Source organism: Typopeltis vanoorti, chromosome 5 (assembly GCF_054136105.1).
Source record: "Typopeltis vanoorti isolate ZY-2024b chromosome 5, IOZ_Tvanoo_1.0, whole genome shotgun sequence".
NCBI classification, from domain to species: Eukaryota; Metazoa; Arthropoda; class Arachnida; order Uropygi; family Thelyphonidae; genus Typopeltis; species Typopeltis vanoorti.
Window position 1 is genome coordinate 88,178,193 of NC_143553.1, and position 72,089 is coordinate 88,250,281.

Genomic DNA, 72,089 nt, shown 5'->3' on the forward strand with positions numbered 1-72,089 from the left:
CAGAATTTAAAATATGATTGTAGAATATTAAAACTTGTCTTCTTCATTTTGATATCAACAAACCATTTTGTTGATATCAAAATGGTTTGTTGATATCAAAATCTCTGACAAGTTATTTTATTTACATACAAACAGTGTATTTTGTATATTTTAGTATTTTTATTAGACCTATTATGAGTGTCAATATTAAATTTATAATATTTCAAAAACTTTATTAATTTCTATCATTTCAAAAATCTAAATTAGTTTTTATCCAATTATTGTTATATTCACTAATAATATCATACAAAAATGCATTTAGGAAATACACCTTTTTATTATTTTAAATTGCTATTTTAAAGATGACAAGCAGAGATCACAATGAAGAAGGGATGGAGGTGGTCAATCGACCGTGAGATGCGGTGATTGATTCATTAATCATTAATGCCTTTGGGGGTAACGGATGGCAACAATGCAATGCTGTACCAATGAAGTTTAACTGAGGTTCGGCTGTTGCTGTTACCCCCTTGGGCGATGAGTTTTTGAGTTCGCTCTCTTGGGGTTTTTACTTTAAGGGAGCACTTTGAGTCTCCGGGGAAGGTGTTCTCCGGCACGGCCCGCTGAGGGGCTTTGTCGGTGAATTATTTTCCTCGGAATTTGAGCGGTTCTGCTCAGTGGTCGGGGAGCCCGTCACTGAGTGGAACCAACGCTGAGATTAGGACGGTCTTTCGCCCACTATGGAGTGGCCTAGAGATCGTCCGTATTTTTGAGATTGAACCTTTACTTACATAGTCGATTGATTCATTCAATCCAATACCCTTGGAGGGTAATGGATGGCAATGCTGTAACCAATGAAGTTTAACTGAGGTTCGGCTGTTGCTGTTACCCTCCTGCCATGATCAGAGCTTTAATAGCTCAATAACACCTTATCCCTACACTGTCCGCTACAGATAACGGGGAAGATGAAAAGCATTCTTGCTTCGCCCCTTTAAGCCAGTCCTTATAAGGAGAATGAAGAAGGGAAAAAATATAATGAGTCCTTTTTAGGACTTCCAGGGTAACAAATGGCAATGTTGTTGCCAATGAAGTTTTAACTGAGGCTTAGCTATTGCCGTTACCCAGCCATGACTAGAAGCTACTTAGCTCAACAACACACCATCCACACAGATTTACTTCATTCAGATGACGGGATAAAGAGTCAAGGACTCAGTCCATCGCCCAGTTCTTATAAGAACTATAAGAACAATGAAGAAGGGAATCTGGGAGGGTAATTGATGGCAATTCTGTAGCCAATGAAGTTCTAATTGAGGTTCGACTATTGCTGTTACCCTCCTGCCATGATCTGAGCTTTAATAACCTAATAACACCCTATCCCTACACTGTCCTCTACAGATAACGGGGAAGATGAAAAGCATTCTTGCTTCGCCACTTTAAGCCAGTCCTTATAAGGACAATGTTTTAGGAAGTTTCAATGATAAGCTTTTATATAGAAACAAAAGGAAAAGTTAGTTGAATATATATTACAAACAGGACAATAATCAGGCAAATAATGACAGAAATAATATAAATAAAAATATTGAAATAAAGAAATGCTTTGCATAAAAATATTACAGATATGCATTTAATTAATTATAGATTTGAAATCTTTAGATACTTAAGTGTTAACTTTGTGTTTCTACAACTATAAGTGATGCCTCAGAAACCACTGATTTTTGAATACGTTCTAAAACTCGTGGTCAGTTATTTTTCTAAATTAATTGGCTAATTATCATAGCTAGCGTACTCATCGTTTGTCATTCAGTGTATATCAGGTGTAAAAACTGCAATTTCACTTATATAAACAGAGTCAGAGCATTCGATATATATTAGTAGAAAAATTCTAGGTTAAAGCCACTGATACTTGAAGCTACACGGAATGACGCCCAATGCCTGATTCATGAGTAATGGGCTTAGGAGTTTTTACTTTGTAATACGTCACTATAATCCGAATGTACTGCGAGGCGTTACTTGCTGAGTCTCATGGAAGGTATTACTATAAGTACAAGCACATTAACTGTAAGCGTGTTCGCAATATGTGGATACACGCTATTCGCGTGCTGTCGATAGAATATGAACCGGAATGACCCCTGTTTAAGCGAACGCAACAGAGTGACCAAGCGATACTATTACTCCTTCCTTGGACAGCTAAGGAAATTTATGCAAATTAGCATACTTGAATATTTATTAGCAGTAATTAGCTTAATTACAGGTTCTATTAGAGCTATTATGCCAGCTACTGAGAGAGAGAGAGAGAGAGAGAGAGAGAGAGAGAGAGAGAGAGAGAGAGAGCACCTTGTGCTTATTTACCTGCGGCAGTATCAGCCATCATAGGTGGTGTGAAAGCTGAACGAACTTACGGGAACTCATCAAGAAACTGGAGGTTTTTAGTAAGAAAATTTTCTTAAAATGTGTTTTCATTTTTAGTACCGGGATATATATGGTTATCGATACAATTTACTTTCAATGTAAGATGGCGTCCATAAAATTCTCCGTTTCGGTCCAACCTGTTCTTCTTCTTTAGAAAATGGCCATCGAAAAGAATTTCTGAAACGTATAATGCGCTTTATTATATTTCCTTTGATTATTTTGTTTCATAGATTTATCATCGATTGGATTAGCATGGTTGTATCTGCCTGAATTCTAGATGTAAACGAATAATTAACTTTGATTTGTCTGCAGAGCGCGTCGTTGAAGTCGCCATCTTGATACCCACAGAATTAAAATAGGATCAATGCGCATGCCCACAAAACTGAATATGTGAAAAAACTTTTGTTAGTTATACACTAATTATCTTAAAATATATTACAAAGTTCATTAAATTACCGACCTAAAAGTATTGTTAGAATGATAATTGCAAAGTAAAATGCATAATTGTGATTTATATAAATACTTAGTATATACTACTGAAATACACAACACAATATTCATTTTCTTTTCTTGTGTATTGGCTTTTAGAACGGGGCTACGTTTTGCTTCTTTCTGATATATATTTTTTGCATGGAAAGCTATTTTACAAACCAAGAAACATCGCGCCAATAATTTACAAACGAACCAATCCAACAAAGTTTTTTACAGTAATTCTTGACACAACAAAGTAACGCATTCAACTGAATGGTTTCCGATGGAAAGTACACTCAGGAACGGTTGAAAGGAGTCAACCGATTTTCTCTCTCTCCCTCTATCTAGATTTTTTCTTTCTTTTTTTAAAACCTAGATGTCAATATTCTTTACAGGAGTACTTACTACCTTCCATTTGCTGCAAAATAGCTGAAATATCAGTTATAGACGTACTGGAAAAGAAGAGAGGGGGGAGATAGGGGGTAGAGGCAGCTTAGGAAATCAATTTCGCTCTAGGCAAGGCACGTGGGAATTTTTTTTTTTTTTTTTTTTTTTTGTTCGTAGAATTCTTGACTTCAGCAACTTCTAAGAGACAAGAACTTGGAAGAGATAAGTGAATTTCTGAAATGCACTATCTCGGCGAGTCCCCGTTTTCACTCAGAAGAATTGTGTTCGGCTTAATTGTATCCCATTGTCCCAGTTTCCCTACTAAAACCTAACAGAACAGAAACTAACTATGTGCGAGATGAAACGATTATTAGAAAACCCATTATTTAAGCGTCAATTCCTCTGTGGTTTTCATTTGTGTGAGGAGTTTTCACCTCATTACAAAAGATTTTGTTCCATGTAGAATCGGTGCTGTCTCTCATTCAGCTTCTTGTATTCTACATCATATTGTTACGCTTCGCTTTGCTATTGATTTTTTTTCCCTATTAATTTGTGATTTCCGTTGTTGAACAAGTTTTGTTTGCGTAAAACAGTCACTGCAGTCACTGTAGTGTTCATCTACTCCAACAAAAGTTTAATTTATTAGTTTAAAAAAAAAAAAAAAAAAAAAAACGTCACAAGTGACAGTTTCAATATCTTGATAAAATTTTAATCTATAAAATAAACATCTACGAGTGTTATTTTTTCTTACTTAAGCAGATGAATAATAGCAATTCTTAAGACCTACCTGAGAATATTGGTAGTAAGCAGACTCCTTGGTGGTATAACACGACGTTTTTTATTTTAATTTTTGCTTCTTCCTGATTAAAAAGCTAGCAATTGATGGTTTTTTGTTTATATTTTGATTTTAAAAAATAACTGAAATGAACTGTAATAAATTAATATATGAGAGATTCCACCTACCCGTCAGTGTGATTTTTTTTTTTAAGTTAATCCCCCTTAAGAAAATCTATAAACGTACCGCACATATCGATCCCTTATCCCCAGTATCAATATTATACTAGTATTAATACTTCGGTATTAATATTAATGTAAAATTGATTCACATCCTTTGTTGGGTGGGATTTCCCTCAACAAATAAAATGTATCCCCCCCTTTTTTTTTAATTCATCCGATATTCTGTGTAAAGGACAGCGCCATAACGATTCTGTAAAGACAGAATTTTATTACGAAATCAAATGGACTTCTTCTTTTGTTTAAAAATTAAGACCCCTTTAAAAACGTCCTTTTACATATATTAACAAAATGAACAAGCACCTATAAGATTCTTTTCTTAATTGGTCAAATCTGAGACTCCAGCTGGGAGTATTTCATTCGGTTTTATAACCCTTAGAAACATCACGATATCTGAATTTTTGTTTAAATCTAACCATTTTCAATGACGTGTAGAAGGACAAAAGTAAAACTTGTCGAAATTATAATCTCTTTATAAACATTAATCTCTTCTGGCTTGATAAAATTTAATGAAACTTGTATTTAGGATTTCTACCAAAATTTGTCTTAGCATTCATCTTATTAAGCAAGAGTGAGAGGAGTTATGAAATATGTAATGCTCGGGCCAGAAAAGTAACGAGTATTGTGAGAAAAGCTAAATTGGAGTATGAAAAGAAACTGGCTATGCAAGCTAAAGGCAATCCAAAAGAATTTTATCGTTATGCTGCAAGCAAAAGAAAAAATGAATGTGGAAGAATAACTTTATTGAACACTAGAGTACTCTGAAACTAGAGTACCTTATGGTACTCTATTAGAAGCTAATCATATTGTTTAATTAACGAGTGCTCACTTTGCTAAAATATCTACATGGTGCACAGTGCTACGTTGGATGAAGAGTTAGAGGTGCATGAAAATGAGATTGAAAAGCTGTTGCATAACTTGGATAACAATTTGTCAATAGGGACAAATGGAATATCAGCCCGTTTGCTAAGTGAATATTCAGCCGAATTATTGGCTAAGCTGTTGCGTAAACTGGAGAATATTGGACTGAAATATAAACTCTTGACTTGAATCAGTGGATGCTTGTCAGACAGATATCAAAAAATGATATACGGTCTGTGTGTGAATCTGCCGGATTTAAGGTGACTGGTGGTGTACCCCAGGGTTCAGTCCTCGAGTCATTGTTGTTCAATCTGTACACTACATTAGGAAGGGTCTAACAGGAGATGTGCAATTGTTTTGCCGATAATGCGAATATAGCAAGGGCAATCAGAGATGCTGCTGCTGATATTCAGCACTTACAAAATGATTTCAAGAGGCTGGAAATTTGGGCAAACGAAAATGGCTGTCAGTTTAATGTTAGTAAATATAAAGTTATGTACTTTGGCGTTATTAGAGTTCCAGTGGCATATTATATTAGCGGGGTTACAAGAAACGTAAGAAGGGAAAAGGATCTTGTCGTATTGGTGGATAGGAATTTAAACTTCAAAGGTCACATCGCAAAAGTTACAAATACATCTCGGAGGATAATTGCGATGTTGAAGTGAACCTTGACATGTAAGGATAAGGAGGTTGTTTTGCCTCTTTATAAGGCTTTGATAAGACCATACCTGGATTATTCTGTGAAGATTTGGTCTCCCGGGTTCCAAGAGGATAAAGAAACTGTGGAAAGGGTGCAAAGAAGAGTTACAACGATTATATATGACTCATGGGATTTAAATTATGACGAAAGATTGGAGGATGTGGATACACTGAGTTGGTTTTCTATTATGAACACCCACCTAATAACGCGTTGGTCCACCTCTCTATGTTTTCACTGCTCTCAGATGCCTAGGAACAGATTCCACAAGGCGTAGAATATTCATATGTAACTCGACCCATGTCCGCTTCAGTAACTCCATCAGTTCACGCTCATTCCGTGGAGGAGGATCAGCAGTTCTCACACTCCGTTCTAGCATACCCCACATATGTTCCATTCGGTTACAGTCTGGGGTCAAGAAATGTGGCGAATTCGTCAACCACTCAGTAGTTGTACGAGCTCGATGACAAGGTGCGTTGTCCTGTTGAAAGATGGCACTGTGATCGGGGCAGACCTCCTGCAGATATGGAGATGCTCAGCTAACAAGTCACTGTAGCGTTCACCATTTAGTTTTTGTAGTATAATAACCAACGAACCTAGGGTGCCAGGAAAAAAGCTCCCCCAGACTATAACACCATTTTCACCGACCTGTCGAATCCCAACTGTGTAACCAGGGGATAGGGCTTCATGCTGTTTACGCCAAATGCGAATCCCCGGCCATTAGCATGGCGCAGCAAGAAACGGGACGCACCACACCAGGCGATCTTCCATCTGTCGAGTGTCTATTGCTGATGTTCTTTGGACCATGCGAGGTGTTGTTCCTCATACCTGGCCATCATCATGGGTGGAACTTGTGGAACCCCAGGCGAAGCAAGGTACGGCGTATGGTGCGTGTGGAAATTAGTCCAACTGCTAGGCTGTTGTACTGATAGGTGAGCTGTGTGACTGTTGCACATCGTTGCTAAGATACCAGCCTTGACATCTGGCGCTCACCTCTAGGCTCAACCAAGCGTGGCTGACCAATGTGAGCCCTAATGCTGGATGTCTGTTCATGGTTAATCCAATCCTGGTACACCATTGATACAGTCGTACGGGAGCAACCACAAGTGTGGCTGTTTCCGAAATACGGACACCTGTACTCCGGCCCCAACTATCTACCCTTGGTCAAATTGGCTTACGTCGCCACATTTATTCATTACTGACAATCGTTTACTGATTACGTACAGAGGATAGGCATGGCCATTTGTAGTAGCCGCACGTGACGTTAATGTCAATCGCATCTAATATGTAAATCGGGGGGGGGGGGCAGGAATATTCCTAATGCAAAGTTAACTCAGTGTAAACTTCTGAATGGGTGTTATAAGATATCGTGTGATGAAAATTTTCGTTATATAGAATGTGGGGAGAGAACACAGGCGGGCATCTATCGAAGTTAAGTTTGTTCACAGTCAAGAAAGTAGTAAAAGCTATTTCCCTCACAGAGGAATGAGTGGAAAGTTTGCCTTTAGGGGAAGTGAGTGTATTTATTGTGAATGAATTTAAAGAAAGGTATAATAGCTATTCTGGGTAATTTATAGCCTCCCTCGATGAGTTCTTGACTCCCTGGAGTTCTCAGATAATAATAATGATTTTAATATTTACCGTAAAAGCAAAATTATGCAAAACCAAAATCCATGTTGCCATGACAGTTTTTACCGGTTTTAGTTTCAGCTGCTATCCTAGTTGAAACTAAAACCGGTAAACAATTCTAAACGGTATATCTGATGCAATATTATATTTCTATTTCGGCTACACGTTCTACAAGTCTAATGCAAAAATACAAGATAGTTAAGTCAACAGAGTAAAGAATTCCAAGAGTGGAGTAGTGTTTCAGGGAAGAGAAATTGTAGGTAAATTTTAATTCCGCTGATACATCATAACATCTGACGTGTATATTCCCAAAACAACTGATGCATAAAACCAGCTATCGAGACATTAATATTTCGAGTTTGTCTTCAGCGCAAATAGTTTCCAAATAACATTCAAGTGGATAAACACACAGGAATAAACGAAAATACACACAAAACACAGATAAGTACTAACTTTAGAACGATTCAACAGGAGGTTTTGTGTACTTTGGGGCAAGTCACAAAAGTATGCAAACTTTTACATTTAAATCAAGTAAACTCATTATGTTCATGAAAGAAGTCCATTTAGAATGCTTCACTACGTAGTTTGTATTCTACACTCAGCGTAGCTTAGTAAATATGTAATACCTTCATACAGTATTCATGTTCCACGCAACAAATTATGTGCATGTTTAATGAATTCCTTTATCATTGAATTGCATGCAAACGCGACAGCAAGTGAACTTCTTCGATATTCTTCTAGAATCTACTAAAATATTTCCACTGGAATGAATAGAATTTCTTTATTAGTTATTTTTCTACGCGAATACGGAACCTGTTTCTCATAGTTTGTTCAGTGCAGTAGGCAACTGCATCTAAATATTTCGGAAACTGAAATCTTAAAATGTAGTTAGCCTGACATGCCGATATTGCAATGGAAATTCGGGAAAGAAGCCGCAGTGGTAGTAAATATTGTGAAGCTGTATGCGGTACGAAGATGAAAATTTTTCTCTATTTCCTGTTAGTGGGAAATCATGTTGGCTTCCTGGTGAAAGGGGGCCTCATGGGGTGAAACGGATTTCTTAGGGATAAAAAGAACCTCTTTGGGGGTACAGAAATGGTGATGTCCGTTTTAGAGTGGCTTAAAATCATGCATCAAAGGATGATATTGCGTAGATTGTATAGCATAGGATAGAAGCGCCATCTACGAATATCACTTGGAATTCTACTGGTATATTACATTAATACGGTCTTCCTCTTCTGAAAATATAAATAAATTTGTGATTAAAAAATAAAAAAGGTGTATAAATATTTAAATTGTTATTTTGTCATTGTCAATAAATAAAATACATTAAAAGCAGATAAAAGACACTTTTTATTATAATATTATTTTATTTATAGTAATGCTAGATTTCTGCAAAGCATTTTATTTAACTATAAATAGTTTATTTTGTTTAGGGTTTGGTTAAAGCATCATACTGAAATACTTAAACATACTATAAAAACGCGATCCATTACAAATGCTTATAGGGCTAGAGTTATTTCAGAAGCTGTAGCAAGTACACATACTTAAGAGGATATTATAATACCGATGCAACTCACGGCGAAGGGGTACAAAAATCTTGGTAGCAGTCCTCTCGAACTATATGCTATTTAGGTTCTAAATCAATGCCGGATAGATTCACAGACATCGTTGAATTTCCCGTGGAATCTCATCTATGTACAACAATTAACAATTATTTATTGTAAAATTCTACTTAATTGTTGGTAGGCATATTTGCGAATGCATTATTTATTCTAATTAATCTAAAATAATTAATGTAAAATTCCCAAACCGAATTTTAGAACAATAGCAATTGCTATATTATCTATTGTTCAGCATATTTGTCTATTGTGATTTCAAATAGTCTAATAATATAGTGTAAATGAAGAGGCATCATTAAAAGTCCAATGCAATTACCATAATGATTATTGCTGCTTAATGAAACTAGTATTATTCTATAAATGTAACAGTAATGTGTATAATTAACGTGACTCTGCTCTGATATAAGTTTTCAGGATGGAAGATGGCTCCAATTAAGGATGACGTCACCTAATGTAATTTCAATGAGTTTGCGCAAAAATTCAAAAAAAAAAAAAAAAATCTAACTATTGCATATTTCTAACAATTACTCGAATTTTGATTATTAGATCACGTTCTTACTACATGTGACTGCTTAGTAGAGGACCAACTGCATAGAATAAGGAAAAAAATGGCTACGAATGTCATGTTTAAAGTTTAGATTTCATTACAGCTTTGTAGCATCTGAAATGCAATCATTCCACAACTACACGCATTTCGTGAAACCTCCCTTAATTAATTAATTAATTTACATATCTAATTAGCATAGATGGAACTGTGTCATGCAGACCTTTCAAACAGCATGCGGCTCCAGGTATTCATCTCATTGATTCCAACTAATGACTCCACACAGGTAATTTGGTTGACTGTATCGCTGAGGATCTAATTACAACGTTGTTAGATAATTGTGTTTAAGTATGTAGGCCTATTGCAATTTATCACCGCTGTTAGTGCATGGAATCTTTCCAACAGAAAGACCGGCCCTTGCTTGGATATTTCCCATGCATCTCAGAAGCAATAGTATCCCAAAATGCACCCAATTACTACTAAAGACCTGGTAAAGTTTCTATTTTTAAAATCTCTGTCAGTCTGTGATGTACTTAACCTTGTCTAATCTGACTAACACATGAAAAATACCACCTCTTCACTAGAACGTTAAAGAAGACCTCAATAAAGGAATTGACTCATTTAAGTCAATGAAGTCATTAAGAAGTTATTTAAGTCATAAACTGAGGTCCTCTTTCTGTTATCCTGATTGTTTTTCTACTTGGTCTCCTTTCTTGATTCGTACTATGTCTTCTTTTCTACTTATTGGAATATTGAATATTATTCATTCTTCTTTTCTGTTGTCGGTAATCCTGATTATCATCCCGGATCCTATTCTTCCTAATAATTCTTTCCTGTATCTTGGAATGATGCTCTTAATGTCGGTTAATGTCGTAATGTTGTGGAATCACACTAGTTCGTTTAGTTCTTTCTCCTACCATGGAATCATACTCTTCCTTTTGGTTCTCTCCCTTATCGTGAAATCATTCTGATACTCTTGTTCTTTCCCTTACCATGGAATCATACTGTTAACCCCGCCTTAACATAGAATTATCCTCTTCATTCCGATTTTGTCCTGTGCCACTGACAAAATGATGCCACGGATAAGATGATGCGATGTGCTTCATCTTGGTTCTTTTAGTTACACTAAATAGCTCTGGTTCCATCCTCTTACCTTAAATCAAGGTTTCCCAAACTGTGTTCCGCGGAAAGTGAATACGTGCTGCATGAAAAATTATCAAAATTAATATGAGATTGGAATGGTTTTAAATGCTGTGACAAGTTCAAACATGTTTGAAAATCAGGCGCGCCACACTTTGCGTGTGGATTGTGCTATTAATGCCAACGCGCACTGGCTTTGACTCAGTCGCCCGCGGTTGTCGATACTTCCGAGCGCGAGTGAAGTACGGAGGTATCTATTCTAGGAAACGTGCAGTCACAAGCAAGGTCAATGGGATGTGCTGCGGCTCAGCACGTCTATAGTGTTCGCTGTCGCATTTTTGCGATGCGATACAGCCTGCTTCAGCGACAGTATGCGCTTAGCTTTACATTGAATATGAGACCGATGATACTCAACTCTAACCGAGGTGTTCCGTCGTATGAAAAGTTTGGGAAACGCTGCCTTAAATCATGTTCTTTATCTTGGATTTTTCAGTTACCGTAATTATTCTGACTTATTTTATTTTCTTTAAATCATGCACTTAATGTTGGTTCTTCTTTCGGTTATCCTAAATCATCCTAGGTTGTTTTCTCTCACTTAGAAGCATGCATTTCATCTTGGTTCCTTTCAGTCATCCTGGATCGTTTCTTTTCTTTTTTGAACTTGAACCTGATCAAAGGAGTCTGTTTTACAACTAAATAGTGCCGTTATCATTAGTTCGTAGATATCCTTCAGCTTGATTCTATTCTAATAGAAAACTGAGTACGCTGAAATAAAAAAAAAGATTACCTTCCTTCTTGGAAAATGACTGAAGAACTTTTAAATGTTAAATGAGCTGGTATTGTGCCAGTTGATAGACAGTTAGTAAGAGTGCCTTTATCGCTGCATGGGACTGAGGATATTTTGGAACGAACGTAGCAGGTGGCTTTCTTTCTAGGTAACAAGCGACGATCAACATCCAACGCGAGCCATCAGCTAATCTTAAACGAGTGAACAAGCGACGTGGCAATCGATCGTTACTTCATTCTAACGTCAGAGGTCGCCAAGTGTGTCAACTGTTTGTTACAATGAGGTAGCAAAGCCACTTTAAATCCAAGTCTGATGAACACTTTAACTGGCTGATCGACTGTTTTAATATGAGGAATTCATGTCATCAACTGACGAGCGAAATGCTTTCTCAGAACCAAAATATATTTTAAAAAAAAACAATATTTGCTTATGTAAACATTAGTAAATAAAATGAAATGTTAAATTATTTAAAGCAACCTTGAAAAAATTAAAATAAAATGAAATAAAACTTAATTTTATATTACACCTTTTATTTAATTATATTTAGTTTCTTTTGTAGGCAGAAAACTGTTAACACATTAACATACATATTAACATATATATATATTTATGTATTTATTTATATAGTCAGGGAATTAGACAAGCCAAAAATCTTTTTTAGGACTTCCGGGGTAACAAATGGCAATGCTGTAGCCAATGAAGTTTTAACTGAGGCTCGGCTATTGCCGTTACCAAGCCATGACTAGAGCTTTTAGCTTGATAACACTCCATCCACACAGATTTTCTTCATTCAGATGACGGGATAAAGGGTCAAGGACTCAGTCCATCTCCCAGTTCGTTTAAGAACATACAGCCATCCCCGTGGGGTTCCGGGATAAGAATAGCACCAATGTAGCTAATGCATGTCGTACGAGGCGGCTAAAATTGGTACCCAGGGAGGGTAATGGATGACATTGCTGTAGCCAAAGAAGTTCTAACTGAGGCTCGGCTATTGCTGTTACCCTCTTGCCATGATCAGAGCTTTATATAGCTGAATAACACCTTATCCTTACACTGTCCTCTACAGATAACGGGGAAGATGAAAAGCATTATTGCTTCACCCCTTTAAGTCAGTCCTTATAGCCATATAGCCAAAAAAAAAGACAGTTGAATCTGATACGGTCTAATAGCTGTTTTCTGAATTGATTTGGATTTGGATAGAGGCAGGGTAATCATTACTAGTACTTTCGTACTAGACATAGTACCTTTCATAAATTTTTAGTGTTCTAGTACGTTCACCAACAGATCAAGTACTTTCTTCTTTCCGAATAATAACAACATGAGAGTTAGAAATTTGAGTTTAATATTTTTCTTTTCTCCAACCTCCCCATACGTCGCATTCAGTGACACAAGCATGGTTTCTCTTTTTTCCCTCTCATTATTCGCTAACTTCTCTTCTCCTTGATCCCATACTCATGCAATCCGACTGGCATTAGCCAATGAAAATATATTCTTCGCTATCCAAACACTTTTCGTGCATTATAAGATCATTACAACAATGAAAACAAGGGGAAAAAAATTAAATATTTTAACATGAGTAACCACTTTTTATTGATGCACAGCATAATTGGAGCTCATTGAAAAGATAAATCCAGCCGACAATGGTCAGTTTTTAGACGTAGGAAATGTATATCTATGTAAATAGCATATATAAATAACTGAAAATTTAATGTTACATTATTTTAAACACTGAAAGGAGAGTTGTAGAGTAGGTGCCCTCCCGCAATGAGTCTTTGGACTCCCTGGAGGTGTCACTTAATAATAAGAATAAGAATAAAAATTATATGGTAAATTAATACACGTGTTAAGTGCTAGAGTTACAATGAATCAATTCTTTCAGTGATAAACACTGGAGAATTTATTCATTATTTTTAGCAGATTTTGCTAAATTAATTAACTCTTCAGAAATAGTAAAATCTGTAGCTGATGAATGTTTCAATTTTTCTTTTGTCAAAAGAAGTCCATTCATCAAGGGATTTTGTAGTTGATTTCTTATTTTATTCTTATTTATAATCACTACTGAAAATATTCTTTCAGTTGCTGCTGATGAATGAGGGAGACACACTACATCTTTAACTAATGTTTCTAAATTGGGAATATGATAATTGACAACTCAGCTCTTGGACTCATAGATGACTACATTCAGGTGAGTTTGACATTTTTTTTCTTTTCATATTTCCCGTACATGTGTTAATTTAGTGGTTTTACATTGAGTTTATCTATGATAATAAGGTAGTAATATCGTAAAAATGCGCTAAATAGAGTAAACCAAAAGAAAATAAAAATTTAGTACTTTTTTTCAGATCTAGTACCTTTTTTCTGCATAAGTTGGTACAAACTATTTTTACTGGTGGTCACCCTGGATAGAGACTTAAACTCCATTAGGGAAATAACAAGAAGCAAAATGAGAGTAACATAATCCAATTAGAAAAGAGCGCGTATAGGAATTTAAAGATCAGTAAATATCGTTGATTATTATTATTTATCATTATTAATAAAAAATGATGCTCAAATGACTATTACTTAGTATTATTAGTAAATAATCACATCACTGGTAATACAAAAAAGTAATTTATTTAATTTTTACGTAAACATAATCTTCAAAGAAAGATTTCAAACCTGTGAACGCATTAAAACTCTGCTTGGCTAAAGGAGAGCCGATATTAGATACGAACAACGTAACTTTTTCGATCAACTTTAACATTCCAAATTAGCAAGGTAGTGGTCTCATGCTAGTCTGATAAAAATCATCTATGGCCAAATTAATTTAATTTTATACATGTATATTAAATTTAATATATCAAATTTCGATAGCTTCATTGATATTACCACGAGGCTTGAATACCCTCGCGATAGCACCCATGACACTATATTTGCTGAAAGAAGAGGATTAAAAGTTAGATTCTAGTGACCGACTGGAGAAAATTTTATAAGCCTTCCTTTAATAGATTCTAGAATTATTCATCTTCAGCGAATACAAATAGAGTGTTCTCCTTCTTTTTTTTCTTTATGATAGTCTGATTGGCTAAGGGTCAAAAACGGAAACTTCAATTTTAACCTCATCGTAAATGCAAAAACGATCGCATACACAAATCAGTACATACAAATAAATATCACTAAGGATCGGGAATATTGTCTTCCATTTAACAAGCTGTAAGAATGCACTTAACTTCATTGACCATAACAGGCGAAAAGACTGGCTGCCCACTGATTTACAAAAAGTTATGACTAAAAAAAAGCAGCACACCCTTTGAGAAATGATACTTTTGATACTATTTGTTGGAAGTTCGATTTTTATTCTGTGTTCAGTACTTTTAAGGATTTCTTCCCTTTTCTTCACTTAAATAGTTGAAGTGCAAACTTAATTCAAATATTTCTGTTTTATTTCGAGCCTGTGTATCTCAGTGGTTATGGCGTTTGCAGACCACGGCGCTTGACCCCACGAAGGAAGACTTGTTTCAAATCTAGTCGGCGATTAGAGGAAATTTTTCTAAGCCTTTTTTCGACCGGTTACGAGTTAGTCGATCTCTGTCACGGGCAAGTGGTTTTTTCTCCCGGAAACTCGGGTTTTTCGTCCCGTAAACTCAAGAAAATTGACCGTAGAACCCTCATTATTTCAGACATTATATACATTGTGTTAGGTTTAGGGACCACGAGATGGCCTCTCCTACTCCCTATACGGGAATAAAAGGCATTAGTTGTTTTATTTCTTATTAAGACTACAGCATCAAGGCTTTTTACTTGTATTTCTCAGTGAATCAGTCATAAGCATTCCCCTGAATAAATATTGTCGGTGCATCTATGGAAGGTGATTTACCAAAGTGAAATACCAGTAGTTTCCTAGTTTTGTGTAGAGATTAACAAGAAAAATATCGCGGAATGTAAAACTATAGGGAAAAAAAAGTTTTTTTCCTTTCAGAAAATACAGACAAATCGGCCCTTCAGAACACACGCAATTTAATATAAAAAAAATACTAGCTGTGGTGGTGGTGGTCGTTGGATGGCGCTGATGTTGATGATTGGTGGTAGAGGTTTGGTGTAGTGGTGGTCGAGACGGGGAGTTTTACTATGGGTGTCCTTCCGCGATGAGTCTTCGGACTTCTTGGAGGTCACGAATAATAATAATAATAATAATTTTCTTAGGTTTTTTTTCTTTTAAGTGCAAATAATATAAGTATTGCTTTCGTAATACTTATTTTATTGAATAAACATTCATGAACATAATTCAAAAGAAACTATAATATTGTCGAAATTCTTCGAGTATGTGAAATCATTGCTCACTATAAAGGTATATGATAGCCTGAATAGCGCACTCAGTTCACAAAACGAAGTTTTCCTTTCCATTTCAGTACTTACTCTGGTATATGAATTCTGTCCAATTCTATCTATTTTATTTCCATCAAACGAAAATCCCTTATGAAATATCAGCCACGAAACGTTTTTGTGAGAGGAACATTCCGTAGTATAGATTTTCATTTGGCCACTCAACAAACGTTTTCTCTAACTTTTTTACTAGCCTGAGATTCCCGATATCAGGCGGGGACCTTAAGTACAAAAATTCTTTTTTTAGAGAGAGAGTAGTTGACTTCTCGAAGAAAAGGATTATGTGAAATTTGAAGCTATCAGAAAATAGTATAGAGAGAAAGAGAGAGAGAAATGAAAAAGGTTGGTGTGTGTGACTTTTGTTGATAGAAAATTTTCCGGACTTTCCTTCGATATCTTCGAGCAAAGTACTTCTGCCGAGCAAATGTTATTTGATTGTACATTGAGGTCAAACGACTCAGTCTTAAGTTCTCCTTTTATGGTCACTGTTCCCCCATATGGTCTCAGATAGAGAGAGAGAGAGAGAGAGAGAGGTTACAAAGATTGAAAACAATCCTAGGATGTGTTTAATATTTCAAGAAGAACCAATGGAACTTTAATCTGGATTAGAGCCAAATAGGTCTAAAAATACTCTAAAGTTTGTAACTAATACAATGGTTTGCATTCTACTAACTAACACAATGAAAACAAATTGTCTGTAGATAATCGAATCAGGTAGTTATTGTGAATGGCATGCAAACAATAGAAGATGGACTCCAAAGTGGATAATTTAGATTATTATTATGTGAGACTGTTTACAAATTACTCATATGACAAAATTAATTACTTTTATGACGTTTAGCTTAATAACATCAATCCGGCTTTAAATCCGATCTTCAAATTCACTCAATAAGCCGAAAGATTTTGATTATTTCATGGGCACATGCACGCGCACGCACACGCACGCGCACACACACACACACACACACACACACACACACACACACACACACACACACACACACACACACACACACACACACACACACACACACACACACACACACACACACACACACACACACACACACACACCAAGTCACGAAACATTGTTAAAGTTGGGTAAAACTTTACGAACTATACTCGTAGCATTCTTCTAATACCACTGCAAGATACAAAAGCGATGCTTCAACCCAAACACACGCAAGAGACTAATTTATTCGCATGTACATAACCTATTACCCTACATGTACACACTGAGTATCTGTCAACTGTCGATTTAAATCGTGCGCATTCACAGAAAACAACTCTCTTAATTTACATCCTATTTCGTGATAGAAACGAATAAATTCCAGTTCATGAAAACGAAAAAGTTCCATTTGAACCGAAAATCGTATAATAGTACCAAGTATACACTAACAATGAAAATTCTTTGAAACTATTACACATTGTTGCAAATGATTTTTGCTCAAAAAGAAATACAGAAGCTAAATTTACATTATTACAATTTTTTTTAAAAAATCTAATTTTTGTTTACCATTGTTGAATGTATGAATTGTTCGTTTCTCTGTTGATATTGCTTACGGTAAGGCGATTGTTTCTTCCAATACATTGTGAAGTATTTATATCGGCAGTGATTTGGTTGGCAAGATCTCGGTTCGAAACCGATCTACGAAGCGAAGAACATTTATAAGGAATTTTCAACTGAAGATGGGTTAGCTGATCTCAAAGAGAGGAATCGGAAACTCTAGTTTTTCGTCCGATAAAATTACCAGAGGAACACTTTGGCCGTAAAAATATAAATAAATAGCCTGATTGTTCCTTTCAGTACATTTCAATTGGATGGAATCAGGGAGCTATCAAATAGATATAATATAAACTAAAAATAAATGAAAAAGAAGAAAAAAATACTGACTGAGGTAAAGTTAATGTGCTAATCAGTTATCTTTTCATTAACAAAGTTAATTACTTCAGACTATTATTATTATTATTATTATTATTTTGCAATTCATGTTTCGAAATATTAAGAACGTTATTTGAGAATGGCATGCGGTGATAAAAAATAAAAAGAAAGAAATGAAAAGTCAGATTAGAAGTGAACAGATTAAAGAAAAGATAACCCAGATAAAAGAGAGACAAAGAAAGAAATTTAAAACGAGAACTCAAATATAAAAAGAGTACCAGATTAAACATTTCAACACTGATATCACTTTTATCAGACATCATTCGCGGACCAAATGCAGCCTACCAATAGGAGTTCAAAGTGACACACACATTCAACCATCTAACAGAAAGAAAGATAAAAATCTTGTTGCACTTAATGATGAAGATTTGGACGGTCCGAAAGAAAACTTGAGAAATAATGAATTTTTCAAGTACGTAGTGTTTCCTAAAGAAGAAATAAAGTCCCTTTTCTTTATAAACAATGCAGTAAATTACAGTACACGGAGTTCTTTAAGAGCTTAATCTATGCATTATGATGCTTAGAATAATAATAAAAAAAAACTGACTTTTTTTTTTTTTGATATCTGGTTGCAAGCTGTTCGTAGAAATTGAAAAGAAACCTTCTTGGATGGCTAACCTTACAAGAGCACACTACCTACTCACGTAATTATATCAGTCAATATGCTTTTTAGGTTTTCTACACAACAGAATGATTCAACAAGGCCTGTCTCGAGAGTACTGCAAAAAGTAACACTCTTGAAATAAACTCTTAGAATTATTAGTGATGGATGAGACCAGGACATCATGAATGTAGAAAAAAAAAACAATTGTACACTGTACTGAGAGCATAGACCGTGTCTTGCTGAAAAGAATTGTTAACATTTCCATGTATCATTAAGAGTTGGGAATAACACGTACCCAGAGGTCTCTCGTAAGAGTAGAAGAACTAGCCCTCGGGAAGATGCACACGTTAAATATTATTTGTTCTATATTTTAAAAAGTATTGCGTCTCCCATTTATACCGTTAAAATAGTCAATATATAATGAGGACAGATTGCTTTTCAACCGCTAGAATATTCAAAACTTAAAGAGAAAATGCAACAAAAATCTAAGGTTTGTTTGTACTTGCTAAACATAAAAGTACCGATGTTTGAATAATTAATCAGCTTATGATGGCGATTTAATTAAGTTCGTATTCTTTAAAATTGGTTTGTAGTTTTAGGTACAAGAATAGCAGACGAGTGGAAGGCATTGCTATCTGCGCAGGCGTTCATTGTTGTGCTAAGCCTAATCACTGGATGATGCACCTGGTGATTATATTCTCAACTATGCGTTTGTGTTTTATATTATTAGGTTGCATGATGGACTGTTTCCATAGAAACATGACATACAAATAGTTTTTTTTTTGCTTATTTTAACCCTCTGCTACTATTCGTCTTTTCGTTGTTCTGAAAGTAACGTACAGTATTAATAATAATAGAACATCTTTGCCATCTGAATGTCACGATTCCAATCATTCTGTTTGTAACTTCGACAACACATTTTCTCTCCGTTCATCGCATCTCTATAATTGGTCCCGGTGGAGCTAATTACTGACGTATTTACCGGGTGTGCTTATTGGGCACTGATCATTATTTTATTGTGAAAAGTATTGTTTATCAGTTGAACATACGTTCTTGTGAGGCCAGAACATCCTCACAAATAAAAAGTTTTCGGACTACTAAAGAAAATAATAAAAATAAAATTTTCGCTCACGATTATATTTCCTTTCACCTTTCACTGTTTTACTGGATATTAAAAGAAAGAAAAAAAAACTAAAAATAAATCAACAATGAAAAGCAAATCACCAATAGGAACAGAATACTCACAGTGATTGTTTATATATATGCCTTAATGTCAAATCGGATGTGACGTCATGAATCTAGGCGTGGCATTACTCACAAAGAAACGTACTTTACTTTCGTTTCTTTGCATTTTTTTCTCTCTTTCTCTCTCTCTGTTTTCCCACAAGATTTACTATTTAAATTTTATTACTTTAATTCCACCTTTTTTTCTTCATATGCCACTTTCATAAACAATTTATGAATCTCCACTCTCCAGCTCTCCTGAGAATTATAAATTTAATGCAATTGATATGCGGACCACCCTAAAAAGTTATACGCCAGTCCAAAGTCCCAGCTGACAGTTGTAACGAATGGATTGTAGCAGCGTTTAATTATGCAACTCATGTTTCATTGTAATAATGTCCCGAGACATTTATCATGTATTATAGCTCTTTCCATAAGTCACTTCCAAGCGCCTTTTGATACATGGAGCTTTGAATTCGTCGCTTGGATGTACCCGTAATTCCTGTGCGTTGAATCACCGGAAAGGTTTTTCTTAATAGATAGAAGAATCCATTTTGCGAGTGTAGCAATCATATATGCCTTAGAAACGCACATGAACGTTTTTATTTTCGAATATTACTTAAGATCTCGTTATGAGCTTGTTATCTATTCTCATGGTGCCTATAATCGCTATTTTTTTTTATTGATAGTAACGGAGCACGGTGATGTCATCCACTGCTATTGTTCATTCACGGCAGGATTTAATGCACCCTGTCTTTCTTCTTAGACTACAGAAGAAATTATAATCTTTTGTCTATCTCTTCAAGCATCAAGATCAGCAAAGGATTGTTTTCGGCTGGTTTGCTAAGATATGGTGGTGAGGGTGGGTTTTCGGACCCCGGTGACTTTGTAGGCATTGCCCAAAAAGTGTCCTTGTTGAGATTTTTTACAGGGTAGTTCACCATTGCTTCCCCCCCCCCTCCCAGTTTTATCCTGGCTCGGGACCGGCGTATGGCTGGGACGTATTCATGACTGTAATCCATGTGTGTTCACGAGGCCGGTTTGCCTGCTCTGGGGGAAGAAAAACCAGAGTTTCCGGGTGAAAAAACTTTACCTTCGTATGAGACCGGCTAACTCACCTTTAGTCGAAAGAGACCTGATAAAGGTTCTTCACGTCACTGACGGCAATCGAACCCAGGTCTTTCCGACCAAATGGTTCCGTCTATACCGACTGAGCTATGGTGGCTCTTTGCTAAGATATACAGTAGTATTATTACAAAGAAAAGTAAGTATGTTTGTAGAAATACTTGAAATATGTCTTTGTTCCTTTAAGGATATTTCGTATTAATATCAGTGGATGAATTAGTATTTATTTATATATTTATAAAATCAAGTGCATATTAAATTCAGCATTATTTCAAAGCCGAATATAGAAAGTATAAAAAGTTTCGTATGCAATTTGACCAGAGAGCTTACGGGAATACACTCGCCGGTGTTTACGAGTTTTCCTAGCCGGACTTTATAGGAGACATGCCCACTTTGACAGCGTCCATATATTCGCCTCCTATTGGTCCATTTTGATAAGGTTTCACTGGCCTGACAGCTATTTCAAACTGGTCGGTATTCGTCAGAGACCAGGCAGCAAATACACCTCTCCAATGTTTCAAGTTCCTTAGTACTAAGAGGTTTTGCTCTCTTAAGGTTTCTTCCTGGTCTCTCTGAAGAGAACAACCAGTTCGAAACAACTGTCAGGCCAGTGAAACCTTATCAAAATGGACCAATAGGAGGCGAATATATGGACGCCGAAGTGAAACCATTTGGCTGTTTATTTTAGAAAAAAATATATATTTGTTTATTTTGAAATGTTATTGAGAAATGTAGGCAGATTTCATGTATAAAATTTGTTAAAAAATAAAAGAAAAAAACAATTATTGGACAGGAGTATTGAAACATAATCCATTTCTTCTCACAATAACGATTTGTTATGTTTATGTTAGTTTGTTTCCCTTTTCTGTTTGTCTAAGGCTATCACCTAGAGGAGCACGCAGTGAGTGACTGCTTTATTAGCAACACCTTAATTAGGAAAGTGTTCCTAATAAAGTGCCCATTTAGTGTTGTAGACTTCCGTGATACGGGAAACAATGTGAAGCTTCACCTTTGTTTGTGCTTGGTAATTCATGACAATGTTGCTTATTGCACAAACCAAGGAGAATCTCAATAAGTTGTTGTAATCACGAAACGGACTAGTTCTCTCTCTCTCTCTCTCTCTCTCTCTCTCTGGTTCCAATCATTACTATCATCTGTTTATTTCAGATTTAACACCCACTGGACATCTCTAATGGACAATCCTCCTCATGTCTAACAATATCCTCAAACTCTATTAACTCCTTGGACATGTCTAAAACAATTATTATAAGAAATATTGATTTTCTTGAGAAGATAGTTTCATAGTTGAATGAATGTGCTGGTCCTCTTGAAATTCCAAATTTATTAAAACCTCTACAATGGAGAGCAGCTAACGAGTTTTTTTGACACAACCGAAAATTTTCGATCTTCTAACCTCAAAGTTCTTATACGCTTGCGTATGATGTATTCTCTTTATCAGCATCACCAGTTCACCGATGTTGAAATTAGGCCATATATACGGAGTTCGGATACGACATCTCTGGGCTTACACAGAACATTATGATGTATCGATGTGCCTCAAGCCACCCGGGTTCATTCAAGCGGGAGATAAGTTTTGTCTGAGCTCTGGTGAATAGAGGTCACACTGTGGAGACGGTCATATCCTTGTCAGTTCAATACACTCGAAAAAAAAAAAAAAGATAAGAAAATCTATTCTTTTTGTCTAAGTCACTCGTTGTGGTCATTTTAAGATGTGATCTGTAAATGTATTCCATTTATTCAGTAACAGTGAGTAGGACGAAAACGAAATTAGAACGAACATCTACACGAGCACATAAATAGCCAATTATTATTGGAGACCATCGATCTTTTATAAATTCGTTATAACATACTTTTCATTGTATATAATTTTTATTGTTGCGATTGGCAACAATAGTTATCGGTGAATGAATATTAAAATCAAAACTATGCCAAACACATTAATGGATCTCCTAGCAACAGAAAGAAACAGATCGAATCCTTCCTCTGCCAACCTAACACATACATCAATGTAGTTCAAGCCTCAATAATAATAAAGAATTATTAATAATAAAGCAATTCAAAACTTCAACATTATCGCCAAGTTTATCGATATAATTATATTCATAATGTATTCTTTTCTGTATGGGTCTTTAAGCGCCCATAACTGTCCAAGGTATCATTGGATTTCGTAACCACGACTACCGGATAAGGTGGCCTAGTCATAAGTAACTCGGTGTATAAATTGCGTGTGTTCTGGTCGGTTTGCCTGTATGATTCATAACATATTGTTTTTTTATTTAAAAAAAAGTAATTTAGGTCAAACAGTTGTCGATTTAAAATTGTATTAAAATAAATTTTAAAAAATTTCTCATCTCGTCTACGTCTGAATGGAAAGAGACATTTGAAAATAGGATAATCAAAAGCTGTAGGGTGGTTGGAGCCTTTAAGTTACGTTTGTAGCCAAGAAATTCAGGATAGCTTCGATACACTGAGACATCCATCACTACGGTTCTAATATTTTGACTACTGTGTGTATGTGTTCTTATTACAACTTCTATACGACGGATCCTAGTAAAAACGGCTAAATATAAAAGCGTCTTTCCATTCTTTTTTATTTCTAGAAGTAAAGAATGTGGAACGAAATGAAATCTACTACTCTACGCTGGAAGTTAAACAAACCTGTAAAAAAAAAAGAAAAAATCAGCAGTGCATAATAATTATTTTCTATTGTTGTTGGTGATGAAACTCAGAATGCATGATTCTCCAGTGCATTGTTGCGAAAATAAATTATGCATTAGAGCTCTTTGTTAAGTAGTATATCAGCTTAATGTTGATAAAAAAAATCCTCGTATATTTTGAAAAAGAGATCGTTGTTTAGAGAGCATTTTTACTGATGTAATGAATGCCTTTTAATATTTAGTTTGTTCAAAAGAAAAATAAAAGAACGAAACTCAAAATGAAATATAAATAAATGTTAGTTCTGTTACCTTATTGGTTTGTCATTTATATATAAAAGCACGAGGTCGTGTTGAGATTCTTTCTTCACAAAAACCAAGATCTCTCTCTCTTCCTCTCTGTCTGTCTGTCTTTCACATTTCAAATTTACCATTTTGGAAGAGGATAAACTTGGATTTTGCAGAGCACCAAATTCTCTCCACCTCCGTCCGAGACTTTTACAGGGATTCATCATCAGTGATTAAACAATTCGTTTTCGATGGATTAAAAAATCCAGAAAGTCTATCGTATTTTAATCCACTTTTATATTGTTAACCATGTTGATTTGTTCATCTTTAATCCAATGTACAAAAGAAGAAAACTAACGTATAGCTGTTATATGAGATTGAGCAATGGGATGTCTTATGATTACTTATCCTGACTAAGGAGATGAAAGAGTGAGCGTTAAAACAGGGCACACGATTGGAACAGCGGAGTGTGACGTCATCAAGAAAAGTGATATTAGCTCCGACCCTCGCCAACACTCGCGTTTAATATGTATCTCGAAGCATACGAGACTTATTTGGAAATGTTATCTCTTATCACTTAGAGACATATTTTCCCGTCTAACTGTGGCGTCCCAGTTAGGCTGTCAACTGAGATGAATTGCTTCGCTTTCCTCGCAGCACGCGATCAACCAAAACACACTTCCTATGGGAGCATGTACGTGAGCGTCATTACAGGGTACTGTTACGTGCAGGGGGAATGAAAAATTATGCAGATCATTGGCCAATGTAGAGAGCGCGTGATTAATACATAAAATAAACACAGGATCTTTTTTTTTTTTCCTTAAGGGGTGGGGGGTAGGGAGGTATCTGTATCTTCGAAGTGATATACAAGAGATAGCATGCAACTTACTAGGAAGGTATGCTAAAAATTCCAGGAAGGAAAACGGATTTATTTCTGAGGAACCTTTCATCGATCTCTAGAATATGTATTTTTTTTTCTAGCTAGGAAAAAAATATTTGGTTTTTTTTCTGTTTAATTTTTAGTATATATTTTTAAATATTTTTCTAACATAAATAAAATATTAAAAGAAGTTTATTTCTGTTTAATTTTTAGTAGATTTTTTAAAAATATTTTCTAACATAAATCAAAATGTTAAAAAAAGTTTTTATTTCGGTTTAATTTTTATTAAAAATCAAAATATTAAAAAAAATTAATATTTTGATTTTTAGAATTTAAAAAAAATATTTTTACATAATTCAAAATAAAAAACAGTTTTTATTTCTGTTTAATTTTTATTAAAAATCAAAATATTAAAAACATTTAATATTTTGATTTTTAGAATTTAAAAAAAATATTTTTACATAAATCAAAATAAAAAAGTTTTTATTTCTGTTTAATTTTTAGTGTTTTTAATATTTTTCTAATATAAATCAAAATATTAAAAACAATTTTTATTTCTATTTACTTTTTAGTGGATTTTTTAAAAATATTTTACTAACGTAAATCAAAATATTTTAAAAACAAACGTTTATATTTCTATTTAATTTTTTGTGAATGTTTAAAAAAATATTTTTCTAACATAAATCAAAATATTTATGTTAGAAAAAATGCTTTTATTTCTATTGAATTTTTAGAGGATTTTTTAAAAATATTTTGATTTATGTTACAAAAATATTTATTTTTTTAGTAACATTTCCTTGATTATGGGTGTCCGAGATAGCAGATTAAACAAATTCAGAGCTTATATATATATATAAATATATATGAATATCAGCTTAATCACTGAATTATTTTTGCCATAATTAACCTAGATTTTCATCTTTATGTGTTCGTGAAAAACAATACCCTGATTTACATGATAGGAGAAGAATCCATGCATTATTTTGTATTCAGGATAGTTACTTCAGTTTGACAACGCATGCGTAAAACAATAGGATTAGTGTCTTTCACGCATTCTTAGTACGCAACGTGTGACTACGTGAAGCAGAATAATAGACTGGGATTGTACAGTATTATTACGATACTTGGGAAAGACAATGACGTCAGATGCGTGTATGGCGCATGCAGACGCATACAATCACGCGCTCATGAAGATGTTAGTGAAATTTATTTATGAATATTTTAAAAAGATTTTAATGGAAAAAGTGTCTTTATTCATTTAATGCATCTTTTGTAGTCACCAATAAATATACATAAAATGTACCGGATATCCGGCTGTGATTTTATCTGTATGTTATCTCACCAACTGATTTATTTGTCACAAAACTTTCAGTCTGTTTCTTTGCAGTAATCCAAAATAAAGAGAATAAAAAAATCTATTACAAGAACAAACAATCGCTAGAAGTATGCAATTATTTCCCTAACTTTTAAAGTAATTTCTAAGAAATTTTTTTCCTACCTAATTTTTTCGCAAATATTTCATTTAGATCTAGGATGTTACCAGTTTCTAAAATTTCATTTCTCTCACATTTATTTTTCTCTTCTCAACTTTTCAGGACTTTAGAATTCAGTTTAGTACAATTCAAAGTTTTTTTTTTTAATTTTTGTTTTTAAATCGAATTTTAAATAACGAAATGCATTTCAGAATAATCGTAATACTCACCAAATTAAAGAAATTCTGAAACTTCGCAGTTGCTGTGTGCTTTTTCTTCTCCTGAGAGTTTTTAATGTATGTAAATGAATAAAATAAAACAAAATATATGACGAAGATAATTTTGTCATATGAAACCGCAATGAAACAATAGTAACAATGACAAGCTACCACTGGTGGCGCTCATGTTGTTTCATCAGTGGTAGGCAAGATAGAGAACAAGATAGTGCGTACTGGTTTTCTTTTTCTTTTTTTCAGTTTCACAATAATACGCATATACTAACTCAGTCTTGAAAAAATATTTATATATTCTTATATTAATTTTATTCATTTAAAAAGGCTAGTAAATTTGAGAAATAAATTGAGTTTTAAGAAGAAATTTTTTAATATTTAAAGAATTATTTTCTACCAATTAAATTAATTAACATTAGTGGCTGATATTCCACAGAACCTGAGGACTACCATCACAGCCCTATATGCTGATGGCAGCCATAATGACAAGATCTCTCCGCCCACACCTGGCGATCAGTCGTCTCCAGGACACCATCACAAAGCTAGAGAAATGGTTCTCGGACTGGAGGATACAAGTAAACCCCGTCAAAAGCTCAGCTATACTATTCAGCAGACGCAAAGCCTTCATCCAAGATGACATTCACCTCCTCGGAAAAAAGATACCGTGGCAGACAGAAACCATATACCTTGGAGTACAGCTAGACAAAAAGCTAAATTTCAACAGCCACATCAAGCTCATAGGCACAAAGATATCCAGAACCATAGCCCAACTCTATCCCCTGATCAACCGCAACAGCAAATTGGATACATGCAACAGGCTGCTACTATATCAGATGGTAATACGACCAGTAACTACACATGCATCCCCAGCATGGAGTCACACATCCAAATCTAACATCCTCAAACTACAGAGGATACAAAACAAATGCCTGCGGATGATCTTGGACGCCCCGTGGTTCGTCAGAAATACGCAGATCCACAGAGAAACCGGAACCCCAGACATCCATTCTCTCTTTCATGATCATGAGGAAAAGTTCTTCAGCAAGGCACGCTCTCATCCCAACCCACTAATCAGACAAGCTTCCAGTTATAGTGAACATGACTATCACAAACATAAAAGACCCAAGGCAATCCTGCTCTCAGCAGAACAGAGCTAACTCCGTAGTTCACAAAGTGCGAGCATAAAGCTCACCCCCCCCCATCAAGCTTCGAAAATAAGTGGGGAAGGAGGTCTTGCTAAGCAAGTACTTATATTATATATATATATATATATATATATATATATATATATATATATATATATATATATATATATATATATATATATATATATATATATATATATATATACAGGGTGTTCGGGATAAATTTGACAGTTTCGTAAGGAAAAAGAAAATCTTCTTTGTATCTATTAAATTTAATGAATTCACAAAAAAACATTACAGGCAGAGTTAATTACAATACTATCAACAAGATTTACTCAAAATAACCACCATTAGCATCGATCACAGCTTCAATTCTGCTTCGGAACCTCGAACAAGCTGATGCTACAGTCTCCCTGGGAAGGGCCGCAAAAACTGTTTTAATTTTATCCATTAACTGGGCTTTTGTATTACTGGAAGTGCGATTGGTGTCTTTTTCAACTGCGCCCCATACAAAATAATCCATGGGGTTAAGGTCTGGGGAGTTTGGAGGCCAAACATTTGGACTGGTGAAGTCGTAGAAATTTTCAGACAACCATTTTTGACTTTTCCCAGAGGTGTGGCAAGGGGCCGAATCCTGCTGCCATACATACGGCCTACCATTGGCTACCCTTGTTATCCAGGGCTTGACTACAGTTAGCAACTCCACGAACAAAGCCCGAATTCCAATGCCAGGGTTCTTCAACACCTGTTCCTGCAGATTTGCGAGGAATTCTGCTGTACGAACGCAATCAGATCGTCTGCTAGGGATCTTTCTTCTTGCTACATCCTCGTAGTCACCATTGCAAGTCTCTAGTTCATGCCTGATTGTTTTTACTGTATTCAGGGAGCATTGGGCAGCAGTCGTAATATCCTTATTTTGATGGCGGGCACGAATCATCATGATACAAGTTATTCTCTTCCATGATTCAGGTGGGTTCCAGCTATCCATCCTTTCTGACATCTTGTATATGAATGAAGAAGGGTCCAAACTTTTAAATGAAGAGAAGTGTGTGTTAATACATGTAACTTACGGAAAAATATAATTAATTATAAATATGTCAAATTTATCCCGAACACCCTGTATATATATATATATCGTGAAGTATTCATAATAAAACTACATCGTCAAGATGTCTTGGAAGATACATCGTCAAGAAGATGTCTTAGAAGAAATTGAAAATTATCGTTTGTAAGTCACATTTATTTACATAATCTCATCAGAAGCATTTCATATTTTCCCATTCCGAAATTTCAAGTAAGTCGTGTTTTTTTTGTTTTTTGTTTTTCATTTTATCCGAAAGCGTGATTAACAGTTAAAGGTGTAACTAGTGGAGTGTTCGTTTGATAATAAGAATAAAACTTACTATTGCTATTTTAAAGCAATGGACTGCTAAACTACTGTAAGGATTCCGATACTATTTTAACCATTGCTTGAGACGAGCATACTATTACTTCTCTACGCGACTCCTCACGTCTTTATTCAAGGCTCGATAAAAAAGACGTTAGAACTTCACTTCAGAAAAAAAAAAGTTCTAAAACTGTATATTCTACTATCCCCGATGTATTTCGCGTATTTGCAATTTAAATGAAAGAATTAAAGCTGTCAGCAGTATACCGAAATATACCTTTTTTCCTTGCGACTGTACTTACAACTCAAGAGAGGAAGAACAAAGAGACATGTCCGAAGCACTCGTCTTACAACGTTGTAGGGGGAATGATGAAGTGAAGATCTCCCTGAAAATAACTTTTCTATTTATTCATCTCCGAGAACAAAGTTCCTCTCTCTCTTTCTAAACCCGCAAGAGAAAGATTACAGGAAGCTTCAAGAGGAAAAAAATCAATAAGAATGTTGCCATAGTTGAATTTTAAAGTACAGAGCACTAAGTCCATAAAAAAGTGCAAGATTACTATGAAGATAAGACAAGTAATTTCATTAAAAATGGCTAATTACGTATATGCATTAGAGGTAATCAGACAATGGAGGCGGTGATGGTTGGAAACAGTAGTTGGCATATTAGCAGATAAAACGTATAAACAGCGTATTACAAAAACACGGTGGTGCATTTCGATATTTAGCAGTAGTTGGGGATTAAAAAAAGAGATTTTTGTTACCTAAGAGAACCTGGTTAGTCAAGTCTAACAGACTCATAAATTTTAATTAAATAATCGCCTTTCTCTCCTATTAGATAAATTCAACAAACTACGACTAACCACCAATTTTAATAACTGCCATGGTTTAATATGATACGATCTCTCTGCGCGTTTAGCGATTCTTCTCAGAATATCCACGATTTTCTTGACATTGATTAAAAAATCTTGGTAAGCAACCTTGAGATTCATAATCCAATTTGATTACAGTGTTGCAGAATTGTATCATGATATTTAAATTGAGCTTACGATGTTCTGAGCTTTACCACTGTTTGATCAATGTGATTCCTGAATTTTTTTCACAACTAAAATATCCAAGTCGTATTCATTAACGTTTTACAAAGCTTGTCCATTCAGCTTATGCCTATCTTATGTTGTCTTCTGATCAAATTCGATATACATACATTTGTTCATATCAATTTTAAACCCCACTCTACTCTTCCAATATTCCACAGTCATATGAAGAACTTAAGTAGTTCGTACAATTGACTACCCTGCCCAACTGTACATCGTTAGCAAAGAGAGGCATTTTACTATTAATATGTGACCTTACGAATGCATTAAATAGCAAGGCCCTAACGCCAAACCCTGGATCTTAACATCAAACTTTCTCCTCGTAACCTGGTTCATTACCCATGTGGTGAACTTTATTCAGAAGGATCTTATGTGAACGCTATCAAAGATTTTGCTTTAAAATTCAAATAAATCATCTCGCGGGAATTATTTAATCTACTTCCTTGGCATAAGCAGATTTGTCATAATTCATCGACCTTTAATGAAGCCACGTTGTACTCTGCTCAACAAATGATCCCTCTCAAGGATATTTTGGATACGATTCCAAATTTACTTCTCTATTGCACTGTCTGTAACACTAAAAGGATTAATTTTTACTTGTATAGTACAACAGTATTGCGTGCACGTGTGTGTGTGTGTGTGTGTGTGTGTGTGTGTGTGTGTGTGTGTGTGTGTGTGTGTGTGTGTGTGTGTGTGTGTGTGTGTGTGTGTGTGTGGCCCCGGTGGTTAAAGATACAGGGAACAACTGGTAAAATAGTATGAGAAAGGGAACAAATATAGATTGAATGAAAAAGGAAATCAGACGTTTGTTTGGTCAGTTTAAAGCTGAATGTGTGCATGTAAACCACCTTCTGCTCGAGTTTCTAAATTCTTAGAGAAAAGAAAAGGGAGGGTGGGCGCCAGTTCAGCGGAACATTACTCATGAAAATACATATAAAAAGGCATAACATTTGCCTTTGCCGATAGCAAACAAAACTCTCTAGCCAGGTTTGGAATTATACTGTGCCATAGACGTTTTGCAAGTCTTTCCGTGCTAGACGATCGTTTGGGATGTGAGACCACCACCTCTGCTTATTTTAGGTCTGAAATAACTTTAGAAAGAAAAAATTTCATGTTTGGTCCCGAGAAGAGAACGGGCTGGATTATGCAACCATTAGCCCACACATTAGTGGGATGTTACTGTGTTGGTTAATGGTTGCATAATCCAGCCAGTTCAGGAAGTATTCCATAGGTTTAGAGCGTTTCGTAAGTGGAATTCATATAAATAATAGAATAAAGCAGAAATAAAACACCTAGGATATAAACGTATAAGATATATTTATGATATAAAATATCTTAGAATTGAATACTAAGCGAATATTTTTTATTCTTGTATGTAGGAATATCGGAAGAATATCAATTTTGTTTCTTTACCAAAAAAAGTCCAGCGCTGTGTAGATCGGTCTTTACATTTACCCTTTAGTTGACAAACCCCAACAGCAAGTACTCTGAGTCTCATTTAGGTCCGAAGAACTGATGTGGAATATTACTGGTGACTGAATTAATTTTCAGTAACAGATGCTTTTTCTTGGAAATTAACCTGATCGTATCCAAGTGGCACATTTTTTGAGTATATTTTCCATGAATCCATCTGACGGTCACTAATCAGCATCATACAATGTCACATAAAACTGAAATCTAAACAGTATTTTCTTTTGATCAATTTTTTTTAAAGATTCAAAGCCTTAAAGCCTGTATGAATGCATATTAATTACTTTCATTACAGCAATATCATTTATTCATCATTAATATTGTCAACTCTGGCAATCCTATATTACAAATAAAGTATACCATAACGAAATTTAGTATTATTAACCTCGGAGATATCTGTCACATATACATTATATATTTGCTAAATTTATGGTTGCTAATCATTTGAATTTAATTATTTGCTACTGTAGTTGCTATTATTGTTACGGATAATGTAATAAATCCGGTTATTATTAACAGTTACCATCTATTATTAATACAAACCAAATAACGAGGTTAAAATAAATAATTTAAGAGAATTAATCGCATGAACCGGTAATTATTAATAATTCCTAGAGGAGTCTGGTAAATGTAATAAAAACATGTTTTATAAAAAACTATTCTATTTAATAGCAGAAAAAATAGGAGATAAATACCTTATTATATGATTATATTGGAAACCTTGACTACCTAAATTAGAATTCTTGCGAGCACATTAATCGTAACATTATGACTATTGTTGAATAACAGACTTCTGCAATAATGAAGAATGTAAATAATTAATAACACACACGTGACCTGCAACCAGTATTGTGCTAAGATTCCACTATGGCATAGATGTCTATTAGTCTTCATGTGTTCAATCAACACTCCATGTTGATTGAATCTATAAGGCCATGTCTGGTTTCTAGAGAGTATTTCTGGTGCAAGTTAGCCTTCGCTCATCCACAAAACTGGGTTAAAAGTTTTATTTTTACTTTTAGTGAGATGGATTTCTACGAACTGTTTACAACTGCAAGTGCCAAAAGCGTTCTTGATTATCGATATTTTTGTTTCAACGGCATTGGTTGCTGTACGGGTTTATTCAGGAAAAATCTATCTTCGTGTACAAAGAATTATTATGTATGTAAGAATATTATGTAAATATGATCAAACAGCTCAATAAATTAGAAATTATTTTTGTTTATTTCCTGTTTGTATCCCCAGATGGAAGAGAAGCAACATAGGAAAATCTCGCTGCTGAATATGAACGTATATTCTGTTTTTTAAAGTCCAGTACAAATTCCACGTGTAGACTGCTCGTTGTCAAATTTTATGGAATATGAATCTGTACTAGTTTCACATACAAAGAGATTGAAACACACAAATTAACGGCAAACATACAGTAGACATATATAATATTCGATAAAAAGACCAACAATGAACAGAGCGCTCATTCATCATGATGGCTAGCTACTCAATGAGAAGAACATCCAAGATGTGCGTGCGTTAGGATTTTGATGAAAAAAGATGACCAAACCTGATATTCGGTAATCTTTTTGGTTTAATATTTCCAATGACTCTGTGAATGTTCTGAGGAAGAAATCGCAGACTTTTGATGCTCTTCTCATCACATAGCTAGCCATCCGAAGCAAGCTCCAGAGGATGGAATATTCCTAATAGTACATTGTACATATATTTCTAGGAGATTTGGTCGTGTCTATCACAAAGACATTCTCATTAGTTGCCATCCTAGGCACTTGCCTCTTGCTCTTTGCAAATGGATCGCCATCTTCCTCTCTTCAGTTCTTCAGTCACCACGTGTTGTGGTAGATGGATCCACTCTTTGGATGTCCCAACCAATGCAGGAGTACTCTGTGCTTTTGCGCACTTGCCGAACTAACTTCTGTTCGTTCTCTTTTAATCCATCCATCTCCGTTCTTTGGAACAACCTCTTTCATTTTGTCTTATATATATACGTTTGTATGTGCCTAAGGAATTTAGGAACGTGCTTGGAAATATACCACAATGGTCCACAGGTCTACACATTAAATAACTATTATTATTTTTTAATATCTTAATTAAACATTACTGCTTTTTCATTCTATTTTATGCTTAAATTAAGAGATGTAATAGTTATTAGAAGTACAGAAAAATATTGATATTAAATATTAAAAGTTTTAAGAAAATTCTCACTTTAGGGTTAGGTGAGCTGCAGTTAACTCGTTTCGAGATAAGCAAAAATTGAAAAACTTGAGGATACTTCATTTAGGGCAGTTGTGAGCTGTCTTCTGCCCTAATGAAGCAACGGCTATACTCAGAGACAATATATTGCATCTAGTCCTGGACTAATCCCTTAAGATATCTAGTCGCTACGCAAGGAGGAAAAAAGAAAACAGATGGTGGAAAAACTGGAAGAAAAAAAAAAGCAAATCAGCTAATTTAACAGACTGTTCCATACAAAAAAATAAAAATAAAAAATATCAGAAAAAGTCAAGAAATCGAAGCTAAAGTAAATAAAAAAATACTTCCAAGTAAAGAATTGTAAAAAAAAAAAAAAATCAGGGAATGAAACATTCTGCCTCGTTTGCATGCAACCGTATAGAAACAACCGACCAAAGCAATGCCGGATGAGCAAGTCATGCCATATGCAGGCGGACGAAGCACGCACTGATGGCGATGACTGTTTCACCTGCCAGAAATTGTTAAAACAGAAAAGCAATTAATTAGATAACAAAAGTTTAGTCATTAGCAAATAAGCTAATTTTTATTATTATTTAAATAACGTACTAATGACGGTAACTTCTGGCCTGATTATTAAAAAGAATAGAAAGGAATGAACATATTTTGGCAAGTATTAAAGAAACTTTTGTGTAATGTTTAAGTTATTTCCAGACAAATTAAGATTGTTTTGACATGATGTGACAATATTCAACCAATGACGTATAAGCTAGCTGGAAAATCCCATCCCGTAGATATGATTATGTGGATAAGATTAAATCAAGAATAAAAATAAAATCTTTCTTCATATCTATAATCAATTAAATCACGAGCTATCAGATACGAGAGATAAACCAAGGGGGGCCGACAGGAATGTCCCCCTCTCAACAACTCTTTTTAATCTTCTTCTTCTTCTTCTACGCGTTATTCTCGCTTCCTATGCAGGGTCCGCGTGTTACTTAGATGCGACTTCTTGTTAGTACTACTCCCAACCGACCCGTCGCCTGGTCTGCCCCTGGGTGGGATATATTTTTTTGACTGTAGAGGCGTATGTTCACGGGGCCGGTTTGCCTGCTTGCGGGATGAAAAACGCCAGATAAACTGTCGGAAAAAACCCTACTGTCCTCGCCCAAGACCGGCTAACTTGGCTATGCCTGAGGAAGATCCTCAAATTCCTCACGTCCACAACGGGAATCGAACCTGGGTCAGCAACTCTTTTTTTAATATTTACTTAAATTAAATAATAATAAAATGGGATAAAAATTTCCATCAAAGTATTAAACTTTCTCCTACAGTGAACTTAAACACTCTTCTTTCTTGTCGACGACTAAATAATAATGACAAATTCTGAAGATAACTTACAGAAAGCTATTTTAGATCTAAATGAGACAGCCAAAGATTATGGTATGATAATATAAATAGAAAAATCAAAAACTATGGCCTTTAAAGGACAAGATCCGGCAAGAACTAAAATAGTAATAGATAACAAGATCTTAGAACAGGTGAATTCATTTAACTACTTAGGATGTACGATCACATAGGAAAATGAAAAAAGATATAAATGTAAAAATTGCAAAATATCTAAAAATAAAGGTGTAATTAACTCTATATTTAAACCAAACCTAGTTCAAAAACAAACCAGACTAAAAGTATACAATACATTAGCCCTACCAGTCTTAATGTATGGAACGAAATCTGGACAATAAAACAAAAAGACAAACAAAGATTAACAACAGCAGAAATGAAGTTTATGAGAAAATCTGCAAAGTATACCCTATTTGATCACAAAAGAAACGAAGAAATTATGAAAGAATTAAACCAAGAACCAGTAATAGAAAAAAATTAAAAAATATAAAATATAAATGGATGCAACACGTTGAAAGAATGAAAATAGAAAGATTACCAAAACAAGCTTTAAAATACAAGCCATTAGGGAAAAGAAAACCAGGAGGTCCTCTTAAACGATTCAACGATGACCTCTAAGGCCGGAACAGGCCACTCTAGGCCTAAATCCTTGATATGCATGATGATGATGATGATGATGATGATGATAATCAATTGGCTGGTATCAAATCTAATTCTTGACGTAGTTATAGAAGATAAATGCGAATAATTATTTTCATTTGGCTGATATTATCAAAGAAAGCATTGCTGTTAGTGCTAACAGATTCACATTACATCCACAGAATGATAGTAATGCATCTAATGGAAGGATGCATCACTTCTAAAAATAGCCCGTTGTATAGCGAGTATTTAAAATAAGAAATGCATGGGATGTTTTGTCTTTCTCAAAATGTGCGGTTTACTAACCATTTCAATAACTATGGTTATTGAAATTTTTGTTTGATGTTAAAAAATATAAAAATGATAACTACAATTATCCACATTAATGTTGCGTGCTTTAGTTGGAGCACTTTGTTAATGAAATTTGGTATTGGGAATCGTTTCTCATATTTAACGTTTAGCATTAAACGTTAAATACTGAACAATAAAATTCTTTTTGATATCATTCTACTTCCAGTCGGCCATAAATGTTTTCCACAAGTTGACTGCATCACCTGAAATGCACTCATTACTGCTAATCGTTCACAGTAATTGTATAAGTTCCGCTATCTTTAGAACTCACCGACCTTTAGAACGCTGGCAAATCACGCTGAAGACAAAAGTGGCTGTTACGTCCTAGGACCTAACAGCCACCGTAGGCTTCATCATGTGAAATGTTGCTGTTAGGTCGTAACTTCGTGCGTCGATTATAAATGCCTAAAATAGTGCACAGAGAAACAGTAATCGATCTGTATTCACATCAGAAGGAAGATCATCATTACGAGATCTACTTAGTTAATTTCTAGAAACTTCGGTGAAATTTAATATCAAATGAATGGACTCAGGTTTACTGTTTAGTGTTCAGAAACTTCTGACAACGCAGTGTACTTTGACATTTGGAAGAGATAATCATTACATATGCATAATGTTTAATGAAATTTTTCGCTGAACAAGTAAAGTTTTCCGCAGGTGTAATAATTATGTATCATGATTTCTACACCTCTCTTTCTCTTTTCCCAAAACACCCCCAAAATGTCATAAAATAAAAGCTGCGCAGTAAACCTTACACAACACACTTCACTGACGTTAAAAATGGGAGCAGTAAGCGATATCCAGTAATTACTATGCATGAGCACATTACTTCTCATTTTCATAGCATCCTGGGTAATAAATAAGTCTGTTGATCCAAAGGTGATAACGTACTAACCACAGATGTTAGAGCAATTAAATTTAGAACCAGGTTAACGACACGGGGGGAGCATAATATAAATATCGAAAGATTTATAGTAACTACATATTAGCTATATCATCTTCTGAGTTTTGCTTTACTGAGTGAAAAGTGGAAGGACTGTGATTTATGCGTCCAGAACACTTTTTTTCTTTTTTGCTTTTGTCAGAACCAATAAATATAATCAGTTGGCACACTGACATTATACATTATATAACCAGACAGGATGTCGAAACCAAAGGGAGTGAAATAGAAAGAAAAGGAAAATATAGAAAAGTTAGAGATATGTATATTATACATTGCATCAACAGTAACTGTAAAGTGCTTAGACAATAAGGTTTCCTATAATATAGTAGCTAGTAATAAAAATTAGTAGCTAATCCGCGCGGTTAGTCTACTGGCTTTGCTCTTCGCAACCATATGCCTGGGGAAGGAGTGTCATAGGTTCGATTCCCGCCGACGAGGTGAGGAGCTTAAGGATCTATCATAGCCGATCTTGGGCCTGGACATCAGGTTTTTTTACGCCAGTTTATCTAGGGGTTTTCATTCCGCAAGCATTCAAACCAGCCCCGTGAAGATACGGATTACGGTCATGAACACTATCCTTAGTGGATGCAACAAGGAGTGACGAACCGGCCGCATTAATTTTGTCGTGAACCGCTCATTAGGGGACTCTACCCCGTCGTAAAGAGATGGATGAGATCAATCAATCAATTTAAAATTATTTACAAAACATTTGCAATTCATTCATTATGAATTAATTTAAATTAAAATTCTAACCCGTAATTCATACCTTTAAAAAGTAAAGATTCTAAATTTAATGCAAATCTGTCCTGCTAAAGTGGCTCTATGATATCACGGACAGACAGACGAACGGACATAGTGATCCTAACAGATCCGTTTGGTTCCTCTTTAGGATTTATTTTGCAAAATACATATTAAAGGGAAAATTAATTCTTCCGTGAATGTTTACAAGATTTCAATAACTAGAAATGGTTAGTAAACAGCACATTTTGAGAACGACAAAACATCTTGTGCATTCCTTATTTTAAAATACTCGCTATACAACGGGCTATTTCTGATTAGAAGTGATTCATCCCTCTATTAGATGCATTACTAGCATTCTTTTTCATAACAGATATCTATTTCATCAGTCACAAATGTTGATATATATATATATATATATTTTTTTTTTTGAAATTTTTTTTGAAATTTGAGAGGTTTTTGAAATCTTCTGCTAATGGTTTTCGTACAAGATATTCTAATATCATGCAGACACTTCTATTTACGAATGATGTTGAACGAATCGTGCGAGTTTGAATTTTACACACACACACACACACACACACACACACACACACACACACACACACACACACACACACACACACACACACACACACACACACACACACACACACACACACACACACACACACAGTATACTTTCTTCCGTGTTCAAATCGATATAATATTTTCGATTAGTCACAGTTGAAAATCTATTTTAAAAAACTATTTTTAAATTAACAACAAAATTTATATTGAAAGTTGTGATGTATTCCTGTTTACTCCTTTCTTATCCCAGTTCTGAGATCAATTTTTTTATCGATATCAGAACTGAGTTAGTTGGTCATTCGTCCCACTAAAACATAAACCAGTGCCGTTACCAATTTGACATTCATTTTCATTCCTATATTCCCTAATAACCATCATCTGTCCTTAAAAATAAATAAAAGTTCCAATTATTAGTAAAAACAAAAGTAAGTAAATAAATTAAAAGAATCGCATCATCGGGAAAAAAAAAACATTAGGGAAAAACATTTTAATATTCGTCATCAGGTATGCATTAAAATTACTCAACTGTCACTCCAAAATTATGATAATTACAGACGAAAATTCAATAATTCTAACCACATTGTAATTTTCATACAATTTATTGGGCAAACACGTAAAAAGAAAGTGATGTTGTTACCCATTTCTATCTTTTGCCATCTATTATAATTACGATTCATAAATAAACGTGATAAAGATTAGATTTTGTACATGTTTACGTATTTCCATTGATAGAGATCAGAAATATCGTCTTTTTTTTAAGCATCAACTTATTCCATTATTTAGTCCAAATAAAAATAGTTTAATGCAACGCTCCGAACAATTTGCTTTGCGTGTGCTAATGAAATATTGTGCCATGACGTTTCCCATTTAAATAACTACACATTACAGACGGTATTGTTATGGCAGATAATAGGAGTGACCGTGGATCGAATAAATTACCTCTAGCTCATGCAAATACAAGATAACACATCCGTTTCTAACGAAAATATAATTTTATGAAAGGGACAAAGAAATTTAATTTCCGTCGCTAAGTTGTAGAAAATGAAAGATAAATTCCATTTCCTGCGGAAGTTTGCGGTTGGTTATCTTGATGTAACGAGTAGGTAATAGTTTATCATTTATTTGACAAAGGAATATTAATATAGTCCGCTTCAAAACTGGAAAGATAAATTATCGCTATTTTAATTAGTCCGCTTCAGAATCTGGAACTTCGTGTCAGGTCCAATATTTGCCACACACACACACACAGAAATAAATTACATACTCTCCAAGTGTAGGTGATGTTTCATTAACTCTGTGTCCATTACTTTTTTACTGATAAATTTGACTTTGATAAGACTTCGTTAGTTGTCAATTTTTATGCCAATATGATGACAACATAAAGGTGAAACGGTCTTTGGTTAAAGACTAAATTCGTTGTGCGTATCAACGAGAGAAAGTTCTGCTTAAGGGCAGACGATGTCTGTCACGCGACACACTTTTCAGTTAACAAAGAATTTTTCATCAGATACTAAAATGCGAAAAAAAGAAAGAAAGAAATCGTCTGTCAATATCAGAATCGCTATTTTTTGTAATTTGTCGTCTGCTATTTAATTTTTCTAATTCCTTTTTTTTTTCAGTTTATGCTTATGTCGTCTGCTATTTTATTATTACAATTCTTTTTTTAAGTTTTATGCTTATGTCGTCTGCCATTTTATTATCTCAGTTTTTTTTTTTAGTTTGTGTTTAATATGAATTGATTTCTTTATTTTATGTTCTTCGCCTTTAATCCGATCCATATTCAAATTACGTTCTATTTTGCAAATATCTATACTTAGTCGATTTTTTCAATAATAAATTATAGAATTTAAAATAAATATATAAAATTGTGAAATAACCCCTATCTCTTGTACTTTATTTCTCAAATTTCTCCACGGAATATAATTCTAACCTTCATCAAATAGAGTAAGGAGTAAAAACAGGCTACGTTTTCCTTTTATATTGTAATCATTTTAAAAGATTACCGCCTTACCTGTAGATTAGAACCCGTTTTTGACAACTTATTATACAATGATATTGGAGAATCGATACGGTGTAATCTCACCGACCCTCCCCTATTTCGATAAGCGGAACTGTGTTTAACAAGAATCGGGGTAATTTTAGAATTTTTGCTGTCAGCATCTGAAATAGACGCGAACGACAAGTATACGTTGAACCAGACTGGCAATCTACCGCCATCAATCACCGTTAGTAATCTCAAGAACTCTAAAATAACAGGGTGTCAACTAAATCTGTTGTAGAGAAAAGGCAACTGAAACTGGCTTTAAGGTCGTTATAAGCCTAACACTACAAAACTTCTTTTAAAAGTTTTCAACAAAGTCTTGTTGATTCGCCTTGAATATATTGAAGTGCGTATGAAAAAAAAAAATGAATCGAATATAATGCTGATTTTCTTTGACGCCTTTAAAAAATAAGCTACCAGCAATTCGCGAGTGTTTGCTTCAGAAATTTTAGCGTGAAATTCAATTTACTCGAAATAATACTGCAATAATATAAAAATGAAGTCGGTATTTCAAAACAGAGTTTCAAATAATTTAACTGTTCGATTTTTTAAGTGAAGCTAAGAAATAAAATTATTTTGTTTAATGTCATTTAATCAGGATAATGATTTTAAATTTAATTTGGAGTATTTTCATAAAATATTCAAATTAAGGAATGCAATTTAAAATGTCATAAAATTTAAATAAACTGTGTGAAAAAATAACAATGAATTAAAAAATATATATAGACTAATGAGCCAAAAGTTTATGACCACTCAACATCTGTACAATCAAACTGCACAGTGGACGGGAACTTGTGGCGGTCGTATCCTGATGGATACGGACTTGATGCATCTGGACTCTCCCAGCAAGATAACGTCGTAAGTATTGCAAGGTTCAAAGAGCATTTTCAAACATTCCATGCGTTTTTCCTCACCGCCTAATTGTCCTCATTTGAAATCTATCGAACATTTGTTGGACCATGTTTAACCCATTGGTCGATGGAAGTGCCTCGCCGACCTTCGGTACGTTATTCTGGTCCCTAGTACTTCATAACAACTTCCGTGGTCAAGTAGAGTCAATGCCAAGACGGGTGCAAGAAGTTATCTCGGCCAAAGAAGTCTCAACCCACTATCAGGTAAGCGGTCATAATATTTTGTCTCATGGGTGTGGTTGGATTCTTTTTATTATTGTATAACTATTATACATTAACTCATTAACGTTATTTATTCTACATTCTGATTTGTTTACTCAAAGTCTAAAGTTGACTCTGTAAAAATGAATTGCCAAGCAATATTTCTCTCTGCATAATTCTTTATGCTAAAAGATTAAAAATAAACAAGAAAACTGCCGACAAATGGATGCAGAATTAAAAATTCAAAAGTTTTTATTGAAATGTAGCCTCCTGAATTGCTTTCCTCTCTCAGGTGTAGATGTGATAGAATGCATTAGGATAGAAAGAATCACGCTATCTTGAAAATTATACATATGGATGATGCAGTAGAATCTCATACGATGGAGGTTCGCTTTCTCTCTTCTAAAATGGATCTGTCATTTTGAATTTTATTACTACTTCTCTTTTTCGGTTTGGAAGATCTTATAATGACCAAGGGTGTTAATTTGTTATTACAAGTTGCTTAATTAATTAAGTTTATATTTAATTGAAAAACATTTTTTTTTTCAATGAAATTGTTGGCGTTGATATAATGACCGAACTTCCTAATTTATAGAAATATGACGTCTCATAGCAACAATCAAAACTACAATTGCTTTCTATTATGTAGCAAAGTGACAAAATATGATAAAAATAATTATTAGAAGAAATCTTTAAAAAATTTTTTTCGGCTTTGTTTAGGGCAGCAACAATCGAATTTTGTTTTCACCCAAATTCCATTCAAATTAAGTTGTTCATTTAATAAACTTTAGTTAATAGAGAGGCTAAATTAAATTGGTCTTTATTCTAACAGTCTTGCATTATGAAACCAAAAAAACGTTGCCACCAGACTACACAGGCTCCCATTTGACGAAATAAGTAAGGAAAATTCCTGCAATGAGAGAAAAATTTACAAATCTCCACTTTTATTACGTAAAACATTTTAAAAACTACTTAGTCAATGGTTTACAAACACTAATACACCGTTTTTCAAATGAGTCTGTTTGTCCAAAGATAAAATTCTCTGAACTTACAATTCTAAATGATATACTAAAGCCTTATAATCGTAATAATCAAAATAAATTATTGTTACTTTTACTGATATTTCTGCATTATACTTTCAAACTATCGAATTATGAAAGACACCATTAATATTCTTATATACATAAGAAATAAATTCTTTAATGTTTTTAAAATATGAATTCCGGTAGGCTTATGTCCGGATTCCAGTTAAGGTTAGACACAGATATGAAATCATACATTCTAAAAATCTTGTTTATAAAAATACATTTTAATCATATTCAGAACTCACGGAGTTTAGAAATTCAAGATTTGTTCTTTTATTTATCATCAAATACTCCTTGGAAACTGACTAATTGACAAGTTTTTTGTTTTTTTTTACATTAATAAAAAAATATTATTTATATTTCATTTCAATACTGACTTATTTGCTGTCAGTCATATGCAAAAAGGGTTTCATTTCCTTCTCCAGAAAACACTGTAATTTTGAACCCTCAATTCAAAATATCGACCAAAATACCGCTTATCGGTTAGGATTACAAAATGGCCACAGGTGCTGAGGCACTCTCTGCCCTTATTCTCCTCAAAATCATTGACAGCCATGGGTTAACTATCATTGATGGTTAAGAGTCGAAACGAGCTGCTCACCGATATTTTTTCCAAAAAAAAAAAACGAAGTTAAATTTCTTTACCCGGTATGTGACCACCTCCCAATTATGGAAGACCAGAAGTGGTTGAAAAAGTGTTCGATGTTTTGCCTCTAGAGAAAGGTTTATGGACGAGGTAAAAATGAATACAAATACAATTGATGGGCTGGAAATCCGGCTAGTTCCAAATAAAACAGGCGTTACAGTTTATTTTTTTTAAATCCAGGATTATTTTTTTAAAACAAAACGCATAAAAATAATCGCCACTACATGAGACTTTGTCAATTCTGTGTATTAAACAGAAAAATATTTTTCTTTGTATAATTAGGAATGCAAAAAGGAAGAGATTATATGAGAGAAGTCAGGGATCTAATTTTATGAAACCCAATTAAATATTCTTCTACATTTCTTGTCGGTTGAGGTTTGCGTGCGTTTGAAACATTACCCTTTAATTGAAAACGATGCTGTTTATTCCTTGTTGTTTCTGTGGAAAATAGCCCAATCGAAAGATTGCGAGCAAATAAAAATGGAATTAAAACTTTAGCGCTTTTACGGCAGTGTGTGTGTGTGTGTGTGTGTGTGTGTGTGTGTGTGTGTGTGTGTGTGTGTGTGTGTGTGTGTGTGTGTGTGTGTGTGTGTGTGTGTGTGTGTGTGTGTGTGTGTGTGTGTGTGTGTGTGTGCACGCGCGCGCGGAATTAAAAGTAGAAAAGGATTTTGGTGTGGAATTTCCTAACCCAAATAATGATGTAGGAGGCAACTCGTTCAACGTGAATAAGTATTTTAAAATAAAGCGAAACTCAGCACTATGGGAGGGAAAAAATCTATTATTTACGTTCGGAATATACATTTCAGTTTAATTAAGAAACGTAATGAACCTGGGACAAAATGAGATTTTCCTTTGCCCATCACCTATCAAAGTAATGTTACCATAATGGCATCTCATAAGGCTAACCAAAGATTTTTTAGATTGCATCCGTTTCTGCTATTTCATTTAGCATCGAACATTTAAAACAAAGTGTTCGCTAGTCCCTAAGAAAGAATAAGACAAGTCGTATTTAAATACCAGCTCGGTTAAAAGGCTGCGATTACAACTTTTATTCTCTTACTACAGAAAAATCAACGATGGTATTAGAAGATCATTTCTAGGTGGCTTAATGGGATTTAATATGTTCCTAAGAATATTTTGTCAGTACGCTATTGAATACAAATACTTGAAAATAAGACATTGACTTTATGTTATACTGGTTTTCAGATCCCCTATTTTACTAGTAGTCTACTAATGCAACACCCACAACCAAATTATTTTCGGTTAGTTATAACTATCACGAATCTCTGGAAACTATCGCGTAGTTGTTTTGGTAAAATGACAGATAGTTTAATCCTGAGTTTCATTTAAAAGCATCAGAGGTTATAGAGTAAACACTCTAGTAATGAGTCCGTAGAAATACGATCCGAAATGAGCTGGCTTTCAAATCTATGCGCTATCAATTTCAAGCTTGCAATGGTGTGGATTGCTCAGTTTCGGGAGGGGGGGGGGTAGAAATCAATCTTCCTATTATGTTTAATACCTAGATTGGAACTATAATGATCTCTTTCCAAAGAGTGAGTGAATGACAGATGATGAAGTTTATGCGCACACAGTAACTGTTCCATGACAGCTATTTCTCTAATTTTAATTTATTTTGTTTGGTCATTTCGGCAAACACCTGAATCATATATTTCCAATCCTCATCTTTTCAAAAAACATTTTAATACATACTTTCTTTCTCTTTGATTTCTTAAAAAACACGACAATTGTATTATAGGTTTTATGGTCTGTCGTTTATTCATTTCGACATCCTTTTTCTTTTTCCCACCTTCCTCCATTTTTGCTGATTCTAATTATAAAAATAAAGTTAGTTACATCCAGTAAACAAAAAAAACAACAACATTTTGTGAATACTGCAGTCAAATTTCATGCACTATTTGAAAATAATGAAACAAATTTAAAAAAAAAAATATACAGTTTCATATCGCTCTTAATGGTATACACTGCTAGTGTATCAATTATAATTGTATGCATGTATTATTTATAAATTTAATAAATATTTTATTTTTTAATGTGGTCCTATTCATTCTTTATTTAAAATCCAGGGAAGGAAGCTGTTTGTAATGCTTCTAATTTCGGAGCAGAGGAGAGTTATAGAAAAGACACATCAGACGCCCCAGTTTGTGTACTTTAATCAATCAAAAACTAGAATGGAAAAAATAGAGCAATTATAATAAATGGAAAGAGAGAAATAATCACCTATGATTTATTGATGACATTGTTCTTTCAGGAAACTCGGATTTATAGAAGTTCAAAAAAGAATCAATGAATTGAATGTATAAAACAAAAGAGACAATATAAACAAACAAAAGAAATCATGTATAATAAATACATAAACCCAAATCCAGTACAGATGGGAACACCTGGAAACTGATATAGTAATGCCATGTTTACCTATACTGATCTTCTTGATGTTTGCCTGGGGCAAAAATATCACATTACAGGGAGGCTGTGAGGTAGAAATAATATGAATAATTCAAGTTGATTAAGTAGCCTTTTAAAAACACTCAAAGACATCCCAATCAGTCTTACAGAAAAATACTCGGCACTTGTATACCTCTGATCATACCCTATGGAAGTTAAACATGGACTTAGATTAAATTTGACCAAACAAGTTGAATACTAACCACAATAAAACGGAATATTTAGTGTAGACAAAAATAACGATACTTGGATCAGAGCTCGAAGATTGAGAGAGATTGTAACAGTCATTAAAAGAGTCTGCGTGACAGCAGGAAAGTCATATTGCAAGAGATAAAGCTCAAGAATGGAAAAATCAACTGAATAACATCTGAGAGATGGAAAGAGAACTATAGAAAGATCACAGAGATTTGGAAGACGAGATTAAAATGATGACTGGAACTAAATGGCACAGAAAAAGTTTGAGATAGGAGAGAATTGATGATTTGGAGGAAACCTTAGTCTAGCAGTGGATAGAAAATTACTGGAGAAGAAGAAGAACAAAATAGAATAAGCACTGATAGAACAATGTGTTAGAAAGGTTTGTATTTTGAAAAACAAAATATAAGTTTCATCATTTCAATTGCTTCAGATTCTATTTAATACGTTTTACGTGCATCCCGGATTGATAAGAACTATGTTATTATCCAGGATGCTTGATGATAAAATTCACAGTTTAATGCCAGTTTCTAATGTTGAGAAAGTTCGCTGTCCTCAGTATAAATAATCATTTCTGGTGGAGTTTGTTGTAGTAGAATCCAGTAAGCCTTCAGCGTACAAAGCCCTCTAATGATATTTCATGTGGTCTAAGGCTCTTAATACCACAGAAAACAAATAAGGCCGTTAAATCAAGTTTTTAGTAAACTTAAAAGAAATGGATAAGGTATTAAATTTAAAAAATTGCAGAATTAAAATCTTATGGTCTTATCTATTCTTAAAATAGGTTTAAATTAATATTATTCTTAATGTTCATTTTCTAAATATCATCCTGTTGGCTGAAACAGTTATTATGCACAAAATTGTAGAAATAATAATACAATGCTAACGTATTCATTAACTTAAAGCTCATGGAATTTTTTTTTTGAAAAAATTCAAAAATTCTTCAATTTCTTACAGCTCAAGATAAACACGAGGTTTACATCTTTATAACTGAAAAACTAAAGAAATTTTTATAATTAAAAACTCAGTGCTATTCTTTTGTTGCTTTTCTTTGTACGTATACCTTAGAACCTAGACGATATTTTATACAAAAAAAAAAAGAAGAAAAAAGGAAAAAAATTCGTTAGGGTCTTTAGGAAAAGCGCCTTATAAACTAAGTTTGACTGTCTGGAATGTTTTAGAAAGTTGAATTTAATAGTCGAAAAAAAATTAAATTTCTGTAAAAATGCGTGAATATATTTAAGTAATAAAATATTATAAAAAATGCCACATTAGGCAAATAAATGATCGCGTTTCAGAGGAAAAACTACATTATGATTAAATGTGCGTAATGTGTAATCATTTTTAATTATTATTCAAGTAAAAAAAAATAGTAAAAACTGATATTTATAATAAAAATGGTCTCCGCTTGTTTTAAATGCACGAGGGTTAATTATACTACAGAAAACAAATCTTACCCTTAATTTTTTAGGTAGTCATTAAGCAAGGGTTAATGGATTTCTACTTTTCAGGAATCTAAGAAGTACACATTTAGATATTGTAACTGAAAGAACGAAGGGATAAAATGATCACAAAAAAATACTTCAATTACGAATATTATACATGTAGGAAGTGCAAATGCATCTTATATGGTAACTGGAATTAGTAGATAGATCATAAAATGATTTTTTTTTTAATGTAAACTGTTTCTAACAAACAATTCAAATATAGTTTAAGGACTTCGCTATACCTTTTTCCCTGTGTTCTGTTATTATACATGTTCTTTTAAAACGCATGCGTGATAACAAGTAGATGACGTCATATGCGCAAATGAAAACAGTTAATCTATACATAGGAAGACAAAAGCGAATCAAATCACATACGCACTTACTTTATTTTAAAATGAGTTATTTAATTTATAAAATTAACAAATATGTTCAACATCAATTATAGATTTCAACACAAAATTTCTAAACATTTTAAGATTTTATATTATTATTTGAAACAAGCAATCATTCAGTAATGAAAATTGCAGATAACCGAACATTCCTCTTGGAACGAAACTAAGTTAAGGATCCTAATCCAAATTCTTTTTTTTTTATTTTTATTAGCTCGTTTCCTCTCTGTCTCTCTCTCGAATAGACAATCTTCTCCATCTTGATTCTTTAAGAGCAGAGCCCAAGATTAGTCATGGTAGCATTCGTTTTCAAAATGTGTGTGTGGGAACATAACACTTACAACTGTGAGGTGTTTGGACTGACGTTGCGGATAAACACCACAGTTATATGGGAGTTCTCACGAACTGCAGTTCGATCTGTCCTACACCATACACATCGGCATTTGCTGTATACTATATATATATATATATATATATATATATATATATATATCACTCTAGACTAGAGCAGAGACAGGAAACCAATAAAAATGGTACACGTTCGGTGAGTAGTCCAGCATCAACAACTTCAGTCTGGCTATTACGTCCATAGCAGGTAAGGCTAGCAATTCCAATCATACTGAAGATTATTGTACACACACACACACACACACACACACACACACACACACACATGCGCGCGTGTGTGCATGCACGCACAGCTGAAAGACGACAAAGATGATAACAAAACTAACACAGCAAACTTTGAAAAGATGGAAGGGTCATTCTGTTTCTATCACATAAAACAAACAAAAAATATTGGGGTGTGATAACCAGTAGCTCATTTACAACACCGAGTTGGTGGGCAATCATGTGAGTTGTTAGTTTGCTATTCGACTTTAAATAAACAATACAAAGTAATGATAATTAAATTAAGTTTTGGGATTTTATTTCAATTAATGTTTTCTTTTATGTAGTTCTTAAATGAATTCAATCTTAATTAAAATTAGTTCAATTGAAGCGAATTAAGTTGTGCTGTATAATTATTTGAAACGACGTACTGCTTAAAGTCAATAAATTACGTTACTCTGGATAATATTTCAATTATAGAAATATTACTGCATTTAACATTCATTATAAAAGATTAGCAGCAAAGTTGTTATTTTTGCATTCGAAATTGTCTTTGAAGATTTATATCCATTATGAGGAGAATTTCCGAAATATTTATAATGTTCATATGGTTGACTGTTTGTCTATTCATACACTTATAATCTTGTTCTGAATAGACGAATTTTAAAATTTCAAAACATTAATTATTAATTAAAATTTATGTTTTTTTTAAAACCAAATTTTGTTTTCAGTCGCCATTTTAATGAGAAAAACTTAGAACGGCCCTAAACAATAAGAAAAAATCTATTAAAATGACATTGTGCTTGATTAAAATTATCAACGAATCAGCCAAAGTTATGAAATCAGTACGTTATGTGTGTGTGTTTCGAGGTGGTTTTCCTGACAAATATATGTCAAGATGCTAATTTTTTATTTAAAAATTAAAATAACTTCCAAGTTCTATAAATAAATTCGTAAAAATTCTCTAAGAAACATGAAGTAAAAAAACTGAACTTGCATGAAGTGCTTTAAAATATTTCCTTACTTCTATAAGACGGAAAAAAAATCTTTCACATTTTCGTTTTGCTTTAAAAACAAAACATTTGACATAGCCTCTTATTTATACATCCACCAACCCTTAAGACTTTTATCTTTGCCACCGAAATCATCTGGAGGGTAGTCATTTGTCTCGTCTGTCTCATTCTTGTCAGAGCTGCCTCCCTACTTTATCTGCTCCTTACTTCTGTGAATATTTTTATCCAAAGATCGAGACAAGGGGGGGGGGACATTACTTGACTAGAAAAGCCTTTCGACATTCTTATGAGATTAAACAAAGATCGATAATTGGGGGAACGGGGTAAGGAGTGGGGGCAGAGACTGATGGACTATTTCTAGTGATCACCGACTTTCTTATTGTACTCCAGTGGGAGAGCTGACAAGATAATCCATGCGATTCGGAATGGTGGTTGTTTGGGCAGTTAACCCAGATCCTTTGATCGCCAAACACACATTTGCGGTTCGAATGTAAAGAGCATTAGCGCTTTGTTAGGACACATCTAGCAATGATCCTTAGCTTCGAGCCTCGGAGAGCTGTTCCCGCTGATCAAGCCAACGCCCTGTCGTCTTAAGCTGTTCTTATTTACTTGCGACTCTTCGAGATAATGTGATGTTCGAGAGGATTTCGGTAGGGGTACCAAAAAAAAGGGGGGGGGAGGGTGCGCGGTTCTACTAGCAAATATGCCCACAGAGATAAAAACCTATCTGTCTCTTGAAGTTGTATACTTTGAAAAAGGTGCGCTTCTTGTGAAAAATCACGCCTCTTGGATGCTTACAGATATTTCTTATTACGTAGAAGAAGAAAAAAAAAACGCTGGAGATTAGCTTTGAATGGAATACTGATTGCTGCTCGTTGGAGTGTTATTCCGAAGAAGATTTATGCTAACGCAGACGGAGAGATACATAGATAGAAAGATGGACAGACAGAGAGAAAGGAAAAAAACCTCTTAAGTAACACTTTAATTCTAGCAATTCGCTCTAAGAAGAAGATGCGTCAGACAGATGTGCTTAGAAGTTGGTTCGACATCAGACATGCGAAATGCACAGCACTGATGATTTTCATTTAAGAGGGATGATGCTTCTGAAACGTCTTAATTAAAAGAAATATTGTAGCGTACCATTGAATTATTTTAGCAAAAAAGCTGCCATAAAATATATGTAAATATACAGGATATTGGTTACATTTTTTTTAAAAACATATAATACAGAGTAAAACAATATTGATTAAAATAAATACGCAATCTTAATTAACCAATCAAATAAAAACATATCTGTCTCTTGAGATTGTATACTTTGAAAAAGGTGCGCTTTAATCACTGACTGATTAAATGATTATTAGTTAGTGATTGCGTTATTTAACTCCAAAGGTTAAATTTTTGGAGTTTAAATCGAATATCTTGAAGAAAAAAGCAATACTTGAAATCTCTTTGCCTAATTTCTATTTCTAAGCAGAACTTCGAAATTAGAATGAGTTTTGCTATTGAAACCCGAAGGTGTCATGCCTAACCTAATCCTGTGGCCTCCTCTCTTTGAGAGGGGTTGCAGCTAATAACTAGGGAGATATGCCCCGCAAGGCGTGTTCTCGTTGCCTTCCTTGCCATAAGTACGAGTATTTATGGCTGTGTGTGTGTGTGTGTATTCACGGGATCAGTTTGCCTGTTTTGAGGGATGAAAAACTTGAGTTACCGGGAGGAAAATCCTCCATCTCCGTATGAGACTGGCTAACTCACCTTTGACTTCGTCCATCACATGAAGAACATAAAGGTTCTTCATGTGATGGACGGGAATCGAACCCACGTCTCTCCAACCAAAGGGCTTCGTTTATACCGACTGAGCGACGGAGGCTCGATTGTGTCATTATAAATCAATAAATCATATTAAGTTACATTTAATTACTGAAAACTTCAATCATGCAAATCATTTTCAATTAAAGTCAATTTTTCCCCAAAGTATAGATTTACATGGAAATAAGGGACGAGGGTGATTAAAAATTCCGAGTTTATTGGAAGAAAGGGCCTTCATTCTCTCCATGAAAGGGCTAACTCGACTTCACTTGAAATGGATTATAAGGCTTCTCTCTCTTAGTGCAGCAGGATTTAAACCTAGGAATTTCCAACCCTAAGAGTCTCCCTACCGACCCTAATACTGAAGCTTTTGCTCAAAGTCCAGTAAACATAATCTTGAAAGAAATTATCAAACAGTAGTTATGGTGATTCACTAGTTAACAGAATAATAGTTTAATATTAAAAAATGACTTCGAATACCTTAATCTTTTTCTTTCCTTTTCTGGAGTATTCTGCTCATTTCAATAAATTGGGTTACAAACTGAAGCTTCTTAGGCGAATGTAGGTATTCGTGCATTCGCTTTGCCTCCTTTTGCAGCTGTAAAAAATCCAAGATTCTGAAACAAAAACAAAAGCAAACAAACAAAAAAAAAACATTCGACACATCTATGGCTAACTAATTTAGCTTTGTTTAAAAGAATATAAAGATAAGGCCTATAAAAAATAGGCTTCTTTCTGAGGAAAGATTGTTTTCATTCAAAGATCTTACAATACTTCTGTAACACAGTCAGTAGTGATTGTTTGGATTGCTTGGAATAACGCAGAAGGAACCTAAGCTACGAAACCAGTACATTGTTTCTCATCTCGGAAAATCAGCGTTTTCCGGCATGAAAAATCCTTCTTACGGTCATATGAGATCAGCTAAGACCAACGTTCACCGATCGCCTTTAACGATCCTATAGGAAACTTGAACTCATTTATTTCTCTATGTAACTATGATCTCCTTAGAAAGATACAGATTCGAAGTCCGTCTGAGATGAAAAATCTTTATAATGTATTTTCACTTGATGGTGAGTTAGCCAGTTTAATAAGGCATTATTAAACTGGAGTTTTACATCCTGACAACTGGAGTATTACATTATTCAAAACAGGAGAATATCGGCACGAAAACGCTCGCAATTACAGACATAATATGCTAGTTTCACTACATTTATTGCTTCGACCATAATCTCAACTAACAAAACCAAAGGGGGGGGGAAGTGCTTCGATTGAAACGCAAATATCTTAACATCGCTACAGAAGCTGTTGGTGCATCAGATGCCGTCTGGAGTAAATTACTCAGTCCCTCAACATTTAATAAAACACAGAATTTTCTAATTAAACCTGATTATTTTAGGTTTTGTTTTTGTTAAATGAGTGATTTATTAAAAGCATTGGGCTTTGTAATCTAAAAAGAACAGTAATCCTATAGAATATATTCCAATTAGAATTTAAAGGATGCGATCATCATTGTTGTTGCTTTTAGCCGATGACGTCCGAGCATAGTACAGCGTTGTATACCTGTAGAAGGTTCCAAGTGGAACATTTTGGAGTATGGTGAGTTTATTGTTGTCGTCCGCTGTTTATATAATTAAACAAAAATTAATTTTGTTTAATTATATAAACAAATTGCTGATGGTTTGGATCTGGCTTTAACCTAATTCTGTTATTTTTAAATTAAAATGTCTTCACTGTTTTTTAAAATTGATTATATTACCAAAATAATAATTTATCTCGGTGCTTTGATTTTATCTACGAAGGGGAAAAATAATATCAGTTTTAGATATAATTTTTAAAAAATGTTCATCTTCAATGTCATTATTTATCAATGATAATTGGAGGAACTCATTAACAAGAATTACAAAATATGTTTGAAGAAACACTCGTAACTGGGAAAGACTCAAAAAAAAAAAAAACATTGCTTAAAGTTATTGAACAGATGCTAAGAATTTTCTATTGTCACTTATTAGTATAAAATAAGAAAAAAGTACTCAAACTAAAATCTCCAAGCATCGTTTGTGACCTAGTATCTAAACTGTCCGCTAAAAGTCCCCTCCTTTCCTATGTCCTATTATTTCAAGATCATTTCTTTTATCATTAGCGTAATGGCAAGTAGGGGGGCAATCAGTTTGTTTCACTTAAATGCGTTCTACAGTTGTCTACTGGGACTAGCGGTTTGCTCTAAACCTTCTAGACAGCTGATTTCTGTTTTTGCTAGCGACAGAATAATATCGCCAAGCTAATTAATGAAAGAGTGGTGGAATGCCAGTGAGTAGATCCGCATTGTCTTAAAATCACTTCTTCTGTTTTTAAATGTAGAAATATTTCCTATTTGATAAAGTAATAAATTATTTTTTGAGGGGAAGGGCTACTATTTTTTGTCAGAATTAAAATACATTGTATCAGTATTTATATTTAAAAATTAATTGCTAAATTTTATTTTAAAAGCATTTCTTGATAACTATTCTTGAATTCCTTATAGTCCTTATAAGGACTGGCTTAAAGGGGTGAAGCAAGATTGCTTTTCATCTTCCCCGTTATCTGTAGAGGACAGTGTAGAGATAAGGTGTTATTGAGCTATTAAAGCTCTGATCATGGCAGGAGGGTAACAGCAATAGCGGAGCCTCAGTTAGAACTTCATTGGCTACAGCATTGCCATCCGTTACCCTCCAAGGGTATTGGATTGAATTTTTGTACATATTTTCTTATTATATTACTCAGTTTAATATACTCTAGGGTGCAAAATGGAGAATTTCCATTACTGGTAGATTTTTTAATTAAATAATGAACTATGAAAATTTTTAACAGATATATTTACTTCCATCATATTTTATAACTAAATATAAAAATAATCTTAAAAATCAAAAAATATTTAAAAGAAACTTAACATCAAGGAAATTTTGATGCTGAAGGTTAAACAATATTATTTTTGTTCTCTGATAAATTTAGAAACTTTTAAGTATTTCTATACTTGTCTATAAAAGATAGATGGATCTATAATAATCCCCATAAAAATAACTCATTTATGAAAATTAAAGCTCTTTGGCTATAAATTTGACAATATATATATATATATATATATATATATAGCTTTCACATTTGTCTATAACATTTTATTTTTCTATTTTTAAAACTGCCTTTGTAATCAACGGTAATGGATGGAAATACTGTAGCCAATGAGCTCTAACTGAGGCTCGGCTATTGCTGCTACCCTCCTGCCATGATCAGAGCTTTATTTATTTATTATTATTATTATTATTGCAATCAAACATGCTTTTATTTTGGATAAAGTGTTTTTTATGAAAGTATCTGGATCATTCGTCCATATATTCAACATATGATTGTGCCACTGGATAGATGATGAATTTTTTTAACTTCAGGATGTTGGCTAAAAATTCATACATATTTCATAGTTGGTTTGATTCATATTTTGCCTTGTAAACTTAACGATACGTTATAATAATCGTTATAAACCAATCATTAACCCATTTTCATAGAAAATAACATTCGTAACATAGGCAAAGTTTCTGACGTTATCCCATTTTAATGAATGATGTCAAAATATATATAAATTTTATTCTCTGTTCGAAAACGATTCCAATATCGAAGAAATAAACAACGAATATCTTAGAATGTATAAAACTTTAGAAGTGGAATATTTCATTCTTAATAACAGTTGACGATTTACTGAAATGCGCGATCAAAGTTCAAATACTTCGAAATAAATTCTCGTAGAAAACAAAATTGTCTTCATAGTCGAATTTAAACTGCATGTTTATTCAAGTGGAATTCAATTCCCTCAGTGATTTTGTAATAATTTCCTTTTCCACGTACTAAAAAAAGAAACGGTATTGAGCTGTAGAAAGAATGTAAAGAAATACTTGATAATATGACACAGACGCGACTTTGATCTCGTACTCCATCTCGGAATGAATATCAGACGTTGTCACGCCGATACTTTTAATAACCAAATCTCACCAAACGTTTAACCTTATCTTGCACCCTTTTGTATTGACACATCAAATAACGAAATTTCGTTTGTGTGAAATATTTCTTAGATATTCGGTGTAGTAAATAAAAATATTATCTGCCATTCTTTGTATGCTAAGACTCTTTCAGTATTCAATGAAAGAAGTCATAAATTGGTTGAAAAGATTCCAATTCATCCGAAAACTAATACTTAAATGTTCTCTTTTAACAGCCTAAAGAACATTTTTAAATCGTTTCTATTGCTACAATTTCTAAAGAGAAATATAAATACTTATATAGGAAAATCATCACTTTTTCCGTATATATTTCTAGTTTATTTTAACAGATGTGTCATATGTCGATTCACTATAATGTACTTATTTATGTGCGGTTTGAATATGTCGTGGATTTTTTTTCAATCTATTTCTTTTCTATAATTTTGTGGTTTTTTTTTAACATTGTATTAATTAATGGTTTACATAAATTTTTGCAGCTTATTCTATACATTTATTTGATGTGCGAATTGCTTCGAGTATAGTTGCAGAAGAAAAATTAAATAAATAATCCAACATGAAAAATTAGTGTATCCACCGAACCTGTTTCTAATTCCAGATAAACTCTGTAAGCTCATTTTGTCTGCCTCAGAAACCTTTTGCTGCACTTAGTAACCTAGCCAGGCTTACAACGATGGCATGTGTTGTGATGAGTTACCCATCCTGACACCAGACTCACTTTTTACACTCAAAATATGACAGTTCTCGGTCTGTGATTTGCTCTTTGGATAAGTAACAGGAGGCTGCCAAACGACTATCGCATCTTCCTTCGTCAGGCATACAGCTAACTACTCGCACGGCATAAATTCTGTCATCTGTCACTCGGAAAGAAGAAAAAAAAAACACACATAAGAAGCTAAGAAAGATTTCTTTGACAAAGAGAGCGAGAGAAGAGATTGAGAATAATGTAGAAAATGCATTTACTAGAAAGAAGTAAACACATGAGTAGATGCATAATGACAAGTAAAAGAATACAACGCAAACACAATTTTTTGCGTGTGTTTTGTTCAATTAATTTTCAGGCGACATTGAAATAAGCAACACATCTATATAGAAGACAATGTATATCCCATGCAAAAATGACTTCGACTAATATCCCACGTGTTGTTTTTCGCGATATGGTAAAGGAAGTGGACGCCATTTATAGGGGTTACTTGATGCCTTTTATTTTCAGATTCACTACCTAGTATCATAAGAAAGACGATCTTGTGATTTCACTTTATACTTAGCAACAGTTCTTTGTTTTCAACACACACACACACACACACACACACACACTCTCTCTCTCTCTCTCTCTCTCTCTCTCTCTCTCTCACCCACACACACATACACCGACGGTCGACGGTCGGTTCGAAGTGCTTGTTCATGTCTTTCAGCAGTGAGTTTATAGGTCATTAAGTCTCCCTATGGAGGTGCTAACGCGAATTCTTACTACCTATAACCTCTAGGATTGTAGAAGTTTGTCCATCTTAGAGGTACATATTCCCATTGGTCACTACAAGTATTACACTCCGAATGAGTAAAATAGTACTTTAGTTTGATCGTGATGTTGTAGTAGATTTTTAAATAGACTTTCTCGCAAAATCAAGTTTCATATTTATGGCACTTTGCACAGTTTAAACCAAAGATCGTACACATTACGTAAATAATACATATAGGTAATTAAGAAAACTTTTTTTTAGTGTTCAGAATTGCCAAAGTTTCTACACAACAGTGATCAAGAATATGTAATGTAGAAAGAATAGCCAATTTCTTCAGGAAACGTAGCAATATATAGAAACTATACAAAAAGAAAGAAGAATACTTGAAACATAAATACTGTATATCTTTCTTAAAGTCATATTTTCCCCTCCTCAGAATTTATTTCTTCTCAGAGAACATTTCGTAAGTATATTTCTTAAATTCAGACTTCACACAGAGAACATTTTGAAGTATGCTAGTTCTTAAAAGAACTGGGAGATGGACTGAGTCATTGACTCTTTATCCCGTTATCTGAATGAAGAAAATCTCTGTGTGGATGGGGTGTTATTGAGCTAAAAAGCTCTAGTCATGACTGGGTAACGGCAATTGCCGAGCCTCAGTTAAAACTTCATTGGCTACAGCATTGCCATTCGTTACCTTGGAAGTACTAAAAAGGACTCTTCCTCCTCAAGTAAGCTATCCTTATCATTATAAGGAGTGGCTTAAAGGGGCGAAGCAAGAATGCTTTTCATCTTCCCCATTATCTGTAGAGGACAGTGTAGTGATAAGGTGTTATTGAGCTATTAAAGCTCTGATCATGGCAGGAGGGTAACAGCAATAGCCGATCCTCAGTTAGAACTTCATTAGCTACAGCACTGCCCTACAAGGGTATTGGATTGAATGAATCAATCCACTTCATCCTCCGTACCTTCAAGTAATCTAGTTCTTAAAAGAACTGGGAGATGAACTGAGTCCTTGACTCTTTATCCCATCATCTGAATGAAGAAAATCTGTATGGATGAGGTGCTATTGAGCTAAAAGCTCTAGTCATGGCTGGGAAACGGAAGTAGCTGAGCCTCAGTTAAAACTTCATTGGCTACAGCATTGCCATTCGTTACCCTGGAAATCCAAAAAAGGACTCTTCCTTCAAGGTCTTGTCACGCCTCAAGTAAGCTATTGACAATTGACAATTATGACTTTAGGGGTGAAGCAAGATGCTTTTCATATTCCCCGCTATCTGTTGTGGTTATAGTGAAGGTAAAATTTATGAGTAGTTTGCTCGCCGTGAAAGGGCATGGAGATTATGCATCACTAAAGGAGGCTAATATAGCTTTTGGTCTTCTATATTTGAATATGTCCGTTGGATCGTATGCTGCAGCTTGCTAAACCAAATTGTTGGGATGTGTGGACGTCTTTAGGAAAAACTTGGTTGCTAAGGATTGCAGAAAAGAGAAAGTATAGGGAATATTTGTGTCTCTGTGGAGTTGATTGTTTCTAGCATACCACGGTGCGTTCAGAATCATTCTCAAGCACTTGTTCTGCACTCGCTGTATTTTGATAAGGTCAGCATTAGAGGTGTGGCTCCAGGCCGGAGAGGCATAGCTGATTATAGAACGAATCGTCATCAGGTATAGTTGCAATTTGATTCTGTTGCTGAGCTTGCTATTTCTATTAATTAGCGGATAGAGCTGAGCTATGGCTTTAGATGCCTTTGTGCGCGCAGACTTAGTATGCTGAGTCAAGTAAGCTAGTTCTTATAAGAACTGGCTTAAAGGGGCGAAGCAAGAATGCTTTTCATATTCCCCGTTATCTGTAGAGGACAGTGTTAAAAAAAAATCAGCTAACGCCTTTTTATTCCCGTATACGGGAGTAGGCGAGGCCATTTAGCCCTGTCTAACTTTTGGAGACTGAGTGGGCAGTTCAATCTCCACTGGTACCCAATCAGAGACAGATGGCCCAAGGCTATCACTAATTAAGCGGTACACCAGTGAAGAGAGACGGCTCAAATGTGCCGCCATCTCGTGGTCCCTAACCCTAACACAATATATTTTAATGTCTGAAATAATGTGGGTTCTATGGTCGATTTTCTTGAGTTTACAGGACGAAAAACCCGAGTTTCCGGGAGGAAAAACCTGCTTGCCCGTGCCAGAGATCGACTAACTCGGGAACCGGTCGAAAAAAGGCTTAGAAAAATTTCCTCTAGTCTCCGACTAGACTCGAAACCAAGTCTTCCTTCGTGCGGCGGTATGCAAACGCCACATCCACTGAGCTACACAGGCTCGAGGACAGTGTTGGGATAAGATATTATTAAGCTATTAAAGCGCTGATCATGGCAAGAGGGTAACAGCAATAGTCGAACCTCAGTTAGAACTTCATTGGCAACAGCATTGTCATCCATTACCCTCCAAGGGTATTGGATTGAATGAATCCCCAAGAAAGCTATTGACAATTGACATTTATGTCTTTAAGGGTGAAGCAAGATGCTTTTCATATTCCCCGCTATCTGTCGTGGTTACAGTGAGGCCCAAGAAAGCTAGCTTTTAGGTAGAAACTTTTATACTTTTATTATATAAAATAAAAATTGGTGTATTATTAATATTTAAATTTTATAATATCGGTATATTTTATCTATATGCCATAAATATTTATTCTTTTAGATATCTTCTAAATAATCACAAGTTCACAAAAGTAAGAATAAAAAAGAAACGAAAACATTAACGAGATATAATCACCCTAAGGGCTACAATATCATTATTTGATATTGCCAACACGAAAAGAAAAACAATGGTCGCTGTCACGTAAATAAAGCATAGATAAGACAACAGTACAGTGAAATATGTTAGAATATTTTCTTTTTATCACAGGTGAGAATTTCGTTGGTATTTTGGGATATTATTACAGATCAACAAACAGCAACTGAAATTGCTGCTTCTAAATACCACAGTTACTACAAAGAAATATACGCGATGCAAATGAAAACAACTTGAATAATTCGCGCTGTGCTACGGCTTATATATCTCCAGTGACATTGTTTGGCAGTAAGTGAATTCTCCTTAATGATTGCGCTTACCTTTAAATATAGATGTGACTCCAGTGAGCCATTAGATGCCTGAGTTTTGTGCACGATAAATCTCTTAGTGCTTTGTTCTCATAGTGTGTCTAATGCCTGTGCTGATGAATACATTACAGAAACCAAGAAGTGTTAGTGTCTGCCCAGGGAAATCTAGCACGAAAGTTGAATACTCGTCTCTCTCTTTCCTAGATACATTTATATCTACTGAAGCTTCTTCATGATAAAATATTTTGAACAGAATACTGAAAATATAAACAAAAATCAGTAATTAACCGATTTATCTATGTATATCATACCTCTGTCTTTATCTATCTGTCTGCCTGTCTGTCTATCTTAATAAGTATAGACGTGTTTATTTTAATACTATCATTAATTAGGATTTCAATTATTGTCTGGAAATAATAAATATGTTAAAATATACCGATATTCATTTCAACATTTTCATATAGATCTGTTAGGTTACATTCAGCACGTAGCAGGACATTCTATACAATGCAGATAGAATAACTGCCCTATCATAAGCAATTAGCAGGTTTATAAGAAGCCAAGTTACTAATCCGTGACAGGACATTTAGCCTACACGAAAGGAAAGATGAATAGAAATAATTATATTTGTGATTCGTAAAAAATTGCAGACGAAGTTCAAAACTTTTCATGATAGTTTGTACTTAATGGTCATCCATCTTCTTTTTCGTGTTATAGATTTTTATTAAAATGAGATTTATAAAAATTAACTGTTTGATAAAAAAATAATTAATTAATTAAATCTTAAAATCTCATTTTTGTCTCAAAATTTTTATTATCATTATTACTGTGGTTGCTACTTTCAGAAATATAATTCTGTTGAATAATCACTATGGCAGCATTGACTTAATTCCCGATAAAACCTAGTTTTCGCTAGTCCGTGACACCATAAATATGAAGCTTTTGACACCACAGAACATGCAATTCTCATCAAAAATAAATTAAAAAAATATAACTAAACGCACTTAGTACAAGAGTAATAATGATAATTACACATCCTTCTGCAGACTTTAATAAAAACTGCCCAAACAGTTAGCGTATCCGTTCTCCACCAAAGAGGTAAAGGATTCGAATCTCGTCTTAAGTATGGATGTTTGTGATCGTCTTTAGGTGGAAGATGAATTTCACCACTCTACTTATTGATCTGAAATGCCTTGAAAAACTTCGGTTTCTGCAGCAGGGTTTCCAGACTATATAAAAATACAGTAAAATTATAAATAAATAAAAGCATCCATAGCCCACTCACGGTACTAATGTATTGTATAACCTATGGTGAGTGGGAATCACACCAAAAATAAAATAAAATAAAATAAATAAATAAAATATAGCAAACAGTATGTAGACTAACTGCATCATCTCACAAAGGAGAATTTGGTCACCATACATGTTTATCAATTAAACTAGAGCCGAATCTATCAATACGCAGATGTCACCTATTTATTAAATTCCTAGTAGACCGCTAATTATGGAAGATACAATATTTGGGAGAAAAAAATTGCTGTTGTGCTCATTTTTTTCAAGGTTTGATAAAGTGTTAACATCAATATTATTTACAGTATATATAGTTTCGCATTCAATTAAATTTATTTAATTCAGAAAAAGTAGATTTTTTATAGGTATACCCACTTGAATTAGAAACTATTATTTTACGTATAGACATGAGACTGCTAATACCGATCCTCTTCAATTCCTTGCGCGTAGTTCGATCAGATATGGGTCGGGAACAGCCTTCATTAAATGCTTCGATCAATTGTTGTACACAGGAAGTTCTGTTTGTCCGTACAAGCCTTCTCAGACAGTAGCGATCTTTCCTGACATTGTCATAGGACCACAGTTACCTCTTAGACAAGCAATGCGGGTTATTTTTCCACTGATTAATCACCCGAGATATCTCAACGTTTAAGACACCAGTCGCTCTGCTGTTCTCAAAATTGTGGATCGAGCCAGACGGGCACCCACAATAAGTCCTTTATCGAACTCCGAAGGATCCTTTGCTTTTTCTCATTGTGATCAACACTATTGACGATTATTGGCCAGCAGCATTTTTAAATAGTTGCCTAGAATACGTGGTGATACACGTGTTCTAGGCAACTATTTAACGATTTTTTTGAAATGCAATCATCTATTTTATTTTCAGTTTTTAAAAAAATTTAAAAAGTTTTAAAAAAAAAATTTTAAAGTTTTAAAAAAAAATTAAATACTATTTTAAAAAATAGTATTATGCTATGCACAAAGAGAGCGAAGTGCATGCCACCAGGGATGAAACACATTGTCGAAGGAGTAGATAATAATAAATCTCATTCTATTTATCTACCTTCACATTCAAATTAATGAATATGTACGAATATTTTGCGGGATTTGAAAGCAGTAAAAAAAATCACAACAGATTTTTCCCAGACCTATTGTAATTCTTAGTTAGTGACGCACATTTGTGACTTGTCCAAATAGGAGATTGCCGTGAAAATAAGGTTTGTCACCGCCTGCGCTTAAAACCCTGCAAACTATCGATCCAACTACTGTCGACAAGAGCATAATCGTCTTAGCATTACCAATGAATACCTTCCTTCATTAAAACGGCAAGGTAAAAAGAAAAATTAATTAAAGTTTCGAGGATTTTTTTCCTTTTGTAATTTTGATGTTGGATGCTACGCGATCAATTGTTGAATTCGTCAGTAATAATAAAGAAATCTTATCCTGCCAGTCTGAGATTTGGTATGTGAATAATCGGAATGCAAATGAATTGAAAAAAAAAAGTGCAATATAAGAGAAGGAGAGAAAGAGAGAGATAGAGAGGTTTCTTGTATACCAAGTGAAGTAGACCGGGAATTGAAGAGTGCCAAATCGGGGCCACGCGCCTTAGGGATGCATATGAAAACCGACTTTATCATCATCCAGATATCACTTGTGTCCAATGAATACGTACCTACGTATGAAGTCTAAGCTGAATAAAAACGTATTTGAGATAGGAAATGGAGAAAATTAGAGACGTAGCAAAGCAGTCATAAATAGCTAACCGTTTTTGAGTCGAAATGTATTTGCCACTGCAGCGGAAATTAAAGTCGAGGTTGTGTTGCTTACGCTGCGAAAATGACGAAGAAACACATTTCACCAATTCACGGCAGCTTGAAATGCTGTGATGAATGTACACCAGTAAGAGCCCGATAAGTTTTTTTTTTCGCCTTCTTTAGAGAAAGTAACGAGGTCCACGCACTTACCAAAGATCACGTGATGTACAACAAAGATTTTTTTTTCTTTTTCACCGGTAACTAGGACGATGGTACACTATATAAGAGAGGGGGCGGGGGGAGAATAGTGCCGCACAGCTAATTCATCCAACACTGATTTAAGGTTAAATTTCACATTCTATGACATCACATCGAGTTCAAAAATCGGTAAGACCCTTGTTGATCTCTGTCACTCATTTTTTTCATTTCAGTCATAATTCTATGTATTGAATTGGGTAAGAAGTTCATAAACCTCTTAAAATTAGCACAGTTAAAACTAAACGGAACAGTTTTATATGATTTAATTTATTTATTGCTAACTTGAAGTATTTCTTTACTTTATTCATTCTCAACCTGCTTAAAGGAGAGGACGTAATTTATAAAAGAGGAAAAATCACACTTTTTTTTCCCATCACAATACGGTAGAATTTTTAGAATTTTTGTATACTGTGAGACCTCTTGAGTTGAATATTATGAAGTGTGTTTTCGGTTGGAGACAAGTTTTTTCACTTTAAGCTCACTTATTCGCAACACCTTTACATTTTAGATATCAATGAATGTTTAATTGGCACTTTATAACAAATGAAAAATAAATTTATATTTTTTTAACTTTGTGAATTCGTATTTTTCTTAGAACTTAGAAAACAAGGCGTGTGTTATTTCCATTTACCCCCAAAGTATATAATCGCTGAAGAAAAATGGCAACAAACTACTTAAATCATGAATTCTGAAAATCTGATTTTTATGTACATGTAGATAGCAAAGCAATACAGTTTCTTTGACCCACACTGTACGTATTCTCTAATGAAGGACCACTAATAAACTTTTCAAGGGTTACGGGAGATTTTAAGCTAACTTAATAACTCTGCATCGAGTAGCTAGCTAAATTTTAATCCTGCACATATTATTATAATGCATGACATTTATAAAGTGAATGGGTGAGTTGCATTATTAGTATCGAGTGGGAAATATCTGAGTTCGATGAAATTGGATGTTTTTTTGCCTTGGAATTCGACCCCCACTTGCATGGGAATCGTGCATGGATGTTTACGAGAACCTATAGGTGGTAAACGATTTTCATTATTAGTGTCAGATCATTACCCTCTTTATTTAAGTCTTGAAATGATTTGAAAAGAAAATCCTTTTTTAATGTCTTGAGCCGGTTTCGTGGATTATCTAGGATACATTACATGGATTATATGGGATAAAAGTTAAATAGTATTTCTTTGGTTTTCCAAATTATAGGTTGGTGGGATGAAAAAAAATGAACTACATCTTTTCAAACGAAGTTTACTTCTCCCAAACTATTACAACTACTACGCCGCCACCATCCATTGGAGTAAAGATAATACAAACACCCAATTTCGGTAAAATCAATGACGAATGTCGCTTTTAAAATGTAAACACAATGGTCATTTGTAAATCAGATGGTCACACATCATGGCAGATTATTTGGCGAATATTTACGTTATACTTTATATCTTTCAAAATTTTTGGATTCAATATTGTACTGGAATTATTATCTAGGACTCAAGATTGTGCTGAAATATTTGGTTTTCTTTATCTCTAATCTCTTTTTCCTATTGCTGTCCTTCATGAGCGCGATCATAAATGTCAGAGAGACAACTGGACATTAGTCAAGTCTTACTCATAGCGAAAATATAATACAGAGCAAAGCATCTCCGAACACACGGGCCGTATGTTGCCGAAAATTAAACATTTTAATGTTTAAATTAAATTAAACGGGATTTAATGTTTAATATAATTAGGCTTTAACTGCATTATTTTGGTTGATCTTTGCATTGTGAATTTTTACACTGTACTGGTGAGAATAAAAAAGCGGTGAAAATTAATTAATATTTCGTTGTAGTAATAGACAATGTAAAATATATGTTCTCCTGTATAAAGACTTCGATGGTGTCAGAATAAGATGTAATAGCAGGGTCGGTAGTAATGTTCATTCATGGCGGAAACCATCCACCCGCCTCAGGCAGATAACAGAAAAACATTGCATATCAACATATTCTCTATTAGCTATAAAATATGACGCATAGAAAATAGTAACAACTTTTTGAATTAGTTTTCTAATTTGATTTTCATTATTTAAAATATATTTTATAATTAGTTAATGATTGCTTATTTAATTTTTATAAGTAGGTATCTTTTTTAATGTCTCTCTTTAATGTAAGCCATCGGACTTGTAAGGAATATATTTTTATATTACTATATATGCAATAAAATTAATGTTATGTTAATTTAATTTATTTAAAATCAGAATTTTGGCGCAACGTTTCCCAAACTGTGGGCCGCGACCCCCTTGGGGAGGGCATAGGTTTTGTTGAGGGGGCCGTGAAATAATGAAAACAAATTTAAAATGTTTTAAGACTAAGAAGATTTTTTTTATCTTAAAAGAAACGTATTTAATTTTTATTATTTATTATTTCTTTTTTATTATTTTTTATATTTTAATGGAAAAAAATTACACATTAGTGTTGGTTCACAAATTTTGTTTCCTGCGTATTTATTTCGGCACTTAATGAATATTAGGAAATATATGCTTATTCGTATAAGTTTCATTTCAAAGCAGAAATCTAAGAATTGCAGTTTCAAATATTTCACCTGATATTGACTTTTTGTATAGCAGTATTGAAACACGTCCATCACATTAAATTGTTATTAAACTTTTATATTTTCAATTCTTTCTTTATTACTAATCGTTTTCCGTTTCATGTGCTTGTACTGCAAATGTACAATAACAATATATCTATTTATAATATATAAAACTATGAGATAATGTGCCATGCCAAATGTGTATGTAAGATGCTAAAAATGTAATATTCGCATTTGATTTTTGCACTTTTCGCTGTGTATGTTTTGTATTGAATATAAATACAATAAACATTATAAAATAATATATGTCCATATTACGATTTTTTCCCCGAGGGGGACTGTGAAATATTTTAATTTTTCCAAAGGGGGGGGGCCCTGACATCCAGAAGTTTGGGAAGCACTGCCATTGCGGATATAACTTATTTCACTTATAATGGATATTGGGCGATTCAAAACACTTAGATAATCGACTGTATAACTACGTGCCACACTATGATGAATTATAAAATAATGTTTAGATGGTTCTCGCGTTTGCTTTTTTTGTAATGAATATATGACTGAGATTACGAGAAGCAAGCTGAAGAATGTATTGCTCTATAAATAAAGAATTTTCTTCCGGAGCAGGAAACATTACAAGTTATAGTTTGGCAATAACAGACCACCAAATACGTTGCATTTAACCCGAGAACGTTTTGCAGTATTTGTAGCTCTTTGTCGCTTCATTTAGTAGACTCAACCATTGGAAGCGAGAAGCGACATTTAGAGAACGAAAATATATCATCTTTTGACATTCGTAAAGCTGTGACTTTAACTCCACAGATAACGCAAGACTATCTAGCCAAAACATATACCTCTGAAATATATCAAAATGTCAAATGTTAAAAGCTATCCAATATTTGTAACCGTGGCTGGCTCACTGACAGGTGCTGTTATCTAAGAGTGAGAATTTATTTCAAAATCGTTCTCCATTTAGTCTGCTTACACAAGATTCTCGCCTCTGAGAACAGTTGCACATCTCCATCAGTCATTTGGAGATAATGTCGAAAACATTGTCAACTCATACTGTCGACCCGACCAAAACCTTCCAGACTATGGCATTTCTTACGAGGCTCGTCCAACTGCCATTTCAGACTGACTTTATAATGATTTATTGCAATTTCTTATCGGGAATCCATTTCACTTGGAAACGAAGGAAATTTTATAAAAGTTCCCTACTGAAGTAGATCTTAAGGGTTTCTTTGCTCTTTAAAAAAATCTTGATATATATTCAAAGCGTTATTCACTTATTGCATAAATCACTTACATGGATCTACTTGTATGGTACCATAATTGGAGTTGTAAACTTTTTTACAATTTTTAGCTTTCCGCCCTTACTATTCTTTAAGAAATTACAAGAAAAATTATATGAGTAAAAAGTCTGTTAATGAATCCACAATTTTAACTTATGAAGTAAATAAATCGCCATTGAAAACAAAAAACAGTTTATACGTATCTTGTAGATATAATTGCAATGTTTTTTTTTACATAATTATTCATAGCGCTTAATATTGCTCAAGATTTTTACAACCAATAATTATTTGACACCAGAGAGCGCCCTAGGGAAATTGATATTATTGGGTTATGCATATGTATAATTGTTAATTTTATATCTGCATAATATTTCTCTTAATTAAAATGTGTATTTGCGGTTGTGCATAAAATATAAAGACTCAAAATATTACAAAAGTTTTTAAAATAATAATCGTAATAATGAATTCTTATAAGTGCTATTTCTGTTAATGTAAGCTTTGTAAACTTAAGTATTTTACTCTTCTTCATTTAGTCGTCTGTGGACCACGGTATGCTATTTTTAAGATCAGATTAACTCAAGTTGGTGATACTTTGTTTTAACTGATTTAAGCTCCATGAATTTTAAGTAAATCAAAAAACATGTGTAGATGAACTTTACTTTAAGAAATTCGATCAAACTTTTGTGCTTCATCTAACATCAACAGCTAATCGAATTTTTGCTTTTTTTGTAAATACACACGTTTTAAGAATTTGTTACTTATTTAAGCAATTAAATAATAATATAATTAATATATAAATATGTATAAATAATTAGTTGTTGAAAATATTCAAAATTTTTGAAAAATATTGGATGATTATTTAAATTTTGAATTTAAAATTAAACACCATTTTATTATATTAATATTTTATATATATATAAATAAATATATTGAAGATGTTAAGCCTGACAGGAGCAGCTTCATTAATGAAGTTCTTATGACAGTTGTTTACAATTTCCGGAAGCAACTACTTACAATATTACAATATAAATATTTGTGAGTTAAGAGAAATTTGTGCATTTTTGTTGTTTATTTAGTAAGAAACGCGATACACAAAAACTGATTTACAACTCACAAATACAAGCTTCGAAATGCAGTCACGATTTTCGAGTGTATATATTGAAAATTGAAAACAACTCTGACAAGTCTTTATTTGCGTCTTGAGAGATGCTTACAGTGCACATACCCATTAAATGTGTAAGTGGAGGCCATTGGAAGCATGATTCAGTGCCGCTAGAATTCCAGAGATGTCTGTGTTCGTTACAAAGGCAGACGGCCATTGTAAAGCAGTCCTTTTCATTCAAACAGTGTACGCTATAACGGGAAGCCATTGAGAAAGTGCAGCATCTTGCGCTTCACTACTAACGACTGTCAAGTTGTTACTTACATCAAGCCACGGCTGACATTTTCTTTTGTGTGAACGATAATAGTCTGTTATAGCAAGAAACGCCTAGCATGAGACTACCAAAGACAGAGATGGATATCGATCTAGCTCTTTAAACCTTGGATGAAGTAATTAAGTGGATAAGAAGCTGCATTATATACAAAGCATTGTTTACGATGTAAAGTTTTTTGCATTCCCGTTATTCGCACTATAAAAAAGAAAGGTGCAGGATAAAGAAAGATGGCTTGTTCTAAGATATAGAATAAAGAAACCTCTTCAGTCTTACAAGTGCTTCTTCATTAAACGCAAAGAGAAGTTAAGAGAAAGTAAATATAAAGACTTCCTTAATTTGACAAAATTGATTTTGACATGTACAACAGTATAAAATAGTGTAATAAATAATCCTAAAAATAAATATAAATCTGTATTTTTCATCAATTTTCTTCACTATGAAGACATTGAGCAAAAATATTAAGTCTGATCAAAATCAGTTCATTTGTTTTATAGTCATTTCACAAGGACTTGTAGAAGAAAAGATAGATATTATCACGGTAATAAGTATTCTGTTTGCAATCGTGACTGGGAAAAAATGTAATCCATAGTTTCTAAAATCAGAAATAGCATACAATGAAACAGTTATTAAGTTAATCCTACTTGCTCAACAGGCTGTGCATTCTCTCTGAGTAAATTAACTATCTTGGGTTTCTATAATTAAAATATACAAGTTAGCATAGCAAGTACGCAGATTTAAGATTAATAAAGCTGCAGTAAGGTCAGGGGGAAGTATATTTTGTGTCACTGAGCGATCTTCTGTTTATCTATGATTTTGCCGATTTCACACGATATAAATGGATTTCCAAAGAATGATTAAACATACGCATTTATGCACACAAAGTACATCCTTATATAGTCCTTATAAGGACTGGCTTAAAGGGGCGAAGCAAGAATGCTTTTCATCTTCCCCGTTATCTGTAGAGGACAGTGTAGGGATAAGGTGTTATTGAGCTATTAAAGCTCTGATCATGGCAGGAGGGTAACAGCAATAGCCGAGCCTCAGTTAGAACTTCATTAGCTACAGCATTGCCATCCATTACCCTCCAAGGGTATTGGATTGAATGAATTAATCACCACACAAAGTACGATATTTAATTAAAAATACTTCATTGTTTATTATACCAAAATAAAAATGGTTTATGTGAATAATTCTAATTAAATTTTAGATCAAATAGAGTTTAAAAAAATTTAAAACTGCTAAATAACCTTTTATTTTGGAAACTTTGTGTTATTTGGTTTAATCCTGATTTAAATTAATATTGTCAAAATTCACTCAAATATGAGGCATTTTATGACAGTCTACCAACCACAAAGGGTTACACAGTATTGGCACAATAGACTAAAATATTACATAAACGGATATCACTGCTCTAGACACCAAATATAAAATTACTAGGTTCTTTATAACCATTTGTGAATATATGTATTTAAATATACAAAACTAATTGCAAAAAATTTTTAAGCAAAATATAATGTTTTATTTCAACTTGCAAGACCAAATTAATCCAAATCTGTAATAATAGTTCAATTGCAAACAATGCTAAGCACTGTGTTAAAAACAAGTCTGGTTTTCCCGGTAATGAAATACACGGAAATACGTCAAGTGACAGATGCCAGACCACGTTGCTGCTAAAGTAAGTGTCTGCGTGACTAGTTCTGGTTGTCAGTACAGGAAATAAATATGTCATGTTTGGAAATGTCAGAACAATAGCAAGAGGGTAGAGAGAGAGCCATAAAACGGAAGCATTCGTTGCTAACGGCAAGAGGCAATTTATTAGCAGTTCCTTTTAGACTGAATAACTTAATTAATGACCGCATCCGTTAAAGGTCCTATATATGATTTTCTATCGATTTTCCATTACTCTTACCGTTGTTGTCTTCAAGAAATAACTAAGATGTCTCTCTTTACTTATACTTATGTCTTTTCTCGGTAATAGCTGAAGGGGAAAAAATTATTAAGACACGCAATCGAAGTGTTCATCTGACCTTTTAATTACTAATATAGCTTGCTTTCAATGCTCTCTGAAAATTGCAGTCTTATAATATACAATGTATAAAGTGGGCATTCATTCAAAAATAGGCTTGACAAGGAGAACTATAAGAGCTGACTTGAATGAAAGGAGAACTCCATGATAATGGGATTGATTCGAAGATATACGGTAGCAATGGGCTTGGATTGGATCAATCGGAGACGATAACAATGGACTTAGATGAAGGAGAGGCGATAACAATATACTGGAATCAAGGGCGATGGTAACAATGGACTGGGATCAAGGGGAGACAGTAACAATAGACTTAGATGAAGGAGAGGCGATAACAATACACTTGCATCAAGGGAGATGATAGCAATGGACTGGGATCAAGGGGAGACGGTAACACTACTGTAGACATAGATGAAGGAGAGGCGATAACATTGCACTCGAATCAAGGGAGATGATAACAATGTAAGGCAGTAACAATAGACTTAAATGAAGGAGAGGCGATAACAATGCACTTGGATAAGGGAAAAGATAACAATGTAAGGTGGTAATAATAGACTTACATGAAGGAGAGGCGACAACAATACACTTGGATCAAGGGAGATGATAACAATGTAAGGCGATAACAACAGACTTATATGAAGAAGGGGGGATAACAATCCACTTGGATCAAGGGAGATGATAACAATGTAAGGCGGTAACAATTGACTTAGATGACGGAGAGGCGATAACAATGTACTTGGATCAAGGGAGATGATAATAATGGACTTAGATAAAAAGGAGGTGATAACAACGGACATAGATCAAGGAGAACTGATAACAACGGACTTACATAAAAGGGGGAAAACAAAAGGAGTTGGATGAAAAAGGATACGGAAATAATGAAATTAGAACAAGGGAAACACAATAGTTATCTTGGATGAAAAGGGACACGTAACAATCAACTTGGATCAAGGGACACTTAACAGTTGACTTGAAATTGCTACATGATATGTGCAGTGAACATGGACGAAACAGAGAAACCATAACAATGTACAAGGAACGACAGTCACAATAATAAGGGACTTGGCTCAAGTGGTACACGATGAGAACATGATAACAATGGATTTCAATGAAAGGATCCGATAGCCGATTTGGATTAAGAGGAAAACTTGATAACTGTGGACTTGATGAAAGGACGTAGATCAGATAACAATGGATTTGGACGAACTGGATGCGATGACAATAGATATGAATAAAGGACCCACTAATAAAATCAGATGAAACAGTAAATATAAATTGGCATAAAAGTGTGCCCATATCTACAATGGACATGGCTAAAGGAGCTCTACATAAAAACCATCTTACAGTGGACTCGGATATCGAAGACAATCATGTAACGAAATTCGTGAAACTTTTTCTGATGCATTAAGAAAAGGTTTTATAGCAAAATATTGTAAAGTTTTTCAAAGAGCAGAAGTGTCTGATGCATGATTCTTTAAACATATAAAATATTTGATTTCAAATAATGACAAGGATGCAAATCATATTTATGCCTATTATAGCTGTTATACGTCTTTTTTTGCGTGACATAAATTCTTTTTAATGAATTCGCTGGCAATGAAAATACTTGTATAGCTTGGCGAGTGATCACGTTTTAGCTAATACAACTTGTTAACGAAGGTTCAATAAACTACAATAAACAGACTGCTTTTGGAATCCAATTATATGAGATGTTATTCTATGTAATTTGAATATACCCAGTACAGCTCTATGTTTAGACG

At 34.0% G+C, this 72,089-nt stretch overlaps 1 long non-coding RNA gene across 1 annotated transcript; it reads right to left on the reverse strand.

Annotated features, from left to right (window-relative positions):
- Positions 1-8,773: 8,773 nt before the first annotated feature.
- On the reverse strand, positions 8,774-51,875 carry LOC150106629 (uncharacterized). The gene is made up of 2 exons (XR_016548322.1): positions 51,609-51,875; positions 8,774-9,138 (listed from the first exon to the last, which is right to left on the reverse strand). It is a non-coding gene; the product is annotated as an uncharacterized LOC150106629 (long non-coding RNA).
- Positions 51,876-72,089: the final 20,214 nt, after the last annotated feature.